At 39.3% G+C, this 72089-nt stretch overlaps 1 long non-coding RNA gene across 1 annotated transcript; it reads left to right on the top strand.

The window, feature by feature from the left end:
* Positions 1 to 13800: 13800 nt before the first annotated feature.
* LOC137634904 (uncharacterized) lies at positions 13801 to 70915 on the top strand. The gene is made up of 3 exons (XR_011042580.1): positions 13801 to 13891; positions 46106 to 46190; positions 70628 to 70915. It is a non-coding gene; the product is annotated as an uncharacterized lncRNA (long non-coding RNA).
* The last annotated feature ends 1174 nt before the right edge of the window (positions 70916 to 72089 follow it).

Here is a 72089-nt window from a genome sequence, read left to right as displayed (position 1 = left end):
GGTTCTTTAAAAGGCAGCGTGGGCTTTAGCCAATTCAAAACTCTTACATTTTTAAACTGATAGTGCCTTTTGCTGTTGAAAAGGCAGGGATTGGTCTACTCTCCTCTCTTATTAGCATTTGGTAGTACCCACTCATTAAATCCAGTTTTGCAAACAGTTTCATCCCATACATACTATATATACACCCAGATACAACAGAGATTGAAACTTATCTTTCACAGTCACCTTCATCACCTCTCTATAATCTATACACATCCTTAAGCTTCCCTTCATCTTCTGTGTAAGCGCTATTAAACTACTCAAAGAAATCTCACTCAGCTCAGTCACATCCACTCTTTCTAACTCTTCACACTGCTCTTCAATCTCTCTTGTAACATGTATCAGAAAGTTACTGGGTCTCTTTGTCTCTGAAATATAAGGGTGCCCTCTCTCAAAACTACAGTATGTTAGGAGTGACGTCCCAAAATCCTCATCTCCCTGACTCAAAGCTTTTCTCTACCACAACATGCTATACACCTCCTGCTTCTCACTTCTATTTAAATTCTCATTCAAATTAATTTTCTCAATTAATTTTAATATTCCCATTCTCGTTGATGAAATTCACCAGTCATTACATAATAACCTGGCCTATTCATCAATCCCCTATTTGTATGTTTTTCCATCATTACTCCTGGGTCTTCCATATGTGTCATTTCATGAAATAGGTGTACTACTCTCGTTATTATATAATCTACCTTAGAACCATCCACTACAAATATTCCTTTTTATACCCAGATTCCTACATCACTAGAATTTTATTGTCTCTGGGTGATTTCACACCCTCCATAACATATACTTCCGAACCATCCACTACAAATATTCCTTTTTATACCCAGATTCCTACATCGCTAGAATTTTATTGACTCTGGGTGATTTCACACCCTCCATAACATATACTTCCACACCATATAATATCTTTAATCTTAATATATAATTGACCACTATCATTCTAACCCAGTCTCACTTCAATCATTTCTTGTACTGGATGCACTATCATAATATTCTTTAAAAAATTATACCCAAATAACTTATCATACATCTTGTTCACTCCATCAGTCATATAAAAATCCTTCTCTTCCATCCACATTCTATCAGACATAACAGATTCTTTAAATCTCGTAAAAACAGGCTTGAGCATTTCTGTATGTTATGTATGCAACTTGCAAGGAATTGTAAGTTCTGTAGGCTTGCTTATGTAATACCATAGCGCTACATGTATCGTGAGCAACATCATTGCATCTGTACGTGTATGACTTTAATTATGTAAGTGATTATAAGTACTGTTGCATATATACCTGAGTATTATATTTTGTAGAAACTACCTCGAGAAGAATACAACTCTAATAGTTTAAGTCCAGGAATGAGATTATATTCTTTTTTATGTTTATGCTAATTCATTGTAGTTTACAATTGATCGCTTATGCTTTGTATTGTTTAAACGAGTCCAGTAGTCGGCAGCAGATATTCAACTAGATACCTTGTAGTATACAGCAGATAAAAGCATTTGGAAATTACAACAAAAGTCTTCCTTAACTCCACCAAGAATACATATTCGGCAAAGAAATGCAAAATAGAATTGCTATACTAACAATACCTAACCATTGCAGGTAAACACAGCAGAGCTCCAGTTCCAATAACATTAATCGCCCAATATACCACAACAGTAGCAAAGAGATGTGGTATAAAATCAACAAATTAACAATACCTCACTATTGCAGGTAAGCATAGCAAAGCCACAATTCTAATAGAAGAAGAATCGGACACGTAGAAATGGGCAAGAAGAACAAGAGTGTGGGCTAAAGGAACATTGCTGGAGATACAGATTCGTCTGGGTATTCAAGAAACTTCTTCTCAACTGACGAAGTTATCCATCAAGTCTAAGTTACTATTTAGTGATAAATGTATTATTACAGGTAGGCTGCAAAGTTTTACAGGTAAAAAGTGTTTGAAAGTAGGCATTGGACATTACAAAAAACAGGGGAGACCAAATCTAACCAAGATTTGACAATTCAGTTAGCTTAGCCTAATTTATGTAGGAATTGTTTTACAATGATGCTAGATACTGAAAGGCCTGGGCGATTCAGCATTGCAGCAGTCCCAAATTCTGTTTCTAAAAGATGGAAAAAATTGTGTTGAGGATTTTCATATTCATTTAGGAGCATTAGGTAATGTTAAGGATGCACAGAAGAAAGATGTGAAAGCTGAGAAGTCTGTGAAGTGTTTAAGACTTTGCAACCAGCAAGTAACACAAGTAAAATTGCAATTCAGGGTCTTACTGGACACTTTACCCTACAGGTTAATAAATTCTTTGAAAGGTACCAATTTAAACCACAAGAATATCAAAGGACAGGTGAAAGTTTAGATGTTTGTACGACTAGACTAAAACAAAGTAGCTGCTACTTGTGATTTTCTGGAATTAGAAAATATTATAATTCATCAAATAATTGCACATTGCATATCCGAGGAACTAAAAAAAAATACTTCAAGGCAAAGTCTTAACACTAGAGAAGATACTAATTATAGGTCAAGCTTTAGAAATATGCAGAATAACATATGTAATTCTACAAGCAATAAAATGGAAAACACTCAAATAAGTCGGGTAAGATCAATCAAAGGACTATGATAGTCAGAAAAAGAATGTGCCCTAGAATGGTAACCTGGGGAGATATTCACCCAACTGAATCTGGCAATGACGTAGTACCCCCCCAAGGGGTTGGGGGAGGGACTCCAGTGGCTCAGTACCTTCTGTGCCTTATCTGACTTGGTTGGTGAAGGGTGTGTGGTCCCGCGCTCTCGGCTGGTTTTTTGGCTAGAACGCATTTCGGGAGAATTTCTCCCAGGGTTACTGTTCCCGTATGTTGTACATACGGGTGGAATTCTCCCAGTGTTACTCTGTATTTTTTATGGAATGGTGAATGCTGCCAATGTAAACTCTTACATTTTATACAAGGAGAATATGGAAAGAGGGGGCAAGTCATATCACGCCAGAAATTCATGCTGCAGCTCGGGAAGGCCCTAATCACCCCATGGGCCACGTCACGTCTGTGGTGACTGTATCTAACAGGTGAGTGTATATATAGTACTGTATGTGTTTCATTGATGTACTTTGAGTCATTTGAAGCATAATTTGCCATACTGCAAGTGTTGAATAGAAAAAAATTAATTTGGTATGTACTGAAAAATTTACCATTTTTTGTCTGTCTCCCATACAGATTGTATACGAGCTTGGGAGATGGGATTCAGCCAGTACGTAGTCCCATGACAGTAGAGAGTTCTACACCAACAAAAAACAAAATTCGGAAATAATTTTTTTTTTGTCAATTTAATTAGTAAAGTACTCCAAGAAAAGTCTATTTTTTTCTGTATTTTTGAAAAAAAAAATAAAAATATGATTTACAGGAGGATTTCATTTATAATAGCCTCAATAAGAGAGAAGGAGTTATATTTCATTCGTATGTGTTCCAAATAACAAGATTTTCAGGATAAGTATTTTATTTTAATTATTTAATTACCGGGTGAAATTCACCCAGGGTTACCTTTCATGTTACGGAAATGGAGGGTTACCGTTCTAGGGTTAATCATATTCAAAGAAAACTGTTTAACCATAAATAAATATCGGAACCATAAATGCACACACAAATAACATGAAAAATCCAAATGTTATAGGTGTGTTAAAAATTATCATCTTTCATATGAAGCAAGGAAATGCTTTTCCACAAGACACCCATGCCATAATTATAGAAACAAGAGTCACTTTCCAAATGTTTGTAGATTCCCTAAATAATGCACAAAGAAATTAACGCTGCAGTTGATAGTGTTATAGGCCGAGAATGAAATGTGGAAAATGTTCATGATCATCAGGACAGATCAGAAACTGATTTTGCATTTCCTTATAAATCCTATGAACAAGATGCAAAGATATGTATCATGATAGAAGTGATAATAAATGGTAAACCAATTAAAATGCAAGTTGACAGAGAAGTTGATATATCAATTATGTCTGAGAAAACAGCAAGGACCCTTCCTAATTTATTCATAAAGTACAAATAGAGTTTTAAAAAGTAATAATGGTTTTGATGTTTGGGCAACAGTCGCATTACAAGTAGAAATACAGTATTAAGGAACAGAAGTTAGACAAAATTCCATTAATTATAATTAAGGTAAGGGACATACCTTACCTGATTTAGAATGGTTACAGTATCTTGAATTAGATTGCATAGCATTTTAAAAGTTACAGGCACACAACATAAACACAAAAATTAGATTTATGTGGATGATATTTTACTAGAGTTCAGGGAAGTTTTTGAAGACAAAGTAATAACAGTAAAAAATGCAAAGGCTATTTTAGTTTTGAAGTAAAATGGTACTCCTAGATTTTTTGTCCTAAGGCAAGTGCCATAGTGTTTAAAAAGTGTAGTTGAAACAGAAATAAGAAGGTTACAACGGATAGTTCATATGGGACAGTTACATATTCAGATTGGTCAGGTTATGTTACATGGAAATTACAAAGTAACATTAAACCCACAGCATCAAGTAGCTCAACATCTACTGTATTGCCAAATCTTAAAGACATGTCTGTAACTATTTTAGGATGTAAAGATTTTCAAAAGTGGATCTTGAACAGGCATTTCGTGAGGTCCCCAAGGATGAAAATTCAAAGTATTATGTACAGTAAATACCTCTTTGGGTTTTGTATCAACCAAAGAGACTACCGTAAGGAGTAGCAAACAGTCAAGAAAACAGACAAACTATGGATAACATTTTTGGAGGTATGTCAGGAGTATTCATATTCATGGATGATATTTTAGTCTCTGGTAAACATAAAAGAGAACATAAGGAGAGATTACGAGTAGTTCTGAGAAAGTTAATAAAGGCAAGTGTATTTTAGAAGTTGATTCAGTAAAATACGTAGGATTTTTCTTTAATGGAAAGGAGAGAATTAGAGCAGTGCAATCAACAAAGGTACCAGAATATATTTAGGAATTAGTCATTTTTAGGTTTAGCAACATTTAATGGGAATTTCATTCAGAATTTGTCAACAATTGCTTATCTATTGTATAACTTGTAAATAAGGATGCAGAGGAATTGGACAAAAGATTGTCAAGGATCTTTTAAAAGAATCAAAGAGAAACTAACATATCCTACATGCCTAGTACGTTAATATATAATTTACCCGTTAAATTGGTATGTGATCAAATATAGGTTTAGGTGCAGTGCTAGCACATATAATGCCAGATGGGACAGAGAAACTGATGGAAAGAAATTGCTCTCAAATAGGAAAGGAAGGTTTAGCATTAGTGTATGGAGACCTTTATAGGTAATATTGGGTATAAAAGCAAGTTTACCTACATTAGTAGCAGCAAGACTACAGTGTCGGGCCATTGCATTATTTATAGGCCTACATCAAAGATGGTAATACAGAGAATTTATCTAGATTACAAGAAGAAAAAGATCCAGAAGAATGTGATGACAGCACTCTCTTAGTTTCAGTATACAATTTACCAATTAAAGCAAAGAATATTGCTTAATGTACGAAGGAAGATCCAGTACTTGCAAAAATGTTAGTGTGAAAAAGATGAAAGTTGTAAACCATATAATTGTAATTTGGAGTGACTTCAGTGTAACACAAGGTTGTATTATGAGAGGTTCAAGACTAGTAATTCCCAATTCACTTCGGAATAAGTTTTTATCTGAAATACATGCTGATCATAAAGGTATAGTCAGGTCAAAATCAATTGTGAAGACTTTTGTATGGTGACCAAGAGTAGACAGGGATATTGAAGTGTTGGTTAGGAATTGTTTAAGTTATATTATGGCACAAAACAACCCAATAGCAACAGGAATAGACCCATGGGAGTTACCTAGGTATCCATGGTAATGGTTGCACGTAGATAATGCAGGTAAATATTCACCTCATTCGTTCTTTATAGTATTGGACACATACAGTAAGGGGCCAGAAGTAAATCCTTTGCAGACAACAACATGAAAGGCAGCTATACAGGTACTCATGCCAATTTTTGCAACAGATGGTCTGCCGGGAAAGAGCAGGAAAAATGATAGTCCACAGTTCACTTCACAAGAGTTTAAAGTTTTGCAAGGTAAATGGTATGCCGCATACATTTTCTGCAATGTATCAAACATCTACAACTGGAGAAGCAGACAGATTTTTCCAGACCTTTAAGCATAACATGAAGTGTAAACAATCAAATTCAGGTAATATATTTTCTTATGTATCAAAGTTCCTAGTGTCTTATAGAACAACTGTACACAGCACTAGAGGTGTGAAACCATCAAATATGTTGTTGGGGAGGAGGATTAAGAGAGCTAGATTTGATGCATCCCAGTTTACAAAGTCAAGCAGTATAGAAAGGTTATAAATAAGTGGAAAATCTTCCAAAAGTAAGGACATTTTACCCCTTCATCTCATGTGAGGGTATGGTCTCCATATCTCAGAGAAATTGGTACCAGGAGAGATTGTTAGAGTGATAGGAAACTTACATCATGATGTACAAGTTGATGAAAATGTTGTAAAACATCATGTTGACCAATTGCAACAATTAATCATAGATTAAGTAGATCATACAGATGTTTGAGATAAAAAAAATCTCCAGAATTATTAATGCCGAATGAACTAATTGTTCATCAAGATAGTCAACTACCAAATGTAAATTCAGACTCCATCCTTATGCTAATTCAGAATGGTGTCAGAATACTTCCTAATTAGATAAATAGAAGGAATTCTCCTGTATGAGACTTGTAAGAAATCGTAAGTTATGTAGCTTATGTAACACCATAGCATTGTACATATCGAGAGCAACATCATTGCATCTGTACATGTGTGACTTTAATTATGTAAGTGATTATACAGAAAGTACTGTTGCATATATACCCGAGTATTAGATTTTGTATAAACTACTCTAAGAAAAGTACAAGTCTAATTGTTTATGTCCAGTAATGAGATTAGATTCTTTTATACATTTATACTGATTCGCTTTTGTTTATATTCGATCGCTTATGCTTTTCAATGTTTACACGACGCCAGTACTCGGCAGCAGATAGTGGACTATACTCAATTTTTTAATGAGACGCATTTACACCGATTCGCAACAGTGCCCTTTTAGCTCGGAAAAGTTTCCTGATCGCTGATTGGTTAGAATTGTCATGTCTAACCAATTAGCGATCAGGAAGCTTTTCCGAGCTAAAAGGGCACCGCTGCGAGTCGGGGCAAATCTGCCTCACTAAAAATAATTGACTATAGCTACCACGTAGTATTCTATAAGTAAAAGCAGTTGGAAATTACAGCAAAAGTCTTCCTTACTTCCACCAAGAATACACATTCGGTGAAGATATGAGATATAGAATTGCCTTACTGATAATACCCAACTATTGCAGCACACATTTCTACATCTGTGCATTTGATCTTTGTGCTTAAAAAAAATTGCCATCTCTCTATCCCATTTCATGTCACTGTATATAAACTCCTCTCTCATGTTCAAAACATTCATTCTTTTCAGACCAGAGGGCTCACCCTTGTGAATTCTCCTACACAGTTTCCCTACTAATCATTTCTACTAGCTATTGCCATTCCATCCTCTTCCTATACAATTCTCCTATACACATTTCCTACAAAACCAGCCCTTCGTAGTTCGCGTATTTACTCTTCAAGGCTTAGCACATCCAGCAAAATGGCCTAGCAAACCACAATTTCCAGACATCCCACCCACTCTCTAAAGTCCCCAGTTCATTCAATATTATTATGTTAATTAGTATAATATAATTTGAGATTGGTAACAGCGTTAAAATAGAACTGTCATAATATAAACTATCAAGAGAGACTTATGGCACCCTGTTCAATTAGAAAACATCATACTCAGCAAGTTTGACCTTCTGAAGCTCCAACGACTCATCTACCTGATTATGAAGATACACAAACTGGTCACAGCTGTAATAAAACTTCTAGACTATTATGTAGTATTGAGCCTCATGGTGGAGAAGGCATGACTGCTAGAATTAACTGCAGAATTAGTACTATATACATGATGGTAAAGTCTGCAAAGATCTGAATACAAAGGATGGTCAGAATTATGAAAAATCTTATGCAACATGCACAAAGAACTAACAAAACAATGGTGCCAGAGATTAATATCTAGATCAGGAATAAGAAATTTAATCGACCGCAAGTTCTTGTCTAACAAATTGAGATGAGATTAATCAGCTGAAGACCAAATCAGAGAACAATACTCAAAACAAGGAAAAATTTAAAAAAAAATACACCTTCAGAATAAATTGATCACTGAAAATCTTAACAGACTTTCTCTCAATAAGCCCATTTTTTTGTAATAGAAGAAGAAACAGACCGAATGTGTTTCTCAAAAGTAAATTTTCAATCAAGACTCACACCTAAAATTCTAAAGGAGTTCCATGAAGTTAAAGAAACAATATCAATGCAGAGATCTTGATGTTGAAGGCCCACTCTCCTCGATCATAATTTGAGTTTTGTCTGGGTTCAACTTCATGCCCCATAATTTGCACCATGCACTATTTCTAGTTAGATCTCTATTAAGGGATTCAGCAATCCCAGATCTACATTGAGGAGATGGAATTGAGGCAAAGAGAGTAGTATCATTTGCATATGTGTATATGGTATGAAAAATAATGGGTCAACAACACTAACCTGAGGAACATTTATTCCACACCCGAAGTTCTCGTTACTCCACCAGATTACTCATTCGCTTATACAACCGTTGGTAAACATGGATTGCTAAGATATACTGCCTAGCACGGTATTATATGTGCATTCTATATATTCATTAATCGGCTTTGGAAAATCTTATACTTTTCGTTGACCGTGTTTCTATTAATTTTCTAATTTTGATTTACATTTATTATACGACACACACACAGACACACACATATTCATTATATATATATATATATATATATATATATATATATATATATATATATATATATATATATATATATATATATATATATATATATATATATATATATATATATATATATGATCTCCCGCAATCAGCTGATCGACTTATACTTTTCGGTTTCTACCACCAGCGTACAGACAGACACGCACACGCGCGCGCGCGCACACACATTCACATATGTACACCGGTAAACGCACAAACACATGGCTGAGCTAAGTCATTACGTGGACACCACATCAGATGAAGAGGGAGGGGGGGGGGGGCGATAGTTGAGGGAAAGTTTGTCTTCAGTTGCCTGTGGTGGGAGAGGGAATAGCGGCAAGGTAAATCCTTCATCCTGTTATTTTTTCTTTTTATTACCATTATTATTATTTCAGGCTATACATACTTGAGACATAGATGTGTGTATATGTGTGTGTGTATATATATATATATATATATATATATATATATATATATATATATATATATATATATATATATATATATATATATATATACACAGTATTGCATTCCATATGTTTATTAATGTGTTTTCACCAATCTTCGGTTTTTCTTTGCTCGTGTTTCTTTCCATTGTCTAATTTCGATCATTAACCTTTATATTTTGTTGTCTCTGGTTTATTTATGATTATTAGTTGGGCACTAATATATATATATATATATATATATATATATATATATATATATATATATATATATATATATATATATATATATATATATATATATAGGCATAAGCCTACAGCCGTTTCTAGTCCACTGCTGGACAAATGCCTCAGACATGTCCTTTTTCATGTCTGGGGTTTAGCCAGTTTCACCACCTGGCTGGCCAGTGTGGATTGGTGATTGTGGGATATTTTGTCTGATCGCTCACAGCAAGCCAACCTAGTATGGTTGAACCTGACTATACAGCTTTGCTGATCAAGACGATGTGCAAACCCTTTCATCACGTTAAGGTATCCACACCCAGAAAGGGTATATATATATATATATATATATATATATATATATATGTGTGTGTGTGTGTGCGCGCGCGCGCGCGCTCGCCCATACAAAGGCTATACTTCTTTACAATCAGTCGCTTAAAAAAAAAAAAATGAAAAAGTGAAACGATTATATTTGCAAGTAAAATTATTTTAATTGAGAATTATAATCTAGCCATTTGTGAAGTTAACGGCAGATGATAATAAATAGATTAACATCTTTTCTCTTACAAGGATTCTTCATCAAAATACCTATTTTCAAAACTTAAAATTTTCCATATAAAATTTATCTTTTAGAAAATGGTTCTAAAAAATACAATTATATACAAGAATAAAAATATTTTAGAAGCCAATAATGTTTTATTTAACTGTAAAATTAGAAATCTTTAAGGGACTTTAGTCATCTTGTTTGGTAACACAAGTGGTAAAGTATTTTCAGAATGGTGATGACGTGGCAAAAAAATAGTGTTATGGCATAAAATATTGATATACCAATCCAAAGGCAATGTTAAGTTTTAAGATTGAATATAATTAATCATTAAGGAGTATTCCAATTCAGAGACGTTATTGCAAGGTGAAAACCATAAAAAATTCAAGATTTTTAGTTAGCAGACGAATCTATCTAGGGAAACAAAACTAAATTAATAAGATGGAATAATGGAAATCGCCTCATTGCATCATGTAAACTTTGGATTCAATTTTAAGGATATTGTTCGTTTATTCTGATAAATGATTTGTCGATGTTTATTGTTTATTTTAGGCCTGTAATCTTAAGAAATTCATGGAGACAGCAATGGTATAGACATCTATTGGCAGTAAAATTAACTATAAAGAGGAAAAAAATATGATATCAGTAGTAAGTTTGTATATCTAAAAAGCTATTTGGTGCAAGACAGGCACTATTTAAACATTGCAATACAAGGCGAATATATTAAGAAATAATGTAGTCAATTGCTTAGATAAAGAAAAAAAAAACACTCTAAAAATCAAAATAAAAAGATGTAGGCAACTTTTCTATTTCAGAGTAGTCATTAAGAAACCTATTATCCAAGCTTTAAAATTCTTTCATATAAAATGTGTTATATATAATAACAATACAAAATATATTTATTTAATGTAATAACATTTCGTTAGATACTAATTAATGTTTTATTTAATTGTAAAATTAAAAATCCTAAAGGTGTTTGGGTCATCATATTTGGTAAAACATATAGCGGAGGGATTTCTGAAATAGGGCCAGCTACTTGTTTTACCAAAAGGAATGAGCAAAATACCTTTAAAGATTCTAATTTTATGATCAAACAGGACTTTAATTGTATCTACAAGAATTTATTATCCGATATAAATATACTTTGTATTGGTTTTGTACATAAAATATATTTTATATAAAAGAACTTTAAAACTTAGACAAAAGATATTTTGATGAATAGTTTGGGCAAGGTAGCTGTTGCCATAAGTTACTAGTTATTTTCTTATTTCAATTTTCTTCGCAGTATCTATATTCACAATTGAATATATTATTATTCCAAATAAAAGTAATAATTTTTTCAAATATATTGGTTTCCTATTTCGATGACTGAATAGTGCATGTCTTGCACAAAATAGCTTTTTTGGATATACAAAGTTGCAAGATAGTATCAAATATGTATTTATTCTCAGTTACTTTTAGTGACAATAGGTGGCCATACCATCGCTGTGTCCATGAAGTTTTTGAGATTACATTCCTATAGTAAATAATAAGCATCAACAACTCGTGTAACAGAATATGGGAACAGTAGTATAAAATATTAAAACTAAAGTTTACATGAAAGAATTGTGTAATTTATATGATTCTATTTTATTGATTTAGTTTTGTTTCCCTAAATAAATTCGTCTGCTAGCTACAAATCTCAATTCTTAGGGTTTTCTTCTATATATGGCTATCTCCGGGATAGAATATTCCTTAATGTTCAATCATATTAAATTTTAAGACTTAACTCTGCCTTTAAAATGTTATCTTAATGTTTTAATAAGCCATTACTGCGTCACCATCATGTTTTTCACCTTATTTTACCAAACAAGATTACTAAAACCTCGTCAAGATTTTTAATTTTACAGTCAAATAAAACCTTATTGGGATCTAATACATTTTATTTCTTACTTATAATTTTATTTTGTAGTACTAGTTTACAAAAAGATTTTATATGAAAGAATTTTAAAGCTTAGACAATAGTTTTTTTTTTCATGAAGAATCCTTGCAAAGAGAAAAGTTGCCAGCAGTTTCTTTTATTATCATTTTTATATACTGTATATTAACAATTAAATATATAATTTATTAAAAAAAATAATTGTACTTTTTAATATGTTCGTCTATTTTATTATTATTATTATTATTATTATTATTATTATTATTATTATTAGCTAAGCTACAACTTTAGTTGGAAAAGTAGGATGCTATATGCCCTATAAGGGCTCCAACAAGAAAAAATAGCCCAGTGAGAGAAAGAAGTAATGAAAGAAAAAGAGTAGTTTGCTCAAGAAAACTGTAAACCAAGACAGTGCTGAAGACCATGATACAGAGGCTATAGCACTCCCAAAAACTAGACAACAATGCTTTTATTTTGGAGTGTCCTTCTTGCAGAGATGCTTACCATAGCTAAATAGTCTCTTCTACCCTTAAGAGGAAAGTAGCCACTTAAAAATTACATTGCAGTAGTTAAACCCTTTTGAAAAGAAGACTTTTTCGGTTATCTTCTTGTCAGGTGTATGAGGACAGAGAAGAATGTGTAAAGAATAGGCCAAACTATTTTTCTTCATTCAAGGGGTTAACTATGACAATGTAACTATTCTGTGGCTGCTTTCCTCTTGGTAAGGGTGGAAGAGACGTTTTATCTATGGTAAACAGCTTTTCTAGGAGTAGAACACTCCAAAATCAAACCATTGTTCTCTAGTGTTGGGTAGTGCCATAGCCTCTGTACCATGGTCTTCCACTGTCTTGGGTTAGATTTTTCTTGCTTGAGGGTACACTCGGGCTCAATATTCTATCTTATTTCCCTTCCTCTTGTCCTCTTCAAGTTTATATAGTTTACATATAAAAGAGCTAAATTATTCTAATGCTATTACTGTACTTAAAATATTTTATTTTGGATGTTCATTATTTCTTTTATAGTTTAATTCCTTGTTTCCTTTTCTCAGAGGGGAATTTTTTCTATTATTTTTTTTTTTTTTTGAGCCTAGGGGTTATAGCATCCCGTTTTTTCAAGTATGGTTATAGCTTAGCTAATAATAATAATAATAATAATAATCTGGCCAGTCAAAGGACTCTATAACCCTTTAGCGGTAGTATCTCAACGGGTGGCTGGTACCATGGCCAACCTACCACCAGCTAAAAAATAATCTCGATTTTTTTTCACCCATACATAGCATTATCTATTGTTTAAAATTCGTTGATAATTAATTATATTCAATTTGAAGATTATACAATGTATTCAAAATTGCAATCTAGTGTTTTGCAAGCCATAATGAACGGTTTTCATTAATGTTATCGTCTCACGTTGATTATGTAGGCCTATACATTCGTAATATTGAAACTGTAACGCCAAGTATAATGTTTATTGGATTGAAATTAATATATATAGATATCTTGATTATTTTATCATAATTTACGAAAGTATGTGACAGATAAATGGTTTAAATACACATCCCATCGTAGCTCTTGTCATTATTGGAACGTATTTGATACAGCTGTTACAGACTTACAGTAAACCAAGGACAGTAAAGCCTGAGGACTGAGGCGACTGTCGTCACAGTTTGGGCGGCCGCCGTTGCCAATTTTAAGATCCAGCCGGTTGGCTTTCCACGGTTAGTTTATTGTAAGTAATGTGACAGTATTTTTTAGTTTTTATACACGCAAAGGGTAGACGTATACGTCCATCACAGGTTGGTGCCTAAGAAGTACTTGGTATTTTCTGTCAAAAGCAAGACTATAAACGAAAACTATTCTCTTGGTAATGGTACCTAATACTCATATCATGTTACCCAGTCTACATTTGACATATTTGAAACAATGGCTGTTGTGTTTCTACTGAGGACTGTTATAAGGTTAGGCCATCTCAGAAAATTGTCTATGTGAATTTAATTACTCGGATGAATTCAAATGATTACTTTAAACTTGACTAGTCAACATGGCCACCTGTACCTGTCAGCCAACCCTACTGTTCTTACTGTTGCCTGGGTTATATTTCAGAAGGAGCAGGGACGAATTTAATGTAGATTTATTTACTCCACGTTATTTTTTATGAATAAAATTACCGCAGCGGCTTAAATTTCGTAATTGTAGTAGCAGTTTACTGTAGACGTAGTATTAAAGGTTCTGCAAATTTTGGTTCAGAATTTTGACTCTAGCTAATTACCTTGGTATTATTATAGAATAACACTGGAAAAAAACTCTATTAACAAAGAAATGGAGTTTGGTAATTTTGTATTGTATTACAGGGTGAAATTTCCAACAGAAAATATATGTTTTCCTATAGTAAATAACGTGAATTAACCGAATTTGATGTTCATTTCAATCGGAAATAAACAGATCAACCAATTCGGATAATTTTGAGTTGCACGGTGTCACTTCTCTTACGAATGAACTGCGAACGATAACATTAGCAACGTTACCAATAATACACAGTGTTACCAACGTTGACGTATGGTACACAGTTACCAACGGCACACTGACATTACTAACAATAGTAATGATAGATATTTCCATACGTATTTTAAATAATTTCTCCATATAAGTTTTACTTAATATATAAAAAGTACAAAAAGGGCACAGAACCTAACAAACCCACCTAACCTAGCCTAGTAGTATGACAGGTCACAAAATAACATTTGATCTACATCAGACGTTGGCAGCACTGGTTACTGTATTTTTTCATGACACAATCTTTGCAACGGCGCCTCCAAAGTTTATCCAGATATACTGTTTTGTATTTTCCTCCAGTTATAATAATTTCAAGAAGGTAATGTATAGAGAAGAAAAGGCTTGTTTTACGTTTATATATCGATTCCCCAGTATGTTTTCCTCGCCCAAAACCCCAAGTTCCCACTGGTGGTCTCCCATTATCGGAGGATATAGATGAATATATATTTCTGAAACTATTCATTTGCGACGGGAACGAGTGTCATTTTCGAAGAGAGCGTAATTTTTTCTATAAAAAAAAGTAGTTGTTTTCCTAGGTTACATTGCCCTGTAATACACTACAATGAAACCTGGAGTTTTACATAGAAAAGCTCCCTATTTCGAAAATGACCTTTATTTTTGTCGTAAATAACGGATTTTGAGCGAAGCGAAAAATCTGTTTTTGGGTGAGATAGCCATGGCGTCCTGATGGAAGGTTCCTTTTTGGTAGCTTCCTTGGGTATATAACTACTAAGATATTCCCAGAGAATTTAACCACAGGTTATCACAGAATTCTAACTTCTGGAGCGAGTATCCTAAAGGTTTCCCTTTTAAGACATCGTATATCAGCAGGGGACGCATGTATTAACGCGCCACATAGCTATCTACACCCCGAACAGAGTTAACACTTCGGTGTGTAAGGGCGGAGAATAGCTGGGAGCCGTTCCACAGCTAATCTCGTCCGTGGCTACTTTTGGTACTCGAGACGTAAACAAACGGGCGCCATTGCTAAATGACGTCACCTCCGTCCTCATCCTGAAGCCAGTTGCTTGCCGATCACCATGATACAGCAGAGCAGGGTGGGACCTAAAAACTGGACGAAGGAGCAGGGAGGGTCCATCAGGACGCCATGGCTATCTCACCCAAAAATAGATTTTTCGCTTCGCTCAAAATCCGTTTTTTGGGCTCAAGCCATGGCGTCCTGATGGAAGAATACCAGAGAATCAATGTATCGTGGTAGATTTTCCCCTATTGGGTAAGTGCCAAGGGCTTTGAACAATGTAGCTTAGTAATCTTAATAAAAGAACCGTAGGGAAGAATCTTCCTGCCCCCCTTGGCAGTGAAGTTCCCACGGGCCATGCCGAGATCAAAGTGGTTATCGAAGGGCTATTCACCTTGCTAGAAGAACCTGAAGAACTTGGAGACGAGACTGAATGGTTGGCATTCGTATCGGAACATTCTCGAAGGCAGACAAGTGGTGGTTGGACACTGTATGTAGAGAAGGATAGTTTCGTCTCTAGGGTATGAAGAGTAAGTATTCGTATTGGAATATTACATTGCAAAGGTGAATATATAATAAGGGTTAGGACCTTATTATCTCCATGAACCATAGGGAAGGGGATAATAAAACTATGACAGGCATGTATTTCATAGTATAAGTAGGAGCGGATTGAGACGCACAAGTAATAAAATAGGAATTTTATTTCACAATTGCAGAAAATTAAATGAATTGCAGTAATAAGTAAAGTTAATTTACAGTAAATTATAATGTACATAGTAATAAAGACTTGCTCTTGAATCTGAAAGGGAATTTCAAATTTATTAGTAGGCACTCGTTCTCGAGGAACGTCAGTCTTTAATTAAAACACTTCATGCTCTAGGCATGTGGCACTTGTGTGACGACTATGACATTTCACCTGGGATAAGAACAGTTAAAAGAAAGCACTAAGTGTTTTCGACATCACTACGTATCGGTCGAGGGTCAACATAGGCACCCGAAGAGTTAGAGTCCCAAGTAACTCGCTGTTCTATGCAGAGTTAGGTGCAGGTTTCATAACACTACCTGCGGCTACCACAAAATGTTTGACTTCGTGCACTTGTTTCGCATAATGTTTGAAGAAAACACGCGAGGACTTCCAGCCTGTGAAGCTTTTAAGGCTTTCGAAGTCCATACTCTGAAAGAAATTCAGAGACGATGCAACTTTTCTAGGATCGTGACCGGCGGGTGTACTGTCAGGATCCGCTCTGCGAATGAAGTAGGTGATTTTCGCTCTTAGTTGTTTCAGTGACAGGTCGCTGCCCGATGTTTCTCCTTTGAAGAGCTGGCCTCCACCAAAGTTCGAAGTTCTGCGAAGATAGACCTTGAGGCTCTCTACTGGGCATAGAGAGGCATCTTCCTTCAGGGGGCATATTCTCCAGGGGCCCCATTTTTTGGTGGGTAATTCGTTTTTGGCGAGAAACGTCGGATCCGGGGAGAGGGTAATGTCTCCTGAATCAGTAAACAGGATGTGACCCTCTTCTCTTGACAATGCCACTATTTCGCTGACTCGGGCTCCTGAATGCAAGAGCAAAGAGAAATATAACTTTGAGTCAGATCCTTGAGAGGGCATGAATCATTATCCAAGTTGGAGGCGAAATGGAGCACCTTGTCCAAAGACCAGGAGATCGGTTTCGGTGGGGGTGCTGGGCGTAGACGAGCGCATGCTTTCGGCAGTTTATTGAAGATGTCGCTGGACAGATCAATTTGGAAGGCATACAACAGTGGTCTAGTCAAGGCCGATTTGCCAAAGAGAGATCGTATTGGCTGCTAATCCCTGTCCATGAAGGTGAATAAAGAAGGACATGCAGAAATCAATGGTGATTTCCTTAGGATTTTTTGCCTTGACGAATGAGACCCATTTTCTCCAAGATGATTCGTATTGCCGTCTTGTGGATTCGGTCTTGTATTCCTCGAGGAAGAATAGACTTTTCTTCGAGATCCCAAACCTCTCCTTTGCGGCTAGGGAGAGAACATCATGAGATGAAGGTCCTTGATTTTCGATGATGAAGCGAAGACAGTCGACTTCTGTACTTGTTGGGAGAGAACTGGGCCCGGGAGAGGGATCAGCGTGGGCTGCAGCTCCAGGACCAGGGGGTACCAGTTGCTCCGGGGCCACTTGGGAGCCACTAGGGCCGCTGTCCCTTTGAAGGTTCTCAGCTTGGAGAGGACTTTCAGCAGAAGGTTGGTGGGAGGGAACAGGTAGATCTTGGACCATCTGTTCCAGTCCAGTGACGTGGCGTCCACTGCTTCTGCCTTGGGGTCCTCGTACGGGGCCACATACCGAGGAAGTTGATTGTTGTCGCTCGTTGCGAAGAGATCGATCTGAAGTTCTGGGACTTGGTGAGAGATGAAGGAGAATGATCTTGCGTCTAGAGACCATTCCGACTCTATCGGGCTTGTCCGAGATAGAGCGTCCGCCGTCACGTTGCGGAATCCTTGTAGGTGAACTGCAGACAGGTGCCATTTCTTCTTCTCTGCCAGACGGAAGATTGTCAGAAGCACCTGATTTATCTGGGGCGATCTTGAGCCTTGGCGATTGAGACATCGAACTACCACCGAGTTGTCTAGGGTTAGACGAATATGGATCGAGGGAGGCGGGGAGAGTTTCTTCAGAGTTAGAAGGACCGCCATGGCCTCCAAGATGTTGATGTGAAACGTCTTGAATAGGGGAGACCATGTGCCTTGAGCCTGTTTTTGGTGGGAGTGACCTCCCCAACCCTCCAGCGAAGCGTCCGTGTGGATGTTGAGTGATGGAGGTGGGTTTTGAAGAGGAATGGACCTTTTCAGGGCCTTTGCTTCCGACCACGGCTTGAGGAGAAGTCGAAGTCTGTTTGGGAGCCGTCTCTTGAGGTCTCTTCGAGCGATGGATGCAGAACGTCTCCAGACTCCCGCGGCATCCTTTAGCTGTGCACGAAGCACCGGGTTTGTCACAGAGGCGAACTGTAGAGAGCCTAGAACTCGTTCCTGCTGGCGTCTTGAGATCCGCTTGGATTTCAGTAGTCGCTTGACAGACCCTGCTATTTCCTTCCTTTTCTTCTGGGGGATGGAAAGGCGGTGTGACTGAAGGTTCCATTGGATTCCTAACCATTGGAACTTCTGAGCTGGAGAGAGGCGAGATTTCTTCACGTTTATCTTGAATCCCAGGTGTTCTAGGTACTGGGTGACTTTGCTGCAGGATTTTAAACAATCCTCGGGTGATGGAGCCCAGACTAGCCAATCGTCGAGGTAGGCCATCACCTGGACGTCTCGGAGGCGGAGCTGTTGTACTATGGCGTCCGCCAGCTTTGTGAAGATCCGAGGGGCCACATTGAGGCCGAAGGGCATGGCCCTGAAGGCGTAGCTTTTCCTTTGGAGTCGAAATCCTAGGTAGGAGGAAGCGTGATGGTTCATTGGAACGTGCCAGTAGGCATCCGCCAGGTCTATGGAGACCGTGTAAGAACCTCGAGGCAGAAGGGTCCTTATCTGTTGAAGAGTCAGCATCTTGAACTTGTCGTTCGCTATGAACTTGTTGAGGGGGGATAAGTCCAGAATGACTCTGAGTTTGTCGGAGTCTTTCTTGGGGACGCAAAACAGTCTCCCTTGGAACCTGGTGGACTTAACCCTCCTTATCACCTTCTTGTTCAAGAGATCTAGGACATATTCTTCCAGAAGGGGGGTTGATTGTTGGAAGAATTGCTGGAAGGTTGGGGGTGGTTGAGTCCAACTCCAGCCTAGACCCTTCTTGACGATGCTGTGCGCCCAGGGATCGAAGGTCCAACGATCCTGGAATTGGCGGAGTCTTCCTCCCACCGGAAGCACTTCATTGCTTCTGGTGTCCCGAGAGTTTACTGCCTCGGACGCTAGCTCCCCTTCCTCCTCTGCCTCTGGAGGGACGGCGAGATGCATCTCTGCCTGCACCTCTGTTTGAGCCTCTACCTTTGGGACGAAAGGTAGTCGTCTGTTGCTCGAAAGCAGGGGTGAAAACCGGCGACTGTGACAAGACCGGTTGGGTGACCAGCTGAAAGGTCTGCTGTGGCTGAGCTGCCACTTGGGGAGTAGCGGGTCCCAGAAACTGCCGTCTCTGTTGACGTTGCTGGGGTTTCTGCTTGGAGGATTTCCTCTTAGGTTGAGGTCCATCGTCCTGGGAGGATTTCCTCTTCTTCGACATGCCCCACTTGTGGAGAAGGTTCCTGTTCTCCGTGGCGGCCTTGTCGGTGATCTCTTTCACGAGGTCAGAGGGAAAGAGGTGCTTACCCCAGATGTTGGAGGAAATCAGCCTCCGGGGTTCGTGTTTCACAGTGGCACCTGAGAACACGAATTCTCGACAGGCTCTCCGAGCCTTCATGAAGTGATACAAATCCTTCATCAGGGTTGCCATGTGGGATTTGGCGAGTACCATGTAGTGGTCTGGGACTCTGGTGTCACAAGCCATGATATCAAGTTGTACCTGGTGGGACATGGATGCTGCAAGCCTCTCCTTCGTATCTTGTTCCCGACGAAGGAGGTGGTCGTTGAGTTTCGGGAGATCTTCGTTAAACTGACGTCCGGCTACGTCAGGATCTAGCTTTCCCACCACGAATGTATGCTGGATATCCTTCCAGTGTCGAGCGTCGGGGGGAGTTACTATGGAGAAGGGTCTGCACTCCTTCAGTGCAGGGCAGGGTTTTCCTTCTTCCACAGCCTTGTGGCACGCAGCGAAGGCCTTTTCCATGAAGGGAAGGACTGCATCGTCGGGTGCGACGTAAGTAGGGTGCTTCTTGCTCAGGGCCGGAAGCTTAGAGCAGGTAAAACCCCTACTTTTAAATGCGGTGGCTAGCATAGCCTGGGCCTTCGAGAGATCGAACACTATCTCCTCCTTGGGTTCGGTCTCTTCTTTAGAGGCAGGTTCAGAACGAAGCCGGACGTAACAGTCTGGGTAAGCCTCAAAGTTTGGGAAGAACTCCACATCTTCCAGGGTGACCGTGCCGATCTTATCGCTGATAAAGATCCTGCCGGTCGCGATAACCATATGCTCGGCATACCTCCAGGGGTTGGCATGTGAGCATGCAGGGAGATCCTTAACCGAGATCTTCTTCGGTTCTTTGGACCCCTTCATGGACCTGATGAACTCGTGAGTTTCCTTAAGCCTGTCGTCCATAATGGCTTTGATCATCCGGAACATCTCTTGGGTGGATGGAATGGGTTCCGGGGTAGCGGAGGTAGACGGGAGAGACACTTCCGTCGGTGTAGGAGTAGGGGCGGTGATGGAAGGCGGAGCGACCTCCTGCTCCGACTCTGTGTAATCCACCTGGTCCTCTTCCTCTTCCGCACCTTGAGCCATAAGGGTCTTCTCCGTGCCCTCCGAAATATCCGACATATGTTCGTCGTTCTCGGAATCCAGGTGGCACTCGTGCATGGACTGGGCCATGACTACGTCTGGTTCCACCGTGATCTGGACAGTGGGGATCAGTTCTTTGGGCACCACAGAATCGGGGGAGGCCTTTGGGAACAGAAGGGACCTCATTTCTTCAGTGGCCAGGTATGGTCCAGTGGCGTTCTTCTGGAAGCCACGCACCCACTTGTGTAGCTTATCCCGAGAAGTGTCCCTGACCTCCGCTGAGGGAGGATTATGAAAGGCATCGACTAGGCGATCCTGGCAGACCATACAGTTCTGCGGGTCCCAGAACTTCAAATCCCCTTTCTTGTTGGCACAAGGGGCGTGGGTCCTACACGCTGTATGCCCGTAGAAGTGCGGGCGTTTCACGGCGCAGAAGTCGTAATCACACTTCATCTGCTGCTCCTGTAAAAGAAAGAGAAAATGAGTATGGGGGGGGGTCATAGGGATGACTCTTAAACTAAAGTTAATATTAATCATTAATTTTAACTTGATAAAGGGTGTGATGCACAGAGGAAGGGCTGAGATAGGATAGGTACATACTCCGTGCATCCCGCCCGGCTGGTTACCGTAACCTTCATCCGTGGACAATCCGAAGTGACCGAAGGCACAGGATAGAATTCAATATAGAAAGTCCGTAGGGCAGATAGAATTCTATTGGGAATTGTCAAGGATATAAGGTTGGGACTGAGGTCACTCAGTTCCAGAATAGGGGACTAAAAGATCCCATAGGGTAACGGTTTCCGGCAACCAGCCGTGCTAAGATACACACAGCATGCTGGAAATCTGTGATATGCAAGAAGACAGCATGCTGGAAATCTGTGATATGCAAGAAGACAGCATGATTACCAATAGAACGGTAATAAGATACCGATCCATTTACGTAAACAAGTCATCTGGTTGCAGTGTAGGGCTATCAATATCAGATGATAGCTAGTAGAAGGGGGTGCAAGTCGCCTTGACGCCTCCGGAAGGTTCCGGCAGACCGCCGGCATGCCGGAGGCCGCTCCAGCAGAGTTTCTGGCATTAGGACAGACAATATAGAAGTCAAGAGTAATACCAGGGTGGCGGCCGCCGGCACAGCGGCGGAGGAAGCGGCGGCTCCGGCAGCCGGAGGTTGCCGGCTTGGTGACAGGAACAAGGATGGTTATAGCAGAACCGGACTGCCGGCGGCGGATGCCGGCACTCCGGAAGCCGGCCGGCGGACGGACGACCAAGCTATGAGGAAGGAGGGAGAGCCATCGGCTGGAAGCCGGCGGCAGGCGGCAGTCCCCTGGCACACGGAGGACTGGCGGCCGAGAGGTTAAGGGATGAGTCACCAAGGTAGGAGGTGGGTATCACCGACAGTGGAGGCGGCAAGGGACCGGCACCCGGATAGTGAAAGAGATAGAAGGAGGGATGTAGGGGTCCGGCCATGGACCCCCAGACATCCCGCCTGAGTGGGTGTACCCATGATAGAGGCTGACCCTATCACCCAGAAGCAGGGGCCGCAGAGGACCGGGAGCTAAGGTAGCCCAAGGGAGGGCTAGGGGACACCCAAGAGCGGGGGAGGAAACCCCTGCATACAGAACGCATCCAGTGGCTAACCCCATAGGACACTATGAAGGGTATATGTACCAGAGCGGACTGCACACAGAAGCTCAAGGTAGCCCTATCACTCCATCCCAAGGAGGAGTTGTAGGACAGGGGACAGATGGGTATAGACTAACCTAAGTATAGGCTAGGCCATACAAGAGATAGGTGGGGAGGGGAGAAGAGAAGGGTCTTCCATGGAGGGGGTTCTGTACCAGAGCGGCCACTGAGGATGGGAGGACACTCCCTAGCCTAAGGTAAGGCAGCTTGACTGAAAACGGTGCATGGGTATCGTTTCAGCAAGGAACAGAACTAACCCCTCCAAAATCTAACCTAGAGCAGGGATGTACGTCCTGAACTAGGAAGGATGGAAGACGTATCGCTATTGCAGGAAAGGTCGGAGACCTAGCCCCAGCAATAGAGGAAGGACTAGCCGTTCCTCACTCTCGGACGCAACCCTAAGGGGGGATCATTCCCTTAGGGAGGACAGAGAGGCGATAATATACTCTGATATGAGCTTGATCCCCTTACGTGGTAGGGGGAGCAAGGCTCCACAGAGGGGATGCCCTAAGGCAGGGGATGAAGGAAGCATATAGGGGTCCTACATGTAGGTTAGGTTAGAAAGACACACCATCTAACCTGTCCCCTATATGGTCCCTGAAGGCGAAAACACTTGCATCACAGTCAATAGTATTGTAAAATAATGCCACTATCTTCATAAATAAGCCTAGGATCACTGATAAATATCATGCATGAACACTGATATAGGCGCTCTGGCCTGGGGGCTATAGTAGCCAACTGGTATGGGGTCAGTCGATGACCGATAAAAAGCGTCAAAACACGATATAAAAAGTTCCTAGCTATGAAGACTAAATAAACTAATAGTATCGATTAGTTAATAAGGCCGGAAGCGTTGTTGAGGCTAACTAAATAAGGCATGCAGAACAACAACGACGCCATAAAATGGCGGGTCCGGTTGAGGCACAGCTCTGCCACAAAACATCAAATATCTCGAAAAGTAAAATTTACTTTACGGTCAGAGCTTAATTAAACAATACTGGAACCTTGTACTCAACTTTCCAGAAGAAGGCGAGGCCGAAGGTAGCGACATGACAAAGATGCAGTTAGATAAAAAGAGCGTAGGGAAAATCCGTCTTAAGATAGGCGAGCTACTAGCAGAAGGATGGGGACGGACGTGACGTCATTTAGCAATGGCGCCCGTTTGTTTACGTCTCGAGTACCAAAAGTAGCCACGGACGAGATTAGCTGTGGAACGGCTCCCAGCTATTCTCCGCCCTTACACACCGAAGTGTTAACTCTGTTCGGGGTGTAGATAGCTATGTGGCGCGTTAATACATGCGTCCCCTGTTGATATACGATGTCTTAAAAGGGAAACCTTTAGGATACTCGCTCCAGAAGTTAGAATTCTGTGATAACCTGTGGTTAAATTCTCTGGGAATATCTTAGTAGTTATATACCCAAGGAAGCTACCAAAAAGGAACCTTCCATCAGGACGCCATGGCTTGAGCCCAAAAAAATAGTTAATAAGATGTACCCTAATATATTCTAATGTAAAGAGAGCCACCCATTGGTAGCCGGTGTTTTTGGATGGGGAAAATTTACTGGCGAATTCATAAATGGTAACTCTATACAATAGCTCCACCACTAATATTTTTTTTTTTATGATGAATTACTAGGGGCTTTATCTAAATCTGCCCCTTTTTTTTATGAACAGTATGTTTACCCTATTTGTTCACCTTTAAAGTCTTGGGGACCACCAGTGGGAAACCAGGGTTTTTGGGTGGGGAATAAATTAAAAAATCTTTCTTAATATATGAATAATGGCACATGTAGAATTAGCAATAAGCAAGGCCACCAGCTAAGCTAACCTAACCTAACCTAGTAGCCGTATCCTTACCTGGTGTGGGGGGGGGGAGCAGTTTCGCCCCTTGTGACACCCCCCTTACACACACCCGTATTAAATATAAAAGCCCAAAACCCTTTGTGCACTTACTTATGTTGGAGGGTAAAGGTTATCTGCACCTTTGAAACTCGATATTCAATGCACAATAACCTTCCGAAGGAATGAGCACCAATCATTTAGTTTTGTGAGAAATTATTAATTAATTTTCAACAAATTCATAATTAAATTTAACACTTAATATAATTATATACAAGTAACAAATTAGATTCTATACCTAAATGAGACTTTTCAAAGCAAGTTTTCTTAAAAAACAATATGTAAAAACTAGCCTACACCCTTTTTTTCTCCATGTTTTTCAATATGACATGCCCTTTGTCACACTGAAGTGCTTTTTGTTAATATCAAGTCTGCACTTAAAACCACAGATGGGCCAAATAGTATCACTTTCGCTTTTAATAACACTGTGATTTGACAGTATTTTATTATTCTTTCGATGTTACCACATTAAGACAAAACAAAATCTTTTTTAATTCAAATAACATTTGAGACGAGGGCTTGGGAGAAAATTCACAGAAATTGATGTCAAAGTAGATGGTAAAAAAGAAATCGCACCATAAGTTGAAGGTTCACATGTCTCCATGGCTCTGAATGGCCTGAAAAATTAGTGGTCGAAATTGTGAAAAGTGTTACTCGTCTAGTAAAACTGTCACCTGATTGGGTATTTTAGTCCCAAGTAAAATGTGGATAATCATCATTCGTTAAAAACTATGACGTCTGGGTGATTTCTTACAGCGTAGAATAGGCTACAGTCGATGATGTAATAATGACTTAATCTATGTTTTTAACGAACAAGCGAATGAACAAGAGCTCAGTCTGAATAGGAATTTGAGGGAGTTATAAAGTCGAGGGACTTAGTTTTCTCAGGTGGGTCAAATTTAATTTTGATTATTGAACCACTTCTAGAACTAGCTCCGCTTAGATTTATCTATCTATCTATATACCAAGGCACTTCCCCCAATTTTGGGGGGTAGCCGACACCAACAATGAAACAAAACAAAAAGGGGACCTCTACTCTCTATGTTCCTTCAGCCTAATCAGGGACCCAACCGAGTTCAGCTGGTACTGCTAGGGTGCCACAGCCCAACCTCCCACATTTCCACCACAGATGAAGCTTCATAATGCTGACTCCCCTACTGCTGCTACCTCCGCGGTCATCTAAGGCCCCGGAGGAAGCAGCAGGGCCTACTGGAACTGCGTCACAATCGCTCGCCATTCATTCCTATTTCTAGCACGCTCTCTTGCCTCTCTCACATCTATCCTCCTATCACCCAGAGCTTTCTTCACACCATCCATCCACCCAAACCTTGGCCTTCCTCTTGTACTTCTCCCATCAACTCTTGCATTCATCACCTTCTTTAGCAGACAACCATTTTCCATTCTCTCAACATGGCCAAACCACCTCAACACATTCATATCCACTCTAGCCGCTAACTCATTTCTTACACCCGTTCTCTCCCTCACCACTTCGTTCCTAACCCTATCTACTCGAGATACACCAGCCATACTCCTCAGACACTTCATCTCAAACACATTCAATTTCTGTCTCTCCATCACTTTCATTCCCCACGACTCCGATCCATACATCACAGTTGGTACAATCACTTTCTCATATAGAACTCTCTTTACATTCATGCCCAACCCTCTATTTTTTACTACTCCCTTAACTGCCCCCAACACTTTGCAACCTTCATTCACTCTCTGACGTACATCTGCTTCCACTCCACCATTTGCTGCAACAATAGACCCCAAGTACTTAAACTGATCCACCTCCTCAAGTAACTCTCCATTCAACATGACATTCAACCTTGCACCACCTTCCCTTCTCGTACATCTCATAACCTTACTCTTACCCACATTAACTCTCAACTTCCTTCTCTCACACACCCTTCCAAATTCTGTCACTAGTCGGTCAAGCTTCTCTTCTGTGTCTGCTACCAGTACAGTATCATCCGCAAACAACAACTGATTTACCTCCCATTCATGGTCATTCTCGCCTACCAGTTTTAATCCTCGTCCAAGCACTCGAGCATTCACCTCTCTCACCACTCCATCAACATACAAGTTAAACAACCACGGCGACATCACACATCCCTGTCTCAGCCCCACTCTCACCGGAAACCAATCACTCACTTCATTTCCTATTCTAACACATGCTTTACTACCTTTGTAGAAACTTTTCACTGCTTGCAACAACCTTCCACCAACTCCATATAACCTCATCACATCCCACATTGCTTCCCTATCAACTCTATCATATGCTTTCTCCAGATCCATAAACGCAACATACACCTCCTTACCTTTTGCTAAATATTTCTCGCATATCTGCCTAACTGTAAAAATCTGATTCATACAACCCCTACCTCTTCTAAAACCACCCTGTACTTCCAAGATTGCATTCTCTGTTTTATCCTTAATCCTATTAATCAGTACTCTACCATACACTTTTCCAACTACACTCAACAAACTAATACCTCTTGAATTACAACACTCATGTACATCTCCCTTACCCTTATATAGTGGTACAATACATGCACAAACCCAATCTACTGGTACCATTGACAACACAAAACACATATTAAACAATCTCACCAACCATTCAAGTACAGTCACACCCCCTTCCTTCAACATCTCAGCTTTCACACCGTCCATACCAGATGCTTTTCCTACTCTCGTTTCATCTAGTGCTCTCCTCACTTCCTCTATTGTTATCTCTCTCTCATTCTCACCTCCCATCACTGGCACCTCAACACCTGGAACAGCAATTATATCTGCCTCCCTATTATCCTCAACATTCAGCAAACTTTCAAAATATTCCGCCCACCTTTTCCTTGCCTCCTCTCCTTTTAACAACCTTCCATTTCCATCTTTCACTGTCTCTTCAATTCTTGCGCCAGCCTTCCTTACTCTCTTCACTTCTTTCCAAAACTTCTTCTTATTCTCTTCATATGACTGACCCAAACCCTGACCCCACCTCAGGTCAGCTGCCCTCTTTGCCTCACGTACCTTGCGCTTTACTTCCACCTTTTTCTCTCTATATTTTTCGTACTTCTCTATACTATTACTCTGCAGCCATTCTTCAAAAGCCCTCTTTTTCTCTTCCACTTTCACCTTCACTCCTTCATTCCACCATTCACTGCCCTTCCTCATGCTGCCTCCAACAACCTTCTTGCCACATACATCACTTGCAATCCCAACAAAATTTTCTTTTACTAACTTCCATTCCTCCTCTAAATTACCAGTTTCTCTTACTCTCACCTCATCATATGCCATTTTCAACCTTTCCTGATATTTACTTTTTACCCCCGGTTTTATTAGCTCTTCAATCCTCACTACCTCCCTTTTACATCCACCTACTCTATTCCCCCACTCTTTTGCTACAACTAATTTTCCTTCCACCAAAAAATGATCAGACATACCGTTAGCCATACCCCTAAACACGTGCACGTCTTTCAATCTTCCAAACATTCTTTTAGTCACCAACACACAATCCATTAATGCCCTTTCTACTACTCTTCCATTTGCCACTCTTACCCACGTATACTTATTCTTATCTTTCTTTTTAAAGAAGCTAGCACCTATTACCATCTCTTGTTCAACACACATGTCTACCAGTCTCTCACCACTCTCATTTTCACCTGGTACGCCATACTTACCAATGACACCTTCTACCTCTCCAGCGCCCACTCTAGCATTTAAGTCACCCATAACAACTACATAATTCCTTCTACCCAGTCCTTCTACACACCTAGTTAAATCATTCCAGAACTCATTCCGATCTTCTTCACTTTTCTCACTACCTGGCCCATACGCACTGACAAACGCCCAACATTCCCTACCCAACCTAACCCTTACCCACATTAACCTAGATGATATCTCCTTCCATTCCACTACTTTACCTGTCATCCATTCACTCAGCAATAACGCCACACCCTCTCTCGCTCTTCCCCTTTCAATCCCAGACACTCTACCAGACATTTCACCAAACATCACTTCACCCTTTCCTTTCATCTTTGTCTCACACAAGGCCAATACATCCATCCTTCTACTTCTAAACATACTTCCAATCTCACATCTTTTACTCTCTATCGTACTACATCCACGCACATTTAAACACCCCAAAACTAGAGTGCGGGGAGCAGTCACTCTCCCCCCAGCTCCATCTCCTTGTCGATGTCTCGCAGGAATTTTTTACAGGAGAGGGGGTTCCCAGCCCCCTCGTCCCGTCCCTTTTAGTCGCCTCTTACGACACGCAGGGATAACGTTGGCGCTATTCTAATTTTTATATGCCCCCGCGGCCAAACAAAACCTTGGATTTCTCTCTTTATAGTGAAAGTACTTAAATTTGATAACTTGATGATGGAGCTACACTATTGTATAGAATTACCTGATAAATAATGGTAAAACTAACCTTTTCTTCTCTTTACATTATTCCCTGGGACGCCTAAATCCACAAAAAATTGCACAAAATATGGGGATCCTCTTTCCCTGAAATATTTATTTTACTTTAGTGTACATTTTGGAAGTCTGACGTATTTGACTCTGTTTGTGCGCTATAACAAATTGCACACCTAAAGTCCCAGATTCCTACCTGTGTCCATAATGGTAGAATAGCTGATTTGCAGTGAAAACAAAGGTCAATTTAATTGAAAGCACACTATTTACTGTAAGAAAAGCTGCTTTTTCTATTAGAAATTTTTTCCTGTGTTGTTAAAAAATTTTACCATAATCAAACCCATGCTAAAGCTGGGTTGGCAAAGCCTACCCAGGAAATAAGTTGGGATTATGCTACCCTATACTGGTTAGGGGGTCAAGGTTATGTTAGGTTTTGCATTATTGTACTTTACTGGTTATTGTGGATTCCCTGTTATTTAGTTGTCCCAAAACCAACCAGAGTTAAATACAGAATCCAAGCTTTTAAATTTTCCCCCATTTCTACAGACCTTAACTGCACCTACTTTCAAGTCTTCTCCTTTATCCCTGGTTCTATTTCCTGCATTCTTGCTGTGAAACCTCTTGGGGTTTTGAGTATATCTTACTTTTATACTGTTTCATCTTTTTCATCACATCAGGTTTAGTAGAAGGAAGAACCAGCTTAAAATTTAAATTTTTACCAGAGACAGGGTACAATATGCCCAAAACAAACATGGGCCAAGTATGGTATACTTATAAATCCACAAATTGGAAACTCATATTTTGCACTGAAATTTTTTTGTAACATCATTGGTCATATATAACAGATTTTGATCAAAGTGAAAAATCTATTTTTAAATATTAAACTTAGCCGGTGAATATATAAATAGCTGACGTCTCCGACGGCCCGACAGATTCCAAAAAACTCGCGAGCGATCGCCATGAAGGTTGCGGGTGTGCCCACCAGCGCCGACTATCGGCCAGATACCGCATATACTTCTCAACCACTCCAGTTCTTCTCTGTCGGTGTCACCGACAACATTGGTTCCGCTCGCTCTAGACCTCGAGTTTTCTACCGAATTGGTGAAGTACTTTGTTTTGGGTTTTATTGGCTTTCGCTGTGTTGGTGTGTTCCTTCAATAAAACTCTTGAAACCTTTTTTGCTTTTTGTTTTTTGTTGATGAACTTTGCTTTCCTTTGGATTTTCTCTGGTTTTTCATAATGGCTGACCCTTCTCCTGTATATCGCAAATGTGCGAAAGATTGTAACAAACGTCTTCCGAAAGCCTCTATCGACCCTCATACTGTTTGTGCTAATTGCCGGGGTAAATCCTGCCAATTAGGAGATCGGTGTGAGGAGTGCGTGGTTTTATCGGAATTCGAGTGGTTAGAGTATGAAAAGTATACTCGTAAGCTCGAAAGAGATAGGGCGAGGAGAAGCTCATCTAGATCTTTAGAATTTTCCTCCTCCCATGCCCCTGAACCTAATCCTTCCCCTGTAGTGGTAGTTTCTGAACCCTCTATTAGCACTCATGAACCTTCAATGCGCGATATGTTTTTAGCTATTCAAGCATTAGGTGAGAAGGTTGAAACCTTAGCCTCGGACAGGAATCAGCTTATGTCCGATGTTAAGTTGTTAAAGAGTCAAAGTGGTAAAGTAGAAAATCAAAGTGGTAAAGTGGAAAGTGCGCAAAATGTGTTTAGTGTTGCGACCGAGGGTTCGTCTGTTCGTGCTTGTCGCTCCCCTAGTCCGAGACCTCTTTCAGGCTCCCCTGCACCAGGGAGAAGGAATGTCGTAGGACTTAAGGGAGCGAGAGGTGTAAACCGACGTACAGACGTTCCCTCTATGGTATCAGATGTTTCTCATCAAGAACGTCCTTACCATAAGACGGGGGAGACTAAGTTCTTCTCGTCTTCCGACGACTTGCCGCATAAGAAACCTTGGCGTAAGGTTTCTAGACCCTTATAGCGCAAGTCAGTCCCTTCAGGACAGGTCCAGCGTCCTGGCTGTAGCCATTGGGGCAGCTCTGACCACTTTCAGTCATCGGATGGCTGTTCGCCTGTTAAGCGAAAGCGTGACACGGAGTCCGAGGGTCTCCTTAGGTGCGATGATTTGCATGCACAGACGTTGCCGACGTCACGGCCCGTTCCGACTCCCCGTTGACCCGAAGTGGATTGTCCTGCAGGACATGCAGTCTAAACTTTCATCTTTAATGGAGGTTTACGAGCATGAGCAGGTTCGTAAAGATCCTTTGCGTGCGGTTTGCCAGTCCGACAAGTGTGACTCTGGCCTTCAGCCGCCTAAACGAGTGTTTTCTCGTCCTTATGATGTTAGCGCTAACGTTTCCAGTTCTGTTAAACGCGATTCTGATAGTGTTCCTCGTCATTCACGTCAGTCACGTGACGTGGAACCCCTTTTGCCGCAGTCTCAAGGTGACGTTCAGCAGCTGTCGCCGCAGCCCCGTACTGACGTTCGTCGGCCGACTCCGTTGCCTCGACGTGACGTTGAACGTCTGTCACCGCAGTCGGGTGTTGTTTTTCCTGCTCAGACCCTGCAGTCAATGCAGTCTCGACGTGATGTCAAACGGCAATCTACTCAGGCTGTTGTTGTTTGTCAGTCACAAGACTTTCAGTCTTTGCAGCCTCGGCGTGACGTTGTTACCTCAGCTGTTGCTGCGGCTCCGTCGCATGTTGACATAGCCTGTCAAGCGTTGCCTCCTCGGCATGTCTCTCCGTATCGCGAGACTCGGCAGTTGTCGGATGAAGTTCCGTCGGATGAGAAAGTCGTTGATCCCCTTCCAACTGATGTTCCTTTGGGGACTCTTTCGGATGGAGAGGAGCCTAAGGTTGCTCAGCCCTCTCTTGATTTTAAGAAAATCATGCTTATTTTTAAGGACCTTTTTCCTGATCATTTTGTGTCTGCTGCTCCTCGTTCGCCCCCATCGGAGTTCACGCTGGGCCTAGCTTCTTCGACTCCGTCGTTCACAAAGTTAGTGCTCTCTCGCTCTTCTAAGAGAGCTTTGCGTTTATTGGGCGACTGGTTAATGACCAGGAGGAATTTGGGGAAGTCAGCTTTTGCTTTTCCCCCTTTCAAACTGGCTTCTCGTGCGAGCGTCTGGTATGACACGGGAGAAGTTCTCGGCTTGGGAGTGCCTGCCTCTGCCCAGGGAGACTTCTCAAGCCTCGTAGACTCTCCTCGTCGTCTGGCCATGAGACGCTTGAAGGTTTGCTGGTCCTCTTCAGACCTAGATCATCTCCTCAGAGGAATTTATCGGGCCTTTGAAGTTTTCAACTTTTTGGATTGGTCGCTGGGAGCCTTGAGTAGGAAGATCTCGTCAGCAGACAGTGATGTCTCTGTTCAAATTATGTCCTGCATGGACAAGGCTATTAGAGATGGCTCTAATGAACTCGCTGCTACTTTTACAGCAGGAGTTCTTAAGAAGAGAGAGACTCTTTGTTCTTTCCTGTCTGCAGGTGTCACTCCTTGTCAAAGGTCAGAACTACTCTTTGCGCCATTGTCTTCTGCCCTGTTCCCGCAGCATTAGAGATATCGCAGCGTCTCTTGTACAGAAGGATACTCATGATTTGATGGCCACGTCTGCTCGTAAGGCTGTACCTTCGTCCTCTTATGTCAACAGACCTAAATTTGATACTCCAGCGACAAGGTTTATCCCGCCCTTTCGTGGCAGAGCTCCCAGTAAGGGAGGCTCTCGTGCCGATAGTAAGAGGGGTAAGAAGAGAGGATCTAAGTCCTCCCGTGGCAGAGTCTGATTGCCCACGTCCTCAGACAGCAGTAGGGGCCAGATTGACCAACTTCTGGCAGGCCTGGGAGAAGAGGGGTGTAGACCGGGAGTCTGTTTTGTTGCTAAAGGAGGATTACAAAATCCCTTTTGTACGGAGACCTCCTCTAGTAAACGATCCGATAGACACCTCTCCCAAGTATCGAGAGGAGTCGAAGAGACAGGCATTACATCTGCAGGTGTCTCAGTTGTTAGAGAAGGGGGCGGTGGTGAAAGTCTCGGACCTTCAATCCCCAGGTTTTTATAACCGTCTCTTCCTAGTTCCAAAGCACACAGGAGGTTGGAGGCCAGTGCTGGATGTCGGTGCTCTCAACGTTTTTGTTGTCAAAACAAAGTTTACGATGGAGACCACCAAATCCGTTCTAGCAGCAGTCAGAGAGGGAGACTGGATGGTCTCTCTCGACTTGCAGGATGCGTACTTCCACATTCCGATACATCCAGACTCTCAACCGTATCTAAGGTTTGTATACAGGAATGTGGTGTACCAATTCCGAGCACTGTGCTTCGGCCTCAGCCCTGCTCCTCTTGTTTTTACGAGGCTCATGAGAAATGTAGCAAAGTTCCTACATTTGTCGGGGATCAGAGCCTCCCTGTACCTGGATGACTGGTTACTCAGAGCGTCGTCCCATCATCGCTGTCTGCAGGACCTACAGTGGACTTTGGATCTTGCGAAGGAGTTGGGCCTATTGGTGAACATAGAGAAGTGTCCGCTGACTCCCTCCCAAACGATTCTCTATTTGGGGATGGAGATACAGAGTCTAGCTTTTCGGGCTTTTCTGTCTGCCAACAGGATCGAGCAGGCTTTGCTCAAAGTCTGTCTCATGCTAGAGAAAGGCCGTTGCTCTGTGAGAAGCTGGATGAGCCTCCTAGGGACGCTTTCATCCCTGGAACAGTTTATTTCTCTAGGGAGACTTCACCTACGCCCTCTCCAGTTCCATTTAGACTCCCATTGGAACAAGGAGAAAACTTTGGAGGCGGTCTCAATTCCGATCTCCGAACCAGTCAAGACTTGCCTGGCCTGGTGGGACAGCAATATAAGACTTCGAGAAGGTCTGTCTCTGGCAGTCAAGAACCCAAACCATGTGTTATTTTCAGACGCGTCTGATTTGGGTTGGGGGGCGACTCTGGACAGTCTGGAATGCTCGGGTCTTTGGGCGGCAGACCAGAGGAGCCTTCACATCAACTGCAAGGAGCTGTTGGCAGTCCATTTAGCACTGACGAGTTTCGAGAGTCTGCTTCGAAACAAGGTGGTAGAAGTGAATGCAGACAATACCGCGGCCTTGGCTTACATCTCCAAGCAAGGAGGCACTCACTCCCACGCTCTTTTCGTCATCGCAAGGGACCTCCTCATCTGGTCAAAAGATCGAAACATCTCCCTTTTGACGAGGTTCGTCCAAGGGAAGTTGAACGTCTTGGCGGACTGTCTCAGTCGGAGAGGTCAGGTGATCCCTACAGAGTGGACGCTCCACAAGGATGTGTGCAAGAGTCTTTGGATGACTTGGGGTCAACCCACCATCGATCTCTTTGCAACCTCGCTGACCAAAAGGCTCCCGACTTATTGCTCTCCAGTCCCAGATCCAGAGGCGGCCCACATAGATGCCTTTCTGTTGGACTGGTCTCACCTGGACGCTTACGCCTTTCCACCGTTCAAGATCCTCAACAAGATGTTGCAGAAGTTCGCCTCTCACGAAGGGACCAGGTTGACGTTGGTTGCTCCCCTCTGGCCCGCGAGAGAGTGATTCACAGAGGTACTTCTATGGCTGGTAGACGTTCCAAGGAGTCTGCCTTTGCGGATGGATCTCTTACGGCAGCCTCACGTAAAGAGACTTCATCAAAGCCTCCCCGTGCTTCGTCTGACTGCCTTCAGACTATCGAAAGACACTCAAGAGCTCGAGGATTTTCGAAGGAGGCAGCTAGAGCGATCGCGAGGGCTAGAAGATCCTCTACCATCAAGATCTACCAGTCGAAGTGGGAGGTATTTAGAGGTTGGTGCAAGTCCTCCTCTATTTCCTCCTCAGTACCTCTGTAGCGCAGATTGCGGATTTTCTCCTGTATCTGAGAAACGGTCGCTCCCTCTCGGCATCCACCATTAATGGCTACAGAAGCATGTTGGCTTCTGTTTTCAGGCATAGAGGCTTGGATCTTTCGAATAACAAAGATCTCCAAGACCTCCTTAAGTCTTTCGAGACCTCTAAGGAGCGTCGTATTTCAACTCCTGCTTGGAACTTAGACGTGGTCCTACAGTTAATAATGTCAGACAGGTTTGAGCCTTTAAATTCAGCCTCCCTGAAGGATCTTACCCTCAAGACCCTTTTCTTGGTTAGCTTGGCTTTGGCTAAAAGGGTCAGTGAGATCCATGCTTTTAGTAAGAACATCGGTATCTCGACAAATAAAGCTATATGTTCTCTTCAACTTGGTTTTTTGGCCAAGAACGAATTTCCGTCTCGTCCTTGGCCTAAATCTTTTGAAATACCTAGTCTTTCGGAGATCATAGGTAATGAAGTTGAAAGAGTGCTGTGCCCCGTTAGAGCTCTTAAGTTTTACTTATCTAGAACTAAACCAATACGAGGTTGTTCTGAGGCTTTATGGTGCTCCGTTAAGAAGTCCTCATTGCCCATGTCTAAGAATGCGTTATCTTACTTTGTTAGACTTTTAATCCGGGAGGCACATTCTCATTTAAGTGAGAAGGATCGTAGTTTGCTTAAGGTCAAGGCTCACGAAGTGAGAGCGATAGCGACTTCGGTGGCATTTAAGCAAAATAGATCCCTTCGAAGTATTATGGACGCGACCTTTTGGAGGAGCAAGTCGGTGTTCGCTTCATTTTACTTGAAAGACGTCCAGACTCTTTATGAGGACTGCTACACACTGGGTCCATTCGTTGCAGCGAGTGCAGTAGTGGGTGAGGGTTCTACCACTACATTCCCTTAATCCCAATATCCTTTTAATCTTCTCTTGAAATGTTTTTAATCTTGTCTTGGGTTGTACGGAAGACTAGGAAGTCTTTCGCAATCTTTTTGGTTTGGCGGGTGGTCAAATGTTGTTTCTTGAGAGCGCCCAGATTAAGGGTTTTGATGAGGTCCTGTTATAGGGGTGTTCGGCCTGGATATAACAGCTCCTGGGAGTCTTTCAGCATCCTGAGAGGATGGCTGGGCTTCGTGAGGAAAGCGGACTAATGAGGCAGAGTAATCATCAGAGTCAGCTTCCTTACCAGGTACCTATCCTTAAGTTTGTTTTTATGAAATATTTGTCAAAAACTCTTGAGCATATACGCCTTTATTGTGATTACAGTATACTGGTCTCTACCCACCACCATGGGTGTGAATCAGCTATATTCACCGGCTAAGTTTAATACAGTATTTAAAAATGATATTTTGATTATAAAATAAATTTTTGAATATACTTACCCGGTGAATATATAATATTAAAGGCCCTCCCTTCCTCCCCGATAGAGACCCTACGGACTGAGAAGAACTGGAGTGGTTGAGAAGTATATGCAGTATCTAGCCGATAGTCGGCGCTGGTGGGCACACCCGCAACCTTCATTGCGATCGCTCGCGAGTTTTTTGGAATCTGTCGGGCCGTCGGAGACGTCAGCTATTTATATATTCACCGGGTAAGTATATTCAAAAATTTATTTTATAATGAAAATATCATTTTTGGGTGAGAGTGCCATATTGTCCTGATGGAAGGGTTCCTAAAGGTAGCCTTCTAAGGGATATTTGCTACAGTGATACTCGTACAGAATTAAAACCAAAGGTCTCCAGGATTCCAACTCCTGGCACGAGTATCCAATAAAGGGTATCGTATAATATCAGGGGACATATTTTAGATACAACACATGGCAATCTTCACCTCGAATAGATTTAACACTTCGATATAAGGGGGAGAAGTGGCAAAAAGGAAGGGGTGCCGTTCTAAGTACCCGGTGGATCCCCTTCCCTACTACTATTGCGACGCCATTCCTATTCTTACCATTAAGCGGAAATGGCCACAGATAAAGTAATTTTGGGAGGGATCAGCAGAAGGGTGGGTTCCATCTGGATGACATGGCCCTCTCACCCAAAAATAGATTTTTCACTTTGATCAAAATCCGTTTTTTGGGCTCAGGCCATGTCGTGCTGATGGAAGTATGCTAGAGAAGTGTCTTGAAATTACTATTAAATGTGGGTTTGTTTATGTGCCTTCTACCTTGAATAGATTCTCCTTATCTGGTCTACTAGACCTATATGTGAAAATCCAGAGATCTCTCACGCCTACCAAACCTGGAGCCGGCTTAGTACATCCTGGCCCCCAGCAGGGAAATGTCGATGTCGACAAAAGGATTCAAGGTTTGTATTTCCCATCGGAACAAAAGGGTAGAGTTTGAAACGTACCAAGGTCATGATTATTCCTTTAGAAAATAATAATATGACTTCAAGAACCTAAACACCATAAAGGGTTTTAGTAAAACTCTTAACATACATTATTAGCTTATAACTGAGTGAGCAGTAATAAGGCGCAAATACCGTTGGAAGTATTTTATTATGCAACTAGATTATCAAAATGTAGTTACAACAAAGTATGTATCTGATCCAGCATACAACACATAGAACACATATTTTCTCGTGTAGAAAAAATATGCAAAATACGTTATCAAAATAATGCCACTCAATTGAAGATGTGAAAACCAAATCTATCTGATGTAGTCAGATATTCGGAAATGCATAAGACACCGTAACGCAAACGTTCACTCGGCACTGGTGTATTGATCAGATATGCACCTACTCAGAACAGTGCGTCAACCATAGTTGTGATCTGCACAAGGGGGTACGTATACCCACGCACCCGAGGCACTGTAAAGTCCCAAAACAGTCCTCTTCATCGCATCACTAGACGGCAGGTTTAATTACACTACCAGCCGCCACCACAAAATGTTTTATCTCTTGTACTTGCTTCGCGTAATGTTTGTAGAAGACCCTGAATGACTTCCACCCAATGTACGAGCGGAGTCTCTCAAAGTCCATATGCTGAAAAAAGTTCAGCGAAGAAGCAACTTTCCTCGGATCGTGACCTGCGGGCATACTGTCAGGATCTGCCCTATGAATAAAGTAGGTGAGCTTCGCTCTCGGTTGTTATAAAGATAGGTTCGATCCTGAGGTTTCGCCTCTGAAGAGCTGTCCTCCTTTGAAGTTTAAAGTTCTTCGAAGATAGACCTTAAGACACACTACTGGGCACAGAGAGGCATCTTCCTTCAATGGGCAGATTCTCCAAGGACCCCACCTCTTGGTGGGTAGCTCATTCTTAGCGAGAAAGGCTGGATCGGGAAACAAATCCAGTAGTTCTGAGTCCAGGAACTGAATATGACCATCGTTTCTAGATAAAGCCACTATTTCGCTAACTCTTGCCCCTGAGGCTATTGCGAACAGAAAGATAACTTTGTGTCAAATCCTTTTGAGTACAGTTCTCATTATCCATGTTCGAAGCATAGTTAAAGACTTTATCCAAAGACCACGTGATGGGCTTTGGTGGGGCTGCAGGTTTGAGTCTAGCACATGTTTTCGGAATCTTATTAAAGATTTCACCTGAGAGGTTCACCTCGAAAGCATACAGAAGTGGTCTAGCCAGGGCCGACTTACAAGAAGTAATTGTAGTAGAGGCAAGGCCTTGTTCGTGGAGGTGTATGAAGAATGCAAGACAGAAATCTATCGATATTTCCGTCGGTTTCCTTTCTTTCCCAAAGGTCACCCATTTCTTCCATGACGATTCGTACTGTCTTCTAGTAGAACATGACTTGTACTCTTCGATGAAGTCAACTTTATCTCTTGAGATTCCGAACCTGTTGCTCGCAGCTGGAGTGAGACGAGACTTCTTGCAGTTGATCTTGAAGCCTAAGTGTTCCAGAAACTGGATCACTTTTTGAGCTGCCTGCAGACAAGTAATCTTGGATGCTGCCCATACCAACCAATCGTCTAAGTAAGCTACCACTTGAACACCTTCGGTGCGTAGCTGTTGAATGACTGTGTCTGCTAGCTTGGTGAATATCCTTGGGGCTGTGTTCAGTCCAAAGGGCATTGCTCTGAAGACAAACTTCTTCTGTAGTCTGAATCCTAGGTAGGTGGAGAAGAGGTGACTCATTGGAAGATGCCAGTAAGCAGAAGGGTCCTTATGTGTTGCAATGTAAGCATCCGGAACTTGTTGTTCTCGATGAACTTGTTGAGTGGAGACAAGTCTAGAATGACTCTGAGTTTGTCTGGGTCTTTCTTCGGAACACAAAACAGCCTTCCTTGGAACTTGATGGACTTTTGTTTTCCTTATCACCTTCTTGGTCAAGAGTTCTGAGATATATTCTTCTAACAAGGGGGTGGAGTGTTGGAAGAATTCTGGAAAACGGGGTGGAGTTTTGCTCCATTTCCACCCGAGTCCATTCGTAATTAGGCTGTGGGCCCAGGGATCGAAGGTCCAGCGATCCCGAAAATGATGGAGTCTGCCCCCTACCTGAAACCCCTCATTGCTTGGGGGGTCCTGCAGATTTGTCTCCGCAACCACGTCCTCCTCGGCCCCGAGAGAATTTACCTCTCGGAGAACTTCTCCTAGAACCTCTTCCTTTCTGGCTGGAACGAAAGGAAGTTGACTGCCTCTCAAAGGTAGGGTTAAACACAGGTGACAGTTACCAGCTCTTGAGGAACCATCTGGAAGGTGGTCTGATGCATTGTGGTCATGGTCATAGCTGGGACTTGAGCAGGTCTTCACAGTCTCCTTGCCCTCTTGTTCTTGGGTTGGGGGCCTCCTTCCGTAGAAGATTTCCTCTTCGAGGACATACCCCATTTTTGGAGAAGGTTCCTGTTCTCCGTCGCTGCCTTCGCAATGACCTCTTGGACCAGGTCCTGTGGAAAGGTCTTTACCCAAGATGTTAGAGGTAATCAATTTCTTTGGTTCGTGCCGGATGGTTGCTGCAGCCAGGACGAACTCTGCAAGCTCTCCTCACCCTGAGGAAAGCGTAAAAGTCCTTCACAAGGGTACCCATGTGAGACTTGGCTAGGAAAAGGAAGATTTCCGGGGCATTATGCTTGCTCGCACTTATCTCCAAGCAATTCTGATGAGAGAGGGAGGCCGCAAGTCTCTCCCTCGACTCTTGTTCATTCTTCAGAAGATGGTCTGGCAACTTAGGAAGGTTCTCGTTGAACTGCTGTCCTGCAATCTCCGGGTCTAGTTTGGAGACGGAGAAGGCTAGGTGGACATCCTTCCACTTTCCTTCGCTGGTAGGCAGTGCGAGGGAGAATGGCTTGCATTCTTCCAAAGTCGGGCAGGGTTTTCCTTTGTCGGCAGCCTTGATGACAGAGTCGAACGCTTTCTCTGTAAAGGGAAATGAGATCGAGGAAGGGGCAAGAAAGGTAGCGTGTTTCTTGCTCAGTGCTGAAACTTTAGAATTAGAATATTCGGCTCCCTTCAAGGTCTTCAGAAGGATGGCCTGCGCCTTATAGTGTTCAAACACGTTGACTTCCTTAGGGACCGTTTCTTCTCGGGTTGCACTTTCGTCCCGCAGTCTCACATAGCACTCAGGATAAGCAGGGAAGTTAGGCCAGAACTCGGTCTTCAATCGGCCTGGCTCCCAGCTTCTCGGAAACGAATAGTTTCCCATCCATCATGGGCATGTGCTCTGCATACCTCCACGGATTGGATTCGGAGCAATGAGGGAGATCGGACACTCTAAGAGGCTTCTTAGATGTGCCCCTGATGGTTCTGAGACGGTCAATCTTCTCTTGCATGTTTCTTTGCTGCTGCCTGAATGACTCCTGCATGGCCTTCTGCTCCTGTTGTAACGACTCCATCATGAGTTTAAGAAACGACAGAATCTCTTCACTCGCATTGGCCTGAGCCACAGGTTGTGGAATCGGTGCAGATGACGTTGATGGTAGTGGCTGGTATGCAGCCACAGCAAACTGGGTGTCTTCTGCCGCTGTCGAGAGGGATTCCTTTTCCTCCATGAGGGGTAGATCTTCGTCCTCTTCAGGGATACCATGCAGCAGGTCTTGTTCCATGTCGGAGACACTACTGACATCCTCTCTTGTTGGATGCCCATGTCCTCTATGGTCCTATTGGTGTCCGAGTCAACCTTCAGCTGGTTGAAGGGAGACCGGAGCTGTTCCTGGGACACCACCGCGTTAGGAAGAGCCTTGGGGAACAATATACGCCTCAGGGAGTCGTTGGGTAAGTATGGTCCCGGGGAGTTCTTCTGGAACCCCCCTTACCCACTTGCCAAGGGTATCCCTCGCCGTGTCCCTAGTCTCTAGGGTAAGTAAGGGGCCTTTGCCGAAGCCGTTAGTTAGCAGGGTCGAGCAGATGTTGCAGCATTTCGGGTCCCAATATTTCAGAACTCCTGTGATGATACAGCAGGGGGCATGAGACCTACAAATTGTGTGGCCACAGAAGTCCTTCCCCTTGTGGTTGTAGAACATCGCTCCACATTTCTCCCCAGGATCATCCTGTAAAGGAGGAGAAACTTTCCATGAGTAAAATGTCTTATATCTCAGTGATATATAAAGCATGCAATATATAACAACAATAGTAATCCCTATTGTATATGGTAGCTTAGGATAGTAAGCTTGAAAGGAAAAAAGAAAAGACACATATCCGAGTGAATTCTTTTCCCAGACTATTGCTGAGACCTCCGTCCATATTAATATTAAGTTTCCCTTGTAGGGAAGGTTACAAGGGAGAGAAACTCTAGAAACTAGAGTTAGTGTTAGTAAGTAATTTATACCAACATCATCCACCTGTAGTACTGTATTAATACATATCGGGTATTGTGAATACCCGATGATCAAGGAAACCATCTGGGTATTGAGGGATTACTCAACCTCAATAAAAGATTGTGATTGTCTGCGATAGGGAACACGGGATATGTTAGAAAACATGTATACTACTGTATAATTATATTCAGTAGTCTGCATTAGTACCTGACAGTGCTAACCAAAAGAAAGAGAAAAAGATTAAAGAAGGAGGGTTTCCCACTATTGTGAATGGACATAATAATGAGAAGTGTCCGAGGACTATATGTCCAATTACAATCTACCTTCTAGAGTGAAAGTTCCAATGGAAGGGGGAAGAATCTGTCAGATTCTGGCTTCCACCCATCTGCATACTAGCCTGTTGCTGGCAGTAGAGCCGGTGGCTAAAGAATGCAAATAGCAACTCAAGAGAGAGCTGAGGACTTTCCAAGTATATCAGGTTTCATGCTGACAGCCGTCAGAAGACGTCTCGGCCCTCTCTCATTCTTATCAACTTCCTATCAAGGAAGGGAAGTCAGAGGAAGGCAGTAGTGAGACGAAGGATCTAACTGCCGTCGGCAGAACACCTGCCGGTAATACAACCTTCCAGGGAAAGAATCTTCTGACGACACACCGTCTCAAGATGATAGAGGGGGAGGGGCCGAGGGTCTTTTAGTTCATTGTTGTAAGAGGTGGCAGCAGGCTATGTCGCGTTCATCAAAACAAAGAGCTGGGAAGTATGACTTCCTGCTGACGACGCTGCCGTCAGCAAGACGAGGGCACCCTGAGTATGTCACTGTCTGTTTCAACGCTGGAGGCAGGAAGAACATCGTTCTACTCGACGGCAATGAGGATAGACAGTGACGGCTGCCTATGCCAGCGGCACCAGTCAGGGAGGGAAGAAGGGTTTAGCCTCTTCTCTCAGAGAGAGGATAATTATCGTAACTTATCTGGAATATTCCATAGATTCGAGAGGATATATAAACTCATCAGAATCGAAAAGAAACGATAAAGACGGAGGCTAAACGGGAAAATACTTTATAAACGTATATATGATCAGAGATAATTCTGCTCCGGTAGGAGCCCCGGCAAAGATGATTGAGTACCACCGGGGCTCCGGCACGAATACGTTAAGTAAAGTCACATAATAACTTAAAAAGTTAGAATTCATGCATGCAATATCACATCTTATAAAAATTGCCTAAATAGCTAATATATTAGCGAAAAGGGAGGGAAGAATCGCCCTAGTATCTAAATAATATAAAATAATATGAGGGGCAACAGCAGTCATAAATGGCTGCCTCTTGCATCGGCAATGCTCACCAAAACACACTTAAATTAATGAATTTAATCGTGAAAAGGGAGACCAAAATTACAAAAAAAAAAAAAAAAATGAATACTTAACTTTCCAGATGACGAAGATGCTGATGATTACATGATGGGAAAATTCCAAAACTTGAGAAAAACACTGGTCTAAGGGAGAGCACACACACTCTTAGCAAGGCTATAAGAATAGGAATGGCGTCGCAGTAGTAGTAGGGAAGGGGATCCACCGGTACTTAGAACGGCCACTCTTGGATACTCGTGCCAGGAGTTGTAATCCTGGAGACCTTTGGTTTTAATTCTATGGGAGTATCGCTGTAGCAAATATCCCTTAGAAGGCTACCTTGAGGAACCCTTCCATCAGCACGACATGGCCTGAGCTCAATAATATGTATATATATGTGTGCGCGTGTGTTTGTGTGTGACACCTCAACCATGAATAAGTTTTTTTACTCAACGTATATCGCATATAGTGTTACAGTATTCAAACATTGGTGGAATTTATCAACTGTTAAATAAATATTTGTAACTGGTTCTGTGAGATTTAGGTTAAACAGTGAAATGTATGTATTTTGCTTAACTGTTCGGTAACCTCATGTGACCCAAAAGACGTAAGCGTAACAGTTATATTTATGGAAATTTCATTTAGTGTTTGATAAAGTGCTAGTGTTAACTCTTTTCATTAATTATCAAAATTAAGTATTTTTATTAAGTTAATTTCCAGTGAAACAAGTGATTGTATAATTTTCATAAAGTATAATTTTCTTGTCTTAGTAAAAGGTTTTGTTCAGATTTAATATTTCGAGTGATTTATTTTTGGTGTTAATTCTTTCAAAGAGTTGTAACTTTTTATAGAAAATATTTTTTTTTTTTTGTAAAGTGAGTGTTATTTTGATCACCAATATTTCCTAACAGTGCTTTTCTTGTAATTCCTGACTAAGAACTAAAGTAAGAGGTTGTTTTTATGTAGTTCATATTAAGTAATTACCCAGTTTCATTCTGAGCGTTACGTAAGAGATCTTTGGATATTCAGTGTTCATATATATATATATATATATATATATATATATATATATATATATATATATATATATATATATATATATATATAAAGCCGTTTGGGAGTAGTGTATGTTCTCAGAGCTCGGGTATTATTCAAATATAACGGATTTATGGGAAAATAAACAGGCGAGTTTGGAGCTTGAGAGTTGATGTAATTCGCCAGCTGTAATATATATTTTTGGTGCCCAGACCCTTGGGATCGAGCAAGTCTGTTTTAAATATTGGTGATAACAGGGCCATGTTTTCATTAAAGGTTTGAATAGTTTACTGTTAATAGGATTGGTGTGGATGGCTGCTCTGTTATTGTGCTTGGCGGCATGAAATTTGAAATGGTTATCAAATAGAAGGAATCGGTCGGTATTCCCCCATGGTCGAAATTTACCGACCTTTAGGTGTTCCTAGTAGGGTTGTTGAAGCTAAATTATTTAATTCCTTTCTTTTATACAGTCCTGGCAGAAAACAAATAAGGGTTTGAATTGTCTGTCCCCATTGCTAAACTACAGAGGCCAAATTCCATGAATACGACCTGTGCAACGTCATCTCTGATGCAGAAGTTGTCTCGGGCGTGAGAACATGGAGTGACCATATGTCATGTATTTGATGGGATTGTCCCATATTTATGATATTTGTCCCTTGTCCAGTATCAACCTTCCCCGGATTGCCCTTTATCCTGTAGTGTATTTTCAATGTTTGAAAAAATATATTCTAGTGAATTTTTTTTTATATATTTTTATAAGGATTATGGAAAGGCTTTCATCAATTTATTCAAAATATTGTGGCAAGTCATTTTAGTTTGCATTATTCTTTAAAACTGCAAAATATGCTTGATTGCAATATTGTAAAGTTTTGACATATGTAATGAACACAGCTGAGAAGGACTTCGCACTGAGTCAATACATGTGTAACTTCATGAAAGTTGTGTGTATATTATTCAACTACCTCTCCAATTTAGGTATCCATTATTTAATTTTTTAAAGTCTGGTCATGCTGGAGGACATGGGTATCCAATGTAGGCTTAATGCTCTATAGTATGACTAACTACATGGACCTCTAGGTTTTGATGCTGATAAAAATGACAAATTTGCAAGTCATTTGTGTTTTCCTAACAATAGAAACCTGGAGCTATTTATAGGGGATATTACTTTTGGCACAGCTGAAAGACAAGCCATAGGATTCTAGCGAGGGATAACAACCCTAACCGCCAGTTAATGAGACGGGTGAGGGGTAGCCGGCTACCCCGCTTACTCTCACACCTCGGCTGAGCATCCACTTTGCTTGCAGGTAGGACTTCTTGCGGGACAGAGCTGGTGGGCCAATTTGTATAAATAACTCTAGGTTTGTATCGTTAGGAAAAATAAAAATTACTTCCAAATTTGTCATTTATTCCATCACTCTTTACAAACCCTTGCTTTTTATAAGGAATGACTGACTTCTTAGTGGGGAGGAAGTCCGTGCCAACTGGGTCTTGGCATTTGACCCGAGGTTCTCACCGTACGATATAGATCGGTAGCAGTAGGAACTCTGCACCTCACTAAAACTGTCATGCTAGTGTTAGACATCCCTAGATCCTAAACCAGCCAGTTTGGTTATAGAAATTTCCTTTCTCTTAAGAATAAGTCTCTGATTGAACGATGAAAGTTTGTGTTCCCACTTCATCCACCCTGTAAGTTCTAGGTGAAGGTTAAAGTAACTTCTCAGTGAGGTGGGAGGGGTTTGGGACTCCCCCCCCCCCCCACACTGCCTACCAGTAACTACCTATACCATACTTCTAATACAGTGCATTACTCAGGTTTGTGAGCTGTTATGAGGAAAAATATCTATTAATGTTAAGATGATTGTTAAGGAATTTATAAAAAATAAATTGTTTTTAATATGTGCTATGTGAATGTGTTGAATGCATGTATTGTGTTAGTTTGACATTCATAGTTTTCATGCATTTGATTTGTCTGAAAAAGAATATTTAGATTTAAAAAAAAAAAATCATGATGGCACTGAAAAACTTTCCCTGCTTGAATAAATTCCATTACTTTAATGTATTTAATTAGTTCCACTTTAAGTAAAAAAAAAAACCCAACTTAGAATTATATGTAAACCTAGTACTTACTGGCGGTGGGTGGTATAATCTATGAAGATATATTTATTTTGTATTTCAATGTCGATGTATATTTGTTAATCTTTGCATTTTTCAGAGGGCAAATGATTTTCCAAAAGACAGGAGCCATGGTTTAATTCTGAAGAGGATCTGACTCGTTTGAATCATTCGTTATTGAAAGAGTGAGTTAAGATTTTATCTGACTTTGTTTATAGTTTTGTCATAAAGGTAGTTTGGTGAATACCCATGTTTTTGTAGGGATCAGAGTAATCAGAAAGGTGGTGACTTAAAACCTGTTGTTATCTACAAGTGCTAAGTAATAGGAAAAGTCTAACCTTTTTATTATTACCTTAAAAATCCTTAGTGAATAAAAGGAAAGGTAGATCAGTTTATATGTTTGCATCATCCAAATTGGATGCTATGATTGGTGAATGATTTTAATTTCTTCCTCATCATCATCATCATTTTTGTTATCACCATCATCTCCTACTTCTGTTGACGCAAAAGTCCTCATTTAGATTTCGCCAATAATCTCGGTCCTGAGCTTTTATATCAATACTTCTCCATTCATCATCTACTTCACGCTTCGTAGTCCTCGGCTATGTAGGCTGGGTCTTCCAATTCTTCTTGTGCCTTGTGGAGCCCAGTTGAAAGTTGGGTGAACTAATCTCTCCGGGGAGTACAAACAGCATGCCCAACCCATCTCCATCTACCCCTTACTATGATCTCATCCACATATGGCACTTGAGTAATCTCTCATTTCGTTTCTAATCCTGTCCTGCCATTTAACACCCAGTATTTTTCTGAGGGTTTTGTTCTCAAATCTACAAAATCTGTTGGATATTTCATTGTAATTCCACGACTCGTGTCCATAAAGTAACACTGATCTCACTGAACTGATATATAGCCTGATTTTTATATGTAATTTCAGACGATTTGATTTCCAAATTTTGCTTAACCTAGAGCCCTTGTCAGATTTGTTTTTTTCAATCTTTTATTAAACTCAAATTCTAAAGATCCTGTATTAGAGATCATAGTTCCTAAATATCTAAAAGATTCCACTTCATAATCCTTTCTCCCTCCAATGATATCCCATCTTCCATTGCACATTCTGTTCTCATCATCTGTCTTTCTTCTATTTATCTTCAGCCCAACTTCATGTGATATTTCATGCATTCTGGTAAGCAAGCTTTGCAAATCTTGTGGTGTTTGGCTAATAAGGATAGCTTCATGAGCATACTCTAGATTTGCTAATTTCCTGTTGCCAATCCAGTCCAATACTTCTCATCCATCCCAACTGTTCTATGCATTACAATATCCATAAAAAGGATAAATAGCATAGGTGATAATACAGTTCCTAGATAAACAATATTCAACTCTTCCTCAATTAATTAAGGTAAATAATTTTCATCTTCTCCTCAGTCCTCCCCCTTGCATGTCCTTGACTTTCCTTCTTAAAAACTCTTTCTACAGTATCATTATTTCATTATGAATAACTAACTGTAACCCTGATGTTTTGGGAATTATTATAAAAATTTCCAAACTTTGAGCAATAGTCACTGTTATAGGTTTTTGATAACAAAAGTGCAGGTTAGGATTACCAGTGAAGTAATCAGAAGATAAATCTATGATTGTGTTCATGAATTAGAGTAATTTTGATTTTGTTTTATTTTTTAGGCTTTGTTTATTTACATTATTTGTTGTGGGATTCAAGTGTAAGGGACTAACAGTATATCTGAGGGATAGTGAACAGTTAAAACAAACAAAAAAATCTTGAAATATATAAAAATCCATTTTTCCAGATGGTACTTCTATTGTTTTGGTTCACCTTTTTAACTTGATTCATCATCTCTCTTATTTACCCTATGGCATCTTCATTCATTGTAAGTTAGCTGTAAAATTGATGGCCGTTTTTGGCTTGTGCATAGGACTGTATTGTTATAACCAGAGTAGTATTAATGTGCAATTTAAAAATTAAGGCAGTTTTGGAATAAGTAAAACCAGAGGAAATAGAAATGTTTAATTATAATGGGGTGGAAGTTTATTTTTTTTTCTTACCAGGTGAATTTGTTTGGGATTTTTCTATTGTCTTTTCAGGCTAGGGGAGGTTATTCAAGTAAAGATAACAATTAATCCTGGTAGATAATTCGACTAAGGTAAGGTTATGTATGTACCATAAAAAAAAAATGCAATTTCCCACAAGTAAAACTTTTATGGGAAATTATATGATTAAAAAGCTACAGTGTAAGCTAAAAGTTTATGATCACCAGAAAGGGTTTTTTAATACTTTTGTTCATGATTATTTTCCTATTGGATGATTGAAATATAATTGATTTTATTCAGACTATAATAGTTTTTAAATCATTAAGATTCTACTATGAACAAGCCTTTGCCAGATTTAAAAAATTACTATGATTGTTATACAGTACTATATTAAGGGTTAATGATAGTGCCTGAACTGTTCAATATAACTACAAAATAGTAGTCACTTAAACAGGGGGATTAGAATAGCTAAAATATCTTCCGATGGGATATAAAAGAGATGTCTTTCTCCTTACAGTATCTGTTTATACAACCTTATAGAAATACATTTACCCCATTAAAGCTTAAATCAGGACATAAGATGGGTAATTACAGTAACAAGCGAATTGACCCTTAAGCTCATTCAGCTCCCAGCCTATAGTCTGTTTATAGCTCATGATTTTATAATTTTTTCAAACTTGGAAGTGACGTTTTGAGGTTCTAAATTAAGACAAGATACAATACAAGACGCATTAAGATCCTCTAGCTTAATCTCCTCTTGTTAATAATAGCATTTGGTGACTTATTGAAGAACCTATCAAGTTCTTTTGATTATTAGTATGTTATCATATTTTGAGATCATGTTTCCTTATTTTTGCTTGAGTATTTCATAAGTATTATGCATATCCAGTTATTACCTCCACTAACAAAATAGGAAGGTGATTATATTTTACCCCATTTGTGTGTTTATTTGTAAATAGCTTCCTGGCCACAATTTTAATCGTAGAGTAAGGAAACTTGCAGGGATTAATTGTTAAGTAAAAAAATGGAAATTATTAGATTTTGGAAGGTCACGGTCACAGTCAAGCAAAATGTCCAATTCACGTAATCAGCCATAAGTTTGGACATCGTTGTCATAGAGCCTTACTTGGTTCATATTTGAGTGTATGAAATCCATGCCAATTAATATGTTAAGGTTAAGGTGGAGAAATAAGCTGCCGCGGCGGAGGTCTGCGCTCTGCTGAGTGCCCCTCTAGTTTTTCTTATGTTTTACTTCATAGTTCATTCATTATCTTTAATTTACCTTTAATCTCCCTAGAATGCTTCATTTTGAATAGCTTAAAGATTCAAAATATACCATTTACTTTTTAGTGTATTTTTCAGTCCAAGTTTGGTGATGAGTATAAAATAGAGCCCTAGCATGAATATATGTAGAGATGTTGGCAATATTTTTTGGGGGGAGGAGTGTAATATATTTTATTTAGAATTGGTTTGTAGATGTTGTATAGTTTGAACAATAGTGTTACATTCAGTGCAAATGTGAGGTAGTAATATTCAATTGATATTGGTTACACATTACCTTAAATATATGAAAATAAGTGAAATTCTTTATCATTTGAAGATGTGTAAGATTCATTCACAATAGTGAGAATTTCATATAAAGCATATTGAGAAAGTTGTACAATTTAGTTTTATTTGTATCTTGATGTGTAAAGTTTAATAAGTTAAAGTTTTACATATAATTTTAGGGATTCAAAACATTTATTTTTTTCTGTAGCAGGATGATATTGGGTTTCATGTAGCCATTTCAACTTGTTGGGGCAAATGTGTTAAATGGTAGTTTTGTTGAAAACAAGATTAAAATAATTTTGTGCAATTTAAGCTTTTTATTTTTATGAACTTTGTAAAAGTTAAATAGAAACTGTCAAAAGTTTTATTTTGTCAGTGAAGTTAAACCACAATAATAATGGGATGTAAAGGAATCTACTTTTATTATATATTATCTAAATATTTTGTAGCAGGTAAGGCTTCAATTAGGAAAACTTGTAAGTGTTCCTAATACTGTATCTCAAATCTACCAAAGAAATTTATTCCAATTTAACAAGGATCAACATGATAATTGCCAGTCTTAATACTATTGGTGAGTTTAGTCACAGATACTGTCTACCAATGTGACCAGTTTGGATGCTCATTGTCCTCTATGTAAAACTGTTCAAGCAAGGTTAATTATTATTGAGGTAGTCTTACCTACGTTATGCAATGGCTCTTTATTTTCTTTTACTGTTGACTGTGTGGTCTTAGGTATTAATTAAAGGGATGGTTATTTGGTAAACTAACCTTTACTTGAGCAATGTTGGGTATACAGTATTCCTCAAAGCCAAGTTTTAACATTCGATGTTGATCATCGATGTTTCTTGTCAGTTCTTCCCTGTAAATGTTCCAGTTGTATGGATGTTTTTGTGTTAAGGTTGTCTTTGTCACATTTCAGTGTCTGAAGGTTACCTTTGGCACATTTTAAGGTATTTGAAGGTTGCCTTTGACATTTTTAAGGTATCTGAAGGTTACTTTTGGCACATTTTGAGGTACAGTACTTGAAGGTTGCCTTTGGCCCATTTTAAGATGTTTGAAGGCTGCCTGTGGCACATTATAAGGTATTCGAGGATTACCTTAGAATACATTTTAAGGTATTTGAAGGTTGCCTTTGGCACATTTTAAGATATTTGTAGGTTGCCATTGACACATTTTAAGGTATTTGAAAGTTGGCTTTGGCACATTTTAAAGTATTTCAAGGTTGCCTTTGTCACATTTCATGGTATTTCAAGGTTGCTTTTGACACATTGTAATGCATTTGAAGAATGCCTTGGCATTTTTTAGGGTATTTGATGGTTGCCTTTGCCACATTTTAAGTTAGTTGAAGGTTGCCTTTGGCACATTTTAACTTATTTGAAGGTTGCCTTTGGCACATTTCAAGGAATTGCAAGGTTGCCTTTGGTACATTTTACAGATTTGAAGGTTGCCTTTGACACATGTTAAGGTATTTTAAGGTTGCCTTTGGTACATTTGAAGGTTACATTTGGCACATTTTAAGGTATTTAAAGGTTCCCTTTGGTGAATTTTAAGGTATTTGAAGGTTGCCTTTGGTACAGTTGCCTCAAAGTATTCCTTTACTACTTACGCTTATGTTTTATGAAAATAGTATGGTAACACCGCAATGAAAGCCTATTTGTCTTGTAACGACGGACGTGAATGGTCGAGCTATTGGTATGCCAGTGCTCCTATTTTTATAAACACTACTGTAGACAATATATTAATGATATACGAATAATAGTTCACATTACAAGTGAAATAAGTTGCTGTTAAATACTTAGAAAAATAGTATAGTAACAGAGTAGTAATAATAGCAATGGTAAAAATCATATTCATTCCCGATTAATCAGACATCGTCAACCTTCGTTACATTCAGTTGAGGCAGGCGTTTGCTGAAATCCAACTTTAGTTCATAGTAGATATATGGGTTCTTTTTCAGAACATAATTATTTGAATGGAAATACGCTTTCGATTTATATAATCCATCAATTTATAAAGAAATGAGATCATAAACCGCAAATTTCAAGACCTATAAATATAATTTCATAAAGGCAATTATGATAGCCATTGACAGGTCATGATACGGAAGGCTTGGGGAAAAATTAATAGACAACCCGATGTATAAAGGAACAAATATATCCAGTGTATCATTCATATATATATATTTTTTTAATTCGAGCCACGTCTCACCAGAGTAGCCTAGATGGAAATTTCTCTGGGCGGTAATTGAACTCGAGTCATCTGAGTAACAACACACCTTAACCACCCTGATGGTCTTTATATCATTGGTAGATATGGTTGCACACCGATAAAATCAGTACTCATATAGATGAGAGAGAGAGACTGAACTATGGTTGGTTTTATTTTGTCAATTTCGTTGGTATTATCAAACAATACTATATAGACCTTTTATAATACCTTGATAATGACAACAGGGACTCGATTAGATAAATGTTGTATAGCCATGTCATTATATAATAAGATAACTCCGATATCCTTGTGTCTTCAATACTTATTACAATACGGTGGGGGTCTGAAACAAGTTATTGACGTCAAACTAGCTGTTTCACAGATCTCGTTCAATATGTAATATTTCCCTCCACATATGACCTAACAAAACATCAAGAAGGAATCATCAGTCGCATGTTAATTTTTATGAAAATAAATTCCATGATGATCATTCTCAGAGTAGTAAGGTATAAATTCATGACGGGCAGTTCGAGAATTTATCGGTTGTCAAAAGCCCACTTGACAACGGAATTACTTTAGGGAATGTAAGTGCTTCGTAAGATATCACTTTTAATACTAAATATTCTAGATAAGATAATTAGCAATTAAAACTTGCAACTAGATGCACCATAGATGGGTAGATACATAGAGATAAAGAGATGGATTGAATTGCTTTCAATTATCGTCAGGTTTAGAATTTTTTATTTTTTTATTTTACATTTAACTTAAATGACTAAATTGCACCCTCAGTTGAGCTGGCCTTGGTCTTAATCGTTGGTAAAAAATAAAATACCCAAGTCTTTTATTATATAATTATGAATTTTCTTTATTAAAATCAGCTGGATTCATCGATGAATTTATAGCAAATATCTGAAAACTATGTATTACAAATTTGTGATATTCAATCTTTAATCGCAATCATAACTTCGTATTAACCTTTTGTTTTAGTACTCAAGCGATACTGGTTGATTGAAGCTTATTATTTTTTTTTTTCAGTTTCCATTCTCATAACATTCCTTACATTTGTGGATAAGGTTTAGTGAAATCACTATGGAAATAAATTATTTAATTCTAGTTATACAATGTTGAATTGTAAAAAAGAAAATAAGTAAAACAAGATCGTATTTGAAACATTAATATTTTGTCCATCCACCATTATGTGCAATAACATCTTGCAATCTGTTTTGCATTGACGAGACGTGGTTATACACAACTTGTCGGTTGCGGCGGAACAGTTCCCAATCGTTGAGAACATGCTGGAAAAGACGCTGGTGGTTACGCTCCTGACCCTGCTCCCAGCTGTTGACGATGTTCCCCCAGACATTTTCGATCGGGTTCAAGTGGCATGCTTTGCTCGGCCAGGGAAGGAGAACAATGTCGCGCTGTTCAGCAAACCATGCTCGGATAATCCTCGCAGTATGGATGGAACAGTTATCCTAAAAGAAATAATGTAACTGATTAATCATACTGTTAGAACAAGGTGGAAGGAGAACAATTTATATTTTCAATATAAATGACGGCAAAATAATGCCGTTTAGTCCAGCAAAAGGAGTCACAATAATGATTAATAAAAGGGCTTGAGTAGCCAAGGAGGAGACGTGGGTGTTGTGTGTTGATAAGAATATTTGGTCTACTTTTCATGAAGAGGCAAAAAATACCTTGTAACAATTTCAGTGGCTTTATTTGGCCGCTTTAGATTCATCAGGGAATGTAGATCAATGATGTTGATGTAAGATCCTTTTACAGTTATAAAACTAATAAATCCAAGACAAAAGTCTTATTGAGTAATTTGAAACTACTTTATGACCAATATCAGCAATGAGTTGATACCATATTTGTCAAGAAAGGGCATTCATATAACTAAAAAAAAAAAAAAAACAATGCACATACCTGCATGAAAATTATCTGCTCAGGTTAAGGAAGAGCATAAGCGCGAACGGAAGGAACTATCACCTCTTCCAAAATTTCGAGATACTGCTCAGCGTTGAACCTTCCACTGATCTGGGCCAATTCACCAACGCCATGCAGGTGTATCCACCCCCAAACGTTACAGGTGATATGGCCGCTTCTGGCTACTTGATAAATATTCTGGCTGTCGTATCTCGTGTTATCACGCCTCCAGCAATGCAGACGACCATGCGTGTTAGAAGCGAAGGTCTTTTCGTCACTGAAAATTACTCTGCCCCAGAAGTCTAACCCCTCTTCCAAATAACGTTGAGCAAATTCCAGCCGTGCCGTTTTATGACGATCCTCCAGCTTTTGTTTCACTGCCGGAGTCCTATGGTGGATACCGTCTGCGTGGAGCCTATTTCTTATAGTTCCAGACGAAACACGCAAGTTCAGTGTGTCCCTTATGGCAACTGCATTTATAAATGGGCTTTGCGTGGCTACTTCCGAAATCGCCCTATCTTCTTCTGGGGTCGTTTTTCTTGGCCCACCAGCTCTTGGCCTGTCGTTGAGGTTTCCAGACTCTTCCCATCTTCGACACCAAAGTCGAACTGTTGGCAATGAAATTCCTAATTCTCTTGCAATACGTTTGTAAGACATGCCAGAGTCTCTCATGCCTACAATTCTGCTCCTATTGCTGATTCTTTGTTGATTGCGATCCATTGTCTACTCTAGTCACTAAACCGCTACTCAAGAGAATGACATAATGGACTAACAGAGGTCACGACATCACTTACTGGCCCCGCCTCTCTCTCTCTTTCTGAGTTATACAGCTTTAATCGAGTCCCTGTGTCATTCTCAAGGTATTAAAAAAGGTTTATATAGTACTGTTCGATAATACCAACGAAATTGACATAAAATAAACCCAACCATAGTTCAGTCTCTCTCTCTCATCTATAGGAGTACTGATTTTATCGGTGTGCAACCATATCTACCAATGATATAAAGACCATCAGGGTGCTTAAGGTGTGTTGTTACTCAGATGACTCAAGTTTAATTACCGCCCAGAGAAATTTCCATCTAGGCTACTCTGGTGAGACGTGGCTCGAATTAAAAAAATATATATATATGAATGATACACTGGATATATTTGTTCCTTTATACATCGGGTTGTCTATTAATTTTTCCCCAAGCCTTCCGTATCATGACCTGTCAATGGCTATCATAATTGCCTTTATGAAATTATATTTATAGGTCTTGAAATTTGCGGTTTATGATCTCATTTCTTTATAAATTGATGGATTATATAAATCGAAAGCGTATTTCCATTCAAATAATTATGTTCTGAAAAAGAACCCATATATCTACTATGAACTAAAGTTGGATTTCAGCAAACGCCTGCCTCAACTGAATGTAACGAAGGTTGACGATGTCTGATTAATCAGGAATGAATATGATTTTTACCATTGCTATTATTACTACTCTGTTACTATACTATTTTTCTAAGTATTTAACAGCAACTTATTTCACTTGTAATGTGAACTATTATTCGTATATCATTAATATATTGTCTACAGTAGTGTTTATAAAAATAGGAGCACTGGCATACCAATAGCTCGACCATTCACGTCCGTCGTTACAAGACAAATAGGCTTTCATTGCGGTGTTACCATACTATTTTCATAAAACATAAGCGTAAGGGGTAAAGGAATACTTTGAGGCAACTGTACATTTTAAAGTACTTGAAAGTTGCCTTTGGCACACTTTAAGGTACTTGAAGGTTGCCTTTGGTGCATTTTAAGTTATTTGAAGGTTGCCTTTGGTGCATTTTAAGTTATTTGAAGGTTGCCTTTGGTGCATTTTAAGTTATTTGAAGGTTGCCTTGTGCACATTTTAAGGTATTTCAAGTTTACCTTGTGCACATTTTAATGTACTTGAAGGTTGCCTTTGGCTTATTTAAAGGTACTTGAAGGTTGCCTTGTGCATATTTTAAGGTACTTGAAGGTTTCTTTAGGCACATTTTAAGGTAATTGAGGGTTGCCCTTGGAACATTTTAAGGTAATTGAAGGTTGCTTTTGGCACATTTTAAGGTACAATACTTGAAGGTTGCATTTGGTGTATTTTAAGGTATTTGAATGTTGCCTTTGGTACATTTTAGTGCACAAACATGAATTCCTGGTACGTACACGTACCACGGTTTCGTACATATATATATATATATTTATATATAGGGCTGATATATTTTATTAGATGCCCATAGATTATGTTATATATTTTTTTTTCTCTTTTCTTTTTAACATTCCGGCTTATATATTTTTATTAGATGCCGAGAGAAAAAATTATTTATATTTTTTTTTTTTTAAATGTTTTAAATGTATTTTTAACAATGCAATGTAGATAATTTCTTCAATTACATATTACTAGCGTACTAACAGCTTTTCTTACAAACTCTTTCCAACAATTTACTCCTTTAGCGAATGAGGTGGCCACTTCAAACGGCTTTAAACTGAATTACATAAGGAGTATTGTCTGGACAAGGCGAAAAATTCTTTTGTAGCTGCCTGCTGTGCCGTAACCTACGCCAAACAAGGATGTTCACGGCGATAAATATCACCACCGTGAAAACCAGACCTGCTAGTAGTATGGGGTGAAGGATTTCCTTATAAGTCGGTGACAGGTGGTCCCTTTCGGTAAGCTTCATCAACCGCTTTGCAACCTGTCTGTTATACGGGAGAGGGAGTGCTGGCATTGTAGAGGTCCACGTGAAGTTCGCAAAGTAGGCTCGTTCTCTGATGAGTGTCCGTAGACCAGTCACCATGGAATTAGGGGAAGTCCCGATACAACCATCTGCTGCGACGAAGATGTGGGTGAAGGACGTGGATCCGTCAGGGCATGATACATTGAAGCCGTCCTTGTCGTATCGTATCCACGAGCCATTGTTCAGTCTGCAATTGAACTCATTATTGTCAAAGGGATAAAGCTTATCCAGACAATTTTCACTTGTATGGGAGAGAGCACCGTCTAGCACTATACCTAACTCGCATGAATCCATTAAGTTTTTATGGAATTCAAATGAGTCGGCTGTACATATTTTTCTATCCATTGCGTCTGAAGTGAGTTAATTGATTTAAGTCTTTAATGACCGTATATGTTTCCTTGTCTGGGGAAATCAATACGTGTCCTGTCAAACTGGATATTACTGGATTTGAGTGATTTGTCATGAAAGTCGGAAATGGTGATATCCTGTAAGATTGCCAGGCATCAGAAGAATCAAAGGGAATTGTAATCATAATCTTGTTATTATCAACGTTTACTGTAATTAGGCTGTAATAAAATTCTAACCTATGTTCGTCTAACAAAGGAACATAGCCTAGTTTATCCCTTCCGTTCTCCAGAATTAACTAAGTAATTTATAGGCAACAAATGGGGCGACAGTACACCTTTAGTTGCTAACGTGATAGCTTCTACATAATCCTTGGATTTCTCAATGAAATGTGCAATTCTGTTATGTATGTGATCTATCTTTGAATCATAATACGTTAATGTTGCCAACAAATCCTGTACTTCCATAATCTGAATGATATTATTTGAATGTTCATTTACTAAATCCATAATTTTATTGATTGAAGCTAACTGATTCCTTAGTTCTGACATAATCAATTCATCTTCATGAGTCAAGAACTCAATTTTCTTATTTTGATTACTAATTTTAAGACGATTGGAAATTCCTAAACCTAAACTTGCAACAGACCCAAAGATGTTTAATGCAGCATAAATAAACGGATTTCGTCTTTCTTTATGTTCGTGTCCTACAGTCCACATCAAAAGGTCATAAGCCAAAGATCCTGTCTCGTAAGTCTTATTTTTCAAGTCATCAGATAGCATCTCTGCAACTTTTAATGTTGATCCAAGCAAACTCTCTGTAGTCAAATGAAAATGGCTTCTATGCAACTCATCCAATGAGGCAGAAAACCTTGAAATGGCGGTTCTTAAGCTAGTGACATCATTCTCTTGAAGAAAAATTGCTTGCATATTCACTTCTACAACTACGTTGGTTGATGTAATAAAAACGTCTTCTTGTCTTTCAACTATAGTGCCATATTTAAAATTTATACTTTTAGTTTTAGAGCTCATCCCACACGAGAAAAATGTCTGAGCGAACAATATCACTCCCAAAAACAAAAAATTCATCTTGGAAACCTGTAACGAGAAAAACATATGTAATTACTCCTGTATTAAAAAGAAAACTTTTAATCACACAAAATAAAAAAAAAAAATTCCTCACTTCTTTTCCTCTCTTTTCTTTTTAATTTCTTATGTGAGCCAATGGTACTATTCTCTCATCCGTGGGTTGGGATACGTTTTGAACTCTAAACCTATTGGCCGTTAATGTTTCCAAAATGTTAAATGGGCCTTCAAACTTAGGTGTTAGTTTATAATTGAGCCCTTTTCGTACATTGATTTTAATATATACGTTATCACCCACGGTATATGTTTTAGTTGGTTTCGCTGTTTTATCATGATTCCTTTTCATTATGATTTGTGATTCTTCTAAATTCTTTCGAAGGATATCATATCGACTTATACTTGCATTTATACATTCTTTTAAAGGATTTGATAGATTAGTTGTAGGCGTTAATACATGGAAAGGCGTTCTAACTGGGGTACCATACAATGCTTCATGCGGTGACATTTTAATTGATATATGATATGAATGATTCAGAGTACTCAGTGCCGCCGGTATTGCAATATCCCAGTTGGGGTCTGATCCCCCTATTGTCACTCTTAATATATTTAATATCTTCCTATTTGCTCTTTCCACTAGCCCATTCGACTCTGGGTGATATATCATGGTATTTATTTTCTTTATGCTGAGGAATTCACACAATGAGGTAAGAAAGTGATTATTAAATTCACCACCCGAGTCTGAGATTATCATGTGTGGAATTCCATGTTTACAAATGTAACACTCGTAAAACTTCCTAGCGCATTCAATCGCAGTTTTAGTTTTAAGCGCTATTAGTTCTGTATATCGAGTTAAAGCATCTATAATTACTAAGAGGTGCTTATTTCCTCTGTCTGACTCGTAAAATCCTGTTAACAAATCCAAATGTATTCTTTCAAAGGGTTGATTGGGCACAGGATAAGCTCCTAGGCTGACAGGTGTTTTCGTATGCCCTTTGTTTTCCTGACATGTGCGACAATTAGCTGTGTGTCTTTTTATATCTGTAAGCATCCTATGCCAATAAAACAATGATTTGGCTTTCTGTGACATTAATGAGAACCCCGGGTGTCCATGTAATGGATTTGAATGCAACCAATTCAGGACAGTGGAAATAAGTGAGATTGGTACTACTACCTGGTCGTTAGTTACATGTGGTGTATTGCGGGTTTTCCTTGTCACAGTCCTACACAGAATATTATCCTTGATTATATAATTCTGCTGCTTACAGTATACTTAATATATTCCTTTTCCTTATGATTGCCTTTCAAAGCATTTATAATTGTTTCTATTTTCTGATCTTTTCTTTGCTCAGTCTGTAACAATTCAGCGCTCCAGCCTAAATCTTCTTGTTCAGATATTGTTTTTACAATAGGCATGGATGTTGATATATCTATTAATTCAGCTAAAGGCTCCGTACAAGATGACACGGGGTTGCGTGATAATGCATCCGCAATGATATTTGCTTTCCCAGGTAAATACCCGATTCTTGCGCCAAAATCTTGAATGATCAAATGCCACCTAGTTCGTTTAGGGCTGTGGTTGAAGCCTTTAAAGAACTCTGTTAGTGGTTTATGGTCAGTAAGAACCTTAACGGGATAACCGTAAATTATGAACTTAAAATGCACTAGTGAATTAACAATAGCTAGCCCTTCCTTGTCTATTACTGCATACTTACTTTCGGAAGTTCTCAATTTTCGAGAATAGAAAGCTATCGGGAAAAATTGTTTATAATATTGCTGAAGCAATACCCCTCCTACTCCTAAGTCTGAGGCGTCTGTTGCAATGAAGAATTCCTTACCGAAGTCAGGAAATTTTAAGATAGGAGAACTACACAGTTCATCTTTCAAAGTATTAAACGCCTGTTGATGTTGCTCAGACCATATGAAATCTACGCCCTTCTTCGTAAGATCAGTTAAAGGAGCGGCTATTATTGAATAGTTGCGTATAAAACGCCTGTAATATCCACTACAACCCAGAAATTGCTGTATTCCCTTGACATTAGTAGGTATGGGAAAATTACGTATAGCCGACACCTTATCATGGACTACTTTAAGACCTTGGCTTGACACCATGAAACCCAAATATATTAATTCTGTTTTGAAAAATTCACACTTACTAATCTTTACCCTTAAGTTATGTTGTCTTAATCTCTGTAGTACTAGTTCTAACTTACGTAGATGTTCTTCTAAGGTGTTGGAAAAGATTACAAGATCATCCATATAGGCATGCAATATATCCCCTAACAAGTCTCCAAACACTATGTTAATCATTCTTGTAAATGTTATAGGAGCACAACGTAAACCAAAAGGCATCCGTAAAAATTCATAATGTCCCCTGGCTGTACTGAAGGCTGTGTATGGGATACTATCTTCTTCTAATGATATCTGGTGAAAGCCTTTAAGTAAGTCCAAACTGGTAAAATATTTATTCTGACCTAACAGACAAAATATCGTCAGTACATGGCACTGGGAATCGATCAGGGATCGTTTCCTCGTTTAGACGACGAAAGTCGACGCAGATACGCCATGTTCGATCTTTTTTCGGTACAACTATTAAAGGAAAATTATAAGGGCTGTTTGATTTCCTAATGACTCCTTCTTCTAGCATTTTACCTACTTCATCATTTATTTCATTCTGGAATTTCATAGGGAGTCTGTACGAGGGTACATAGATAATTTTCTGCTTGTCCTTTAACCTTATTTGATGCTCGATCACATCTGTTTTTCCTAAGGATCCATCCGTAGTGGAAAAAACATCATGATATTTTGTTAAAAGTTCAAAAATTTTCTGCTGAATTTCTTTGTCTTGAATGTCTTTATTGATTTTATTTTAATAGATCGCAAAAGGGATTCATCCGCAACTGATTGAGAGTGATTGATTTCAGCAACGGTAAGAATACGATGTTTATAAACTTATACATCCAAGATATGTTGATTTTTGTGAATTACTAAAGTGTTATTTAAATGATTACAGACTTCAATATTACATTGTTGATGTGAGCCTACTGTATAAATAGCTTGTGTGACAGACAATCCGTTAGTTTTCAAAGTATCGGAAAGAATTAATATTTCAGATCCCGGTAATGTTTTTATTTGCACTATTAAATTCGAAGGTACGTTTGGTTCGATAGATTGAGTGCAAGATGATATTACGGGTGAACGAGAATTCTGCTGGGTCGCGTATATTATTTCTTTATTAGTGAGACAAGTTATTGGCTCTTCAACGTACGTTACGGTTACATTTGTCGTCTCCTTTTTATCCAAAACTGATTTTAAGGTATTAGAAGACTTAAAGAATTTCCCTTTGATATACACGCCGTGCTTGGCAGGGGCTAAAATAATGTTTTGATTTCCCATAGATGGGTATCCTATAATTACAGCTGGATACATATTAATGTTTTTTACAACAACAAATGTATCGGCAAACGTGCGTTTACCGACTTTGAACTGAACATGAGTTATGCCTATGACATTTATTTCATTATTTCCTATACCCGAAAGTCTAATTCCGGATTTTTCAATCGGAAAGTTCTAAAACAACAAATGATGTGTCTTCAAATCCATGATATTACGTGGACTACCAGAGTCAAAAAATAACGTAAAGGATTTGTGTTCTATATTTACAGCATATAAGGTTGGCCGTAACTCATTTTGGCTTATTATTGTATGAATTCGTTGCAAATCTACGGGAGCATGCACTGTTTTACTTAATTCGGCCGTGTGTTTCGTAGGAAAATCTATTGTCTCACAATTATCTGATAAAACATTAAATTGATTATTCAATACTATTGATGTTGACATGAATGACCTTGACCCAACATCACTCTCTTCCCCTCCGGAGTTAACTATGTGGTATTTGCTTTGCTCTGCACATTCTGAAAATTAGTCTGACCTTGCGAGGTCTGGTTTGACAACCCAGGCTCAGCGATATTCGAAGAAGTGTTTGTTTGTTTTGGACTCTGAACTGCATTGACATTTGGTTGTTTCTTCTTATTGTTAAAATGAGGATTTTTCTTTTTATTTCCATATGGAACTGACTGTGGAATTGACTGTGTATTTCTGGGATTCTGTTGTGTCTTACGCGAGTAACTTTGGCTATATGAATGTGTTGCACTGTTGTGAATCGAGCAGAATTTCGTTCTGCAGTCTGCGCTTAAGTGACCTTGACGTTTGCAATTATAACACGTCATTCCCGCTACTTGACTGCTAACTACGTTCACTGTTTGTGGCTTTGTTTCATTCTTTGCAAAAACTTGAGTTAACACGGGATCGAGATCTGGACACTTGGACATGTGTTTCTTTATCTGTTTATAGACATCCAATTCCGTACTTGCAGGCGTTAACTTCTTATCAAAACACCGCACTAAAGCTTCAGGCAACATAAGTGTCATGCAAGTTAAATACATTAATCGTAAAAAATCTTTCACGGAGATGTTATCGCTAGTAACCCAAGTGGAATGACCTAAAATGTCCTGATATTCATTAAGCCTATCAGCTATGAGAGCTGCTCTCTCAATAACATTAAGCCGATTCACAGTGGCTTGATTAAGTGTATTTCGTAACATTAATACTATATCCAAGGCTTCTTCACCCCCATAGACCGCGCGTAACCTAACTTTGAAATCATCCCAGGTAACTGCTTCTTGAAATGAAACACCTCTTAAATACGCACTCGCATCCCCCTTAGAAAAATCTATAAAACTTTTAGCTTCTTGTAATTGTACAAAAGGGTCTACGATTTGTTTGGCATTTAAATGGGCATCGACGGATGAAATCCATGACTCCACATTTTGTGGCAAGAACCCGTTGACCCGACCCTGAAAAGGAAGGATTGCTGACCTGGCATTTACAAGCGTCACAATTGGAGGAGGATTAGTCTGGCCTACGCCACTAGGTCCAGGGGTAGGGCTCACAGGGGGAGTCATGACTGCTGTATTTCCTTTCCTATCTCTTCGACCCCTTGCAATTCTATCAAAATATCTATAGGAGTACAGACGTCCACTGCGTAAACGCATATGTATAACAAAATTCCCCAAACAATGTTACTAATCCCAAAACATTTCCCGAGAATTTCTGAAAGAAAAAGGAATTAGCACAAAGAGAGAAAAATTCTAGATGAGAATTCGGAGTTGAACACAGTTTCCTTTAATGAACGGAAACAAAAGATTAGCAATTCACTCACCCCAGTAATAATCGACTAACGACTCGTGATAACTACACTTCACTGCCTAAACTGGAATGAATTCAAAAACTTGTACTTAGCTTATAAATGGGTCTGTGTGATGTCGACACATCCTCTCTCTCTCTCTCTCGCTTGATGTTTTGTTAGCGATGTATCGTTCGAGTTTCTTGTTGAATGTAGTGCTTCCTGGGTATGTTTTGCAAACGTTGAACGCCAGTCCTTGGGTTTCCTAGGATGTTGATTGAAGATCCAGTTCATAACATTCATTAATGTTAACTATTTCGATGGACTATATTACTTAGTCAAAATTGTAGATTCATGTAGATAATGTTGAGTTCTTGAAGATCTTTCTCTGGTTTTACAGCTTTTATTTTGAAGTCTTGAAGATCTTTCTCTGGTTTTACAGCTTTTATTTTGAAGTCTTGAAGATCTTTCTCTAATTCTTAGAGTTTAACCGCTGCCACCATTTATTAGTGTGCTACTTTTATAAGCACACATTGAGTATGTGTTGTTTAAGATGTGTATAGCTGGATAACGAAGTACATCTTATTAGCTTTAAAAGTATTTATTAGTTAAAAACAACAGAGTTAAACATCTCCATCACTGGAGAGCTGGGTTGGTCAGATGACCAATTCTGGTGAAGTATAGATATGAACTGACTAAATTATCGATATCACAGGTATCGTATGCTTAGTTTATACTGTATAGCAGTTTTGTCACAATCTCGGAAGACACCTGCATCCGGTGACGTCACTAACTTTCACACGCTGATGCATTGGTGTTGACGCTTAAGAAAAATGTTACATTGTTGAGGCTGCATTGTGCGTCCTGTTTATGATTTGAATGACTACAGCAAGTCCCACGGCTAGCATCTTCATCCAAAATGACATATTACGTCATGTGTTTTAAACATGTAATATTAACTATTACACATGAAGGTTGCCTTTGGCACACTTTAAGGTACTTGATGGTTGCCTTTGGCACACTTTAAGGTACTTGATGGTTGCCTTTGGCACATTTTAAGGTACTTGAAGGTTGCCTTTGGTGCACTTTCAAGTTATTTGAAGGTTGCCTTTGGCACATTTTATGGCACTTGAAGGTTGTCTTTGGTGCATTTTGAGGTACTTGAAGGTTGCCTTTGGCACATTTTAGGGTACTAGAAGGTTACCTTTGGCACATTTTAAGGTACTTGAAGGTTGCTTTTGGCACATTTTAAGGTACTTGAAGGTTGTCTTTGGTGCATTTTGAGGTGCTTGAAGGTTGCCTTTGGCACATTTTGGGGTACTTGAAGGTTACCTTTGGCACATTTTAAGGTATTTGAAGGTTGCCCTTGGCAAATTTAAGGTAATTGAAAGTTGCCTTGGGCATATTTTAAGGTACTGGAAGGTTGCCTTTGGCACATTTTAAGGTACTTGAAGGTTGCCTTGTGTACACTTCAAGGTAATCGAAGGTTGTCTTTGGGACATTTTAAGGTATTTTAAGGATTTTGTAGGTTGCCTTTGGCACATATCTGTCTTTTAAAGTTGCTTCCTGTGAGATGTAAGGTATTTGAAGGTTGACCTTGGCAAACTTTCAAGATATTTGAAGGTTGATTTTAAAGTAATTGAAGGTTGCCTTTGGCACATGTTAAGGGTATTTGAACATTGCCTTTGGCACATTTTAAGGTATTTGAAGGATGCCTTTGGCACATACTAAAGTACTTGAAGGTTGCCTTTGGCATATTGTAAGGTATTTGAAGGTTTCCTTTGGCACATTGGAAGGTTGCTTTTGACATATTTGTTTGAAGCTTGCCTCCTGTGAGATTTTAGGTATATGAAGGCAGCCTTTGGCACATTTTAAGGTATTTGAAGGTTGCCTTTGGCATATATTAAGGTACTTGAATGTTGCCTTTGGGATATTTAAGGGTATTTGAAGGTTTCTTTTAGCACATTTAGGGGTACTTGAATGTTGCCTTTCGCATATTTCAAGTTACTTGAAGGTTGCCTTTTGCATATTTCAAGTTACTTGAAGGTTGCCTTTATCACTTTTTAAGATATTTGAAGGTTGCCTTTGGCATATTTCAAGGTATTTGAAGGTTGCCTTTGGCACATTTTAAGCCATTTTAAGGTACTTGAAAGTAGCCAGTGGTACATTAAGGTACTTGAAGGTTGCCTTTGGCACATCTAAGGTACCTGAAGGTTGCCTTTGGCATATTTTAAGGTACTTGAAGGTTGCCTTTGGAACATTTTAAGGTTCTTGAGGGTTGCCTTTAGTATATTTCAAGGTATTTGAAAGGTGCCTTTGGCACATTTTAAGGTATTTGAAAGTAGCCTGTGGCCCATTTTAATGTAGTTGAAGGTTGCCTTTAACACATTCTAAGGTACTTGATGGTTGCTTTTGGCACATGACAGTGTTAGAAGGTTGTCTCCTGTGAGATTTTAAGGTATTTGAAGGTTTCCTTTGACACATTTTAAGATATTTAAAGGGTTCCTTTGGCACATTTTAAGGTATTTGAAGATTTCCTTTGGCACATTTTAAGGTACTTGAAGGTTACCTTTGATACATTTTAAGGTACTTTAAGGTTACCTTTGGCATATTTTAAGGTACTTGAAGGTTGCCTTTGTCATATTGTAAGGTACAGTACTTGAAGGTTACCTTTGTCACATTTTAAGGTACTTGAAAGTTGCCTTTGTCATATTTTAATGGATTTGAAGGTTACCTTTGGCACATTTTTGGGTACTTGAAGGTTGCCGTTGGCATGTTTTAAGGTTGCCTTTGGCATATTGTAAGGTATTTGAAGGTTTCCTTTGGCACATTGGAAGGTTGCTTTTGACATATTTGTTTGAAGCTTGCCTCCTGTGAGATTTTAGGTATATGAAGGCAGCCTTTGGCACATTTTAAGGTATTTGAAGGTTGCCTTTGGCATATATTAAGGTACTTGAATGTTGCCTTTGGGATATTTTAGGGTATTTGAAGGTTTCTTTTAGCACATTTAGGGGTACTTGAATGTTGCCTTTCGTATATTTCAAGTTACTTGAAGGTTGCCTTTTGCATATTTCAAGTTACTTGAAGGTTGCCTTTATCACTTTTTAAGATATTTGAAGGTTGCCTTTGGCATATTTCAAGGTATTTGAAGGTTGCCTTTGGCACATTTTAAGCCATTTTAAGGTACTTGAAAGTAGCCAGTGGTACATTAAGGTACTTGAAGGTTGCCTTTGGCACATCTAAGGTACCTGAAGGTTGCCTTTGGCATATTTTAAGGTACTTGAAGGTTGCCTTTGGAACATTTTAAGGTTCTTGAGGGTTGCCTTTAGTATATTTCAAGGTATTTGAAAGGTGCCTTTGGCACATTTTAAGGTATTTGAAAGTAGCCTGTGGCCCATTTTAATGTAGTTGAAGGTTGCCTTTAACACATTCTAAGGTACTTGATGGTTGCTTTTGGCACATGACAGTGTTTGAAGGTTGTCTCCTGTGAGATTTTAAGGTATTTGAAGGTTTCCTTTGACACATTTTAAGATATTTAAAGGGTTCCTTTGGCACATTTTAAGGTATTTGAAGATTTCCTTTGGCACATTTTAAGGTACTTGAAGGTTACCTTTGATACATTTTAAGGTACTTTAAGGTTACCTTTGGCATATTTTAAGTACTTGAAGGTTGCCTTTGTCATATTGTAAGGTACAGTACTTGAAGGTTACCTTTGTCACATTTTAAGGTACTTGAAAGTTGCCTTCTGTCATATTTTAATGGATTTGAAGGTTACCTTTGGCACATTTTTGGGTACTTGAAGGTTGCCGTTGGCATGTTTTAAGGTTGCCTTTGGCAAATTTAAGGTATTTGAAGGTTGTCTTTGGCATATTGTAAGGTATTTGAAGGTTGCATTTGACACATTTTAAGGTACTTGAAGGTTGCCTTTGGCACATTAAGGTACTTGAAGGTTACCTTGGCACATTTTAAGGTTCTTGAAGGTTGACTTAGGCACATTTTAAGGTACTTGAAGGTTGCCTTTAGTATATTTTAAGGCATTTGAAGGGTGCCTTTGGCACTTTTTAAGATATTTGAAGGTTGCCTTTGGCACATTTTAAGGTACTTGAAGATTGTCTTTGACAAATTTCAAGGACTTTGAAGGTTGCCTTTGACACATTTTAAGGTACTTGAAGGTTGCCTTTGGTGCAATTTACGGTATTTGAAGATTACCTTTGGCACATATTATGGCATTTGAAGGTTACCTTTGGCAAGTTTTAAGGTATTTGAAGATTACCTTTGGCACATTTTATGGTATTTGAAAGTTAACTTTGGCAAATTTTAAGGTATTTGAAGGTTGATTTTGGCACATTTTAAGGTATTTGGAGGTTGCCTTTGGCACAGTGCATTGTGAGTGAATCCTGCTGTACTTTAATATTCTGTTCTAAATTGTTACGCTATGTTGTAAGCTGTGGGCTTATTTGTTTGGTGTAGTACTACCAAATATTCAGTTGACAATAGTAAGGTGTGCCAACTCTGATCTTTATGCCTATCATTAATTTTGTGACAATTTGAGAATTTTTTCTGAGTCTGATTGTGCTGGGTCTTGGCTTAGTATGAGGCCCTTCTCTGTTTTCCCTTCAAACACTCATGGATGCCCCTCTTTCATTGTCATAAAAAACTTGGTTTAGTTTTAAAATTAGTCAAGATACTTTTGAAATGAATTATCGGCACTTACATCTATATGAATATAAGTGGTATTTGATTCAATTTAGAGAATTCTGATTTATAAAGCTTGTATTTGTATCCAGCTATTCCTTGTAACTTTGCATTGAGTCTGAACTCTTTTTTGTTTTTTCTAGTCTGATATTTTAACTCATGCATGCCACGCTTGTACCAATTTATTATATACAGGAGGCAGTTTTGGAACACTGTGAATCTCTCTATCATAGTGGCCCTTTTCCAAACCTGTTTTCCATGTGTTGAGGTTCAAAGGTTTTAGGTGAATACCCAAACTGCAAGTTGGGATTTTCTCCCATAGTGCCATCAGTGCACTTCATGGTGGACTGCAGTCATTACTTTATAAGAGAGTAATGGTTCCTTTTCCTCCAGCTGCACCAGTGTTCTATATTTCTACTTTGCATTAGGTCAGACTTTTTGCATATCCCTCCCGTATATTAACATGTGTGTTTAATTGCCTTGCATGCCATGCCCCATTGCAGAGTCTTAGTGCAGCAGCACTATCTGTCTATTGTATATGCAATTATCTCTACTTAACCATTTTATCTTTGAAGGAAGGATGAATTTTCAGTGGTTTACCGATAAGTGTAGCCATGTGGTAGTTTTCTGTGTATCCTGCTACATCTACATTCTTGTTCCTATTAGACAGCCTTCCTCTTTTCTGTTTATCCCCTCACTTATGTGACTGTGTAATGACAACTACAATATAACCTTAAGGAGGTTGGCAAGGCTTACTGTAGACATCAATGTGCATTGTCTGAAGAAGTTTTACTTCCGTCAATTGTGATGCAGATCATTCCTCGGGTGACTTCCCCTTCCCGGAAAGGTGCAAGAGACTTGCCTTTCCATGGGAACTTATCACCTGTTTGTACTATCATGGAGTCCCTGTTATCTGCTCCCAGTTGGAGCGTTGTCATTGGACTGAACGACTCTTAGAAGGAGAACTTCAAGTTCCTTGCCTCACCGTTGTGTGTTCTGGGACCAGGTTAGTCTGATGAACAGAGAGAAGTATCTCTTCTCTGTTTACCCTTCAAACACTCATTCATGAATGATTACCAACCCTTCTTTTATTTTCATCAAAAACTGGTTTGGATAGTCTTCAAATTGATTGTGATCGATGTACTTTTGAAATGAATTATTGGCACTTTTGTCCTTATGATTAAAATGGTTTGATTTAATTCAAGAATATGATTGTATAGTTAAGAAAAATAGAAATTACTCTTAATTTATTTTTTTTCATTAAATCTTAATCTTGGGTGTTACTACAGGTGTCGTTGTGATTTTGTATACTACTCTACTTGCATTTATTATTCATTTTAAATTTGCAAAAAGTTTTGAACTATCTGATTGGATTTCTCTTGTTTGTTGCATTCCACATCTCTCATCAATTTCTTATACATCATGTAGTTTTCCTGTTGGACTGCCTTAAGTATATGTCCCATTTCCAAATCTGTTTTCCATGTTAGGGTATTCATCTGAAACCTTTAAAACATCAATACTAACTACAAGTTGGGATGTTCTCCCATAGAACCATCAGAGCACTCTATGGTGGATTGCAGTCATTACTTGAGAGTTGAACTAGGTACCTTGTCCTTCAGCTGCACCTGTGATCCTTCAGCTGCACCTGTGATCATTCTTTCTACTATGCATTGATTCACTCTTTTTTGGGGTTTGTTTTTCTCCCCAAGGTGCACAGGTATGCTTGATTGCCTAACATGCCCCCTTGCAGTCTAAGGGCCAGCAACATCACTATATCCCATTATCTTTGCTTCATTTTCAAAATATTTTGTCTTGGAAAAGTTCTCTTGTATGGTTATCCCTTATTCTACTTTTCATCAAATAGTTTGTATTATTTGAATATTTAACATCTGTTAAATGACTTCTCTAGTCACAGTGCCTTTTTAATTTTATTTTGGCTACTTACCATTACTGCTATTAATGATATTGTATACCTGGACAGTGCCTCTATAATTTTGTTTGGCTAGTTCATATTAATGGTATTAATCATTCTTTTTATTTGTTCCTAGTTCCAGGGAAGCTGGAAATTGCAGTTAAAAACTTTTTACAAGGTCTTAAAAAAATTAATTGGTTTTTCTTTTAGATAATAGTGCTGGCGGGATACAGTTACTTAGGATGAATGTTCGGTGGTTTCCCAATAACTGTACCTTTGTGGTAAGTTTCTTGTGCAACCTGCCAGGAACAACATTGTTGTTCCTGTAGGCAGCATTCCTTGGACATTGATGTGCACCTTCTAAATTAGTTTTACTGCTGCCGAGTGTGAAGCAGAAAGATGATTTCCTTGTGTTTTCCCAATTAGGAACTTTAATTTCCATAGGAACTTTTCACCTTTTTGTATTGTCATGGAGTGCCTTTTATTTCTTTCCAGTTGGAGCATCATAATTGTAGCTTACTGAATGACGCTTTAAAGAACCACTTCTGCTGCTTGTCTAAGTGTACTGGGACTGGGTTAATATGATGAACAGAGAGAATCATAACCTCTCTTTGAAGGTAACAATGGATGCTTAGCCCTTTTATTGTATCTAAAAGTGGTTTTTTTTTTTTTTTTTAGTTTTATTTCAAGTTTTTCTACCAATTTAAAATTACTGTATCGGCACTTTTGTTTTTTGACTGAGTAGGCCTATTTTCTTATTCAATTTAAAGAACTATGGTTTTTATAGCTAGGAAAAATACAGGTTACTTTAAATTTTCTTTATTAATACTTAAATGTAGGCTATTCTACAAATTTCATGCTATTTGGATATGTCAACCTAACCCTTATAACTTTACATTTTCTTATCACCTGATGAGACACCTTGGTAGCAGCATGGCATACTCGGATGGCACAGCAGTAGGGACCTCCACGGGAAGAAGAGAAGTAAATGCAGAAGATTTGGGCTCTAGCAGTGCCTCCTAAAGTCAAGGTAGCAAGACGACATCTTGGTATAAACTGGGTAATCTACTGCAGGACAACACATTTGTAAAACCAAAGGATTCATCAGCATCAAATGGGGTTGTCTGGAAGAAAAGAAAAAAATTAGTAGAAGACTTCTGGACTTGAGCAGAAATTAACAACTCCAACTTCCAAGGAGGGAATATGGACTTGAGCAGAAATTAACAACTCCAACTTCCAAGGAGGGAATATGGACTTGAGCAGAAATTAACAACTCCAACTTCCAAGGAGGGAATATAGACTTCGGGCATGCATTATAAAGCCAATCAATTCCTCCTGGACATCATCTTTTTATGTAGCGACCACATTTTTATGTAGCGACCACAACAGTGTCTTCTTTAACTGGTTGAACCAATTAGAATTAAACTTTTTAGAAAATACTGAAAAAAATGATAAATCAAATCAAGAGAAGAGAGACAATTGAAGCTGACTTTAAAGTAAAGGAGCTATCTGCCATCTAGTGATCAACCATATTTCCTATAGTTCAACAGCTGTTCACATTACTCCTGGTTTGTAGTTCAACAGCTGTTCACATTACTCCTGGTTTGTATTGTTGGTAAATGGACTGGCTTAACATACAATTTACAATCAACAGATTTACAATCAACAGTCACATGTGCCATTTAAATTAACATTCATTTCTACTGTAATGAATATTTATTCAACCATTGTACTGTACTTTCACGTTTAACTACTACTTCCACCTGAAATCAAGTTACTCCGTGCACCATCTAATTTAACAATCATTACCTTCGTCAACGAAGTTGGAAGGTTATGTACCATGTGTTTGTTCGTGAACTGCTTTCCTGGCTACAATTTTAATTTTAGAGTAATGAAACTTGCATGGATCAACTGTTATGTAAATACTTTCATATCATTAAATTCATTTGGAAGGTCCAAAGGTCACAGTCAAGCAAAAATGTCCATTTCACATAATCAGCTACTGTATAAGTTTATAAATCCATACCAACAAATACATGGTGGTTTGGACTTTTGCTTGACCTTAACTTTTTAATCCTGAAGTAATGACACAAGCTGGGATTTTAAAAAATTTGGAAATGATTAATTGATTCAGGGAAAAGCATGCTGGTTTAAAAAATAGCAAGGCAGAGAGCTTTTCTAGTTTGTACTAATTGAAACTAAACCAACAATTGTACTGTACTTGCAAGTTTAATTAACACTTCCACATGAAATTGTAATAATCACTTTAATAATACCTGAAATCAAAGTTACTCCAAGTGTCATATCTAATTTAACAATCCAAATATTTATACTGCAATAGAAATTTATTCAACATATATACCATTGAACTGTACTTCC

This window comes from Palaemon carinicauda, chromosome 45, assembly GCF_036898095.1.
Source record: "Palaemon carinicauda isolate YSFRI2023 chromosome 45, ASM3689809v2, whole genome shotgun sequence".
Lineage (NCBI taxonomy): Eukaryota > Metazoa > Arthropoda > Malacostraca > Decapoda > Palaemonidae > Palaemon > Palaemon carinicauda.
This window is presented reverse-complemented; position numbering and strand designations above follow the sequence as displayed.